Genomic DNA, 72,089 nt, shown 5'->3' with positions numbered 1-72,089 from the left:
GGATCTAGATCTTCAATCATACTGAACTTTGTCTCTATAGCTGCGTTTTGCGGATCTCCATATATACCCCAGTTTTTATGCGAAAATTGTCTTTGCCACCCAGATCCAGTGATCTTTCATTTAAATATATAGAGAAGACTGAATAAATTTGTAGACATAGCCAATGAGCGATGTATCGTATTGGGATGCAAAATTCTTTATTGTTCGCAAAAGTTGTGGATGTCCAATATATTTGGTACTACTTTCTGCCACCATACTTGCATATTCGTATCATGTCTATAGTGGTAGATTCTTGGGTTGTTAGACGCATATGATTCTGTGTTCGGCTCTAGTAAAGCACTCTACTAAAATACTCCGTACTAAAAATAACAACAAAGTTGTTATGTATGCATGTGGTGGTGTGGGCTATTTTCTTTCGTCCGACGTCGAATAAAAATAGACGGCATCAATTAGTGCATTGGTCTAAGCATCGAAATGATTCGAGATGCAAAGAAAGATATGGACGGCTAGGTGTTTTCTTGTCTTTTCTGTTGTCTTGTGCTGCATTTAGAAGATCTTGTTGTTAGGGCTGGAAAGGGGGAGATCTTGCTGGTCCTTTTCTTTTGGAAAACGCTGATTAGCCCCCGGGGGAACGAACGCTCCCATCCTCCTCCTCCAGCTAACGACGCGTGTCCCTTTGGGGCCCACACACGTGCGTCGTTCTCTAGACGCTTCCTGCTCCTCTTTCTTATCCCTCCGCACGTTCCTATCCATCAGCACTCCCTATCCACACAACACACAGAGCATGGTGATGCATCGCCGCGCGCAGACCAGTGTTGATGCGCCTCCGCTGCTAGCCACGTCGCTTTGCGCCGCGTCGCCCCAAGGTCTCTATCTCCTGCCTCCTTGTCGTCCAGCCGCGCGCGACCGCGCCATGGCTCCACCGCCGCGAGCTCGAGCTCGAGCTCGAGCTCGAGCTCGTCGCCTTCTCTTACGGCGACACGGGCCACGCGACGTGGGGCTGCGAGTTTGGAGCCTCCATGGACGCCGGAGAAGTCAGGCCACGCCGCCGCCGATGCTGGGGGCGGCACAGAAGTTGCCAGGGCACGACCGGCGTTGTTGGAGCCGCAAGGGGCGGCAGATGATGCTGCGAGCGCCGGCGGCGTCTGCTACAAGGGGCGTCGGCCTCTGCTACAAGCCGTGTCGGCCTCTGCTACATGTCGCAGCAGTAGCTGCTACATTAGGCGGCGGGCCGCCGCTACCATGTCCATCGGCGCGTGACTGCTACATAAGTCGGCGATGGCTGCTAGAAGCAGCGTCGGCATCTACGACATACGGCATCGGTTGTTGGAGCTGCACCTCGCAGCCCCATCTTCTTCTTCCTCTGAACTCTCTCTTGTCTCTCTTGTCTCTCTTGTATTTCTCACACAAGAACTCACAGCACACACGCACACTAGCCAAGGAAGAAGAACACAAAGGCTTTGCCTGGACACTTCCACTACGGGAAAAAGGGACGTTGCCGTGCTCCACTTTGCACGGCAAAGAGCCCCATACGCACGGCAACGGCTTTGCCGTGCGTGCCCTCACGGCAAAGCTTGCACGGCAAAGTCATCGACGGCAAAGCCATCTTTGCCGTGCGCATGCAACTACCGCACGGCAAAGCCCTTGGTTTCCACCGTGACTACATTTCTCTCTTTCTCATTGAAATAACATGCTGATTACATTGGTTTATATAGACTCACATGCACAGCCGTGAGCCACTAACTCGACCCACTATTCCACGACCTGATCACTTCCTAATACTTCTCCATGATCCACTTAACTCGGACTCTAACAACCTATTGACTACATGCACCTGAACGACTAGAACATGCATGTGTAGGCTACTTCTATGCAACACCGTTGGTTCCAGGTCTCGTGCTTGCAGCCGCTTCTTACGACTCTCTCGGCATCTCACCATTACATTGTCTCGCACAACATATCAGGCATCTCACCTTGCACACCTCTGAATGAAACCAGCCTAGCTACACCTTGCTCACCTACACAAACATAGCTACATGCAAACTTGCAACGAATCAAGATTAAAATCTAACATCGGTCTCTGCTACATGTCACGGCAGTGGCTGCTACAATAGGCGGTGGCTGCTGCTACTTTAGCCGGCGGCGGTTGCTACCATGGGCGTCTCCGGCTGCTACGTAGGTCGGTGGCGGCTGCTACAAGCGGGACGATTTGCTACAAGCCACGGCGAACATTGCTACAAGCGGCGACGGGTTTCGCTACAAACGAAGCGCCGCCGTGCTACAAGGAGTTTGGCGAGGCCGGCGGCGGAGCTACTTGCGTGCGGCGGCGATGCCACTAGCCTCGCGTGAGCAGTGCGGCGTGCGAGGGGCGGAGCCGTGGAGGTGCTGCCGGCGCGGGGCGGCGTTGCTGTCGGGGAAGGCGGTGGTGCTGTGTGCGAGGGGCAGAGCCGCGGAGGTGCTGCCGGCGCGGGGCGGCATTGCTGTTGGCGCGGGCGGTGGTGCTGCGTGCGAGGGGCGGAGGTGCTGCCGGCGCCGGGATGGTGTTGCTGCCGACACGGCGGCGGTGTCTCAAGCTGGTCGAGACATCTCCGGTTTCTGCAACCTCGTGCGTGGAAGTGAAGGAGAGGAATTTCGTCTACGATTTTTTTTCCCCGCACAGGAGCTTTGATCTAGATCTGACGGTTACTTTCTGTAGCATCGGACGGCTGGCGACCCGGGGGATCGGGGATTTGATCCCCCGGGGGACGCTCAGCGCGACCCTTTTCTTTTTCCAGATCTTGCACGTATGCGTGTCGGACTGCGTGCTAAGGCCGGGCCAACCAGAGTTTGATCTTGGGCGATCTGCTGAGCAACATCCCCACTCCCGGGCACGATCTTACACGAGTACACAACTCACAAGCAAGATCGATCGAGTTACGATCCCAAGATGTCTACGTACAGTGTTTGAGATATATACAGGTCGCTTGATCACCACGGAGAAGCTAGCTAGGTTGGTGACGACGACAGATCTTGCATGACAAGCACGTAGAACCTCTGACGTATATGCGTGTCGAGGCCACAGGCCAAGACGTCTTAGACGTGTACGTGTGGCAGTACTGTGGCACAGAACTGGAAGTTTCCGCCGTGAACCCATCCAGTGTGTTGGCCGTTGCATTGCCTCGAACTCCGGCAAGATGTAGACGGAGCACGCGTCGGAAATGGTCGGCGAGGCAGTTACCCCGTCCTACTCAGCTCCGATAGCTATGTCGCCTTCTGCTCTCCCCGAGAGCGATGCGACCTTCGCGCCTCGGTCGGTTCTCCCTCTCCGCCATGGCGTGGCAATTAACCAGCGAGCGCCACGTACCTTAGCTTAGCTGATTAGCTAGATAGTTAACTAATTTTTCTTTGGGCGTATCGTGTCAATTGTCAAACAGCCACTTTTGTTTTTCTTGCCGTACGTGGAGCTTAGCTTCATCAGGTCGGCATGCGTGGTGGGCATGTTGTTAGATCGACTTTCAACTAGTGTTACCTCCGTTTTTAGAAAGCTAGTTTTACTTTTAAAAACGACTTATATTTTGGACCGTGAATTTCCGTGCGTCCACATAGGGGCATGCATGTATGCCTTTCTTCAAAAAATGTAAAGGCCTAGAAAGTTCTGGAGTATGTATTCAATCAGTGGTGGACGAGGAAACTCAATTCGGCTCCCACGTGCATATGCTCTCTCTACTAAAAAAAAATATTTTGAAGTTTCAAAAAATTTTAATAAAAAATTCTACATGTACATTTTCATAATATATGTGTCCTCGTCAAGTTTCACGAAAACCCGATAATTTTTATGGTCTATGTGAAAAAGAGAAAAGAAAATCTTGTGAAAAGCTTTATTTTAAGTACCGAATTTTATCTTTTTTACACACATCACACGATAAGTCAATTTTTCATGAAAGAACTTTGTAAGCGTGTAGCACGTAAAGATGCATGCGCAAAATAATAAAAAGAACATTTCATAATGTAAAATATTAATGTTTTATCTTGGACATTTATCAACCCTATTCTGTTTATTAGTTTTATTTGACATAACCCTATGCTCTCATATGTGTGGACGCAATAGCAGCTCCGAGAATCTGGGCTTAGGGGGCGCTTCTGCGATTGTTTCGGTGACTCAATCGTTGGCTTCCCTCATCTCAGACTCGTGTCTCGGCACCTCTCCTAACCAGAATGATTATCATAACTCTTTTTTTCGTGCTCTTAGTTCTATTTTAGTTCTTTCAAACAAGAATCTAATAAACTCGAATTCAGTTAATGAAAAAAAGGAGAGAGAGGAAATGCATTTTCTCATTTTTCACCGTGAAAACTTCTCTCAATTCCTCCCTAGTCCTTTGTTTCATGGGCACATGCCTTCCTTGTTGATCGTGTTCCCCGGGGGATCTCACGCTCGCGTCACCTTGCTTATGGTAAGCCTTATTTTAGCATTGTTGTTTTTATATTTTATATTTCCAATAAAAAAAGTTGATTTTTCATGAAGTAACTTTGCACGCACATAGAATATGGAGATGTACGAGCGGGTAATTTTTCTTGGAATAATTAGACATTTCAAAATACCTTTCAAATATATTTGAAAGCATATTCACCCAAGAGAAAAAACACATATCTTGAATTTATAAAAATATAACTTATAATAATACCAAAACGTACACTAACTTATCGACCACTACGGAAACCAGCCAAGATGACGACGGCTAAAAGCCGTCGGCATATGTCGTTTTGGCCTTCGGTACAGGCTATGCCGACGGTTGCCGTCGGTACAATAGGCCTCGACACAAGCGCAATTGCCGTTGGCATAGAACTAAGAAATGTTAAGCAATTTTGGCCCAAATTTTTTGAAAAGAAATTCAATGTTTTTTCAATATCTCACAAGGATCATTTTAACTTTAATTGCACTTAATCTTAGCTCAAAGTACACTCATGGTCAAGCTTTCCAATTGGTTATCCATCTTCACACTACTCTAGCCCTAGCACGCTTAACACCTCCGTTCCTTCCAGTTGAGCTTTCATGAAAGAAACAAAACCTTGTTGATAATACTACCATATCAATCCTATTAACTATTAGACCGTGATATCACAAGTCTTTTTTATTTTGTATCCAAACAATTATTTTAGTAAATACAATGAATTATATAACTAATAATAAATGTTGAAACAATAAAATAAAATAAATTTTATTTTTAATTACTTTTTAGCCCAAAAACTAAAAGCTGAAAAAACTCCGGTTTCTATTTGAATTTGAGGAATCCAAAAAACTATCTAAACGACCATGGATCATTGAAATCGAATAGAAAATTTCGCGTAGATACATTTTTATATAAAAACATTTTCATTAGAGGTTCGTATGCAACAAAAAAACCCATTTTTACCGAGACATGCCGCAATTGTGCAAAAATGTCGAAATTCATAGTTGCTATTTTTTCTTAAAACTAGATAACATAATCTCGAAGGTTTTATCTTTTGAATTTTCTATTATTTTCTTCTATTTTTCCAAAACTGAAAAGGCGATATCGATCCGCAGGGGGTGCTAGAAAAAAATGCTTGTGCCGACCGCTTTGTCGTTGGCATAGGGCCTACCCCTAACGTCGTTGGCGCCGTCATGCCGGAGGCCCCTGTGCTGACAGCCTTTTTCTGTGCCGACGGTGGCCGTCAGCACAAACTTCCCTGTGGCGACGACTTTGTTGTGCCGACGGTATTGTTTGTGGCCCGCCCTGTTCGGACATGTGCCAACGGCCCGATAAAAAGTCGTCGACACATATTTTGGCCGTTGGCACCTTGACATTTTTTTTCTGTAGTGGATGGAGGGGGTACATATTATACGAACAATTTCCGCCGATACTGAAACATAATAAGAGTATTTTCCCTTTCTAAAAGAGTATTGCTTTATATAAATCAAATTCTGCCCACTCCAGCAAAATACAGTCGTGACGACAGAAAGTACACACTCGGAATGTGCTTGGATTTTCAATGCATGTGCCGATTGTGAAAATTTCGGTGAAACGTATCCGGTTCCTGTGCGCAGTGCAGGTGCAGACTCCACGGGTTATGGGTCTCCATCATCCCCATGTATAAACCGGTTCCGGCACACCGAAAGGATAGACCCTGGAAAGTCAGTTACGAGTTACATCATGGAACATTCAGGGACAGGTTGGCAGGCCAAGGATGGTCAAGTTGGCAGCATGAGTAAGACACGCCAGCAGCCGGCAGCGATCGGTGGGTCGACCGAGCCCATGGTATTAGAACTCCGTCGCGTGAAACGCGGCCGACCTCTGATCGATCGACGCACACCGTCGGCATCATGGCTGCTTCCATCGGCGCGCCGAACGTAGCAGCCGAAATGGTGGTCGAGACATCGTTCCTTTGTGAGTCCGCGGCCATGTTAGAATCATCTATCTATCCAGTCGCTCGAAATGCGGCCGGCCTCTGATCGACATTACCGGTATTGCTCGCATGTCCTTGGGTTAGGTTAGGTCCCGATCGAAGCTTTATTTCTAGTTGTTCTGTGTGTTCGCGTGAAGGAAGGAAGGGATCCGTGGAGCCGCCGGAAGGACGATGCTGTAGTAGTGGCGCGTCGTCATCCACGGACCACGGCTCGTCCGCGGTACGATGCACTGGCTGAATTGACACCTCTTACAACTGCTGCTACTCTGTATCTGGCTTGGGCTGTGCTCCGGTGTCCCCTCCTGGCGAACGACGTTCAGATGGTAAACGTGCGTTTGGTTCGTGACTAGCAAATATGGATGATCTCATCCCAAAAGCCGATTATTTCTGAGAAAGGCTGGACCATATGATCCCTGAATTTCATGACTAATCTCACTAGCCGCCTGAGAATCCATGGCCGTCGACGCGACTCCGACACCTACCACCGTCGTATGTGTGGCTCCCCAGCTCAGCGACGGCTACCATGTCACGGCGAGCGGTGGGCTGCTTTTCCGCGTGGCTCCCCAGCTCGACATCGGCGGCCTCCAGGGCTCCACCACAAAGGGAAAAGGACCCGTTAATTACATATTAACCAGTGTGTTAATGGCATATTTATATTTTTCTATTAATCGTTAATTAAACATATTTTATCTCATCTCATCCCGTACATGTTTACCCATGAACCAAACACACATGTTAAATCAACCCACGAAGAGGTATCTAGCCGTCTAAATAGAACAAAGTATAGAGGGGAAGATACCGGAGCAATAGCCGGCTTAGAACATCTGGCTTGCTTCGATTCTGGCCGGTCGAGGTTCTGAACGTGCCACTCTCTTTCAGTGGCAATCCGTTTTCCTCTCGCTTTCTTTCTTCAGTCCGAACTTATGTCTCGAGATTTTTTTTTGTTTTCTCCCTGGCACCAGTGGTTTTGTTGTTGTTTAAAAAAAATGAAAATCACATTAACATGGTCTAAACTAAATTGATTTTTTCTCAGGATGTATTCAATGAATTCTTTTCAATTCCTTTACTCCTTCCGTCGCGTGAACGCAGCCGACCTTTGATCGATCGACATCGTCGGCATCTGTCGTCGCAGACGGCTGTTTCCACTGGCGCGCAGGCCGAACTGACGAAGTGGTGGCCGAGACGTCGTTGCTGCTTTCTCTACACCCATGTTAGAAACCTCTATCTATACAGTCGCTTGAAACGCGGACAGCCTCTGATCGACATTACCGGTATCTGTTAATTAGGTCCCGAAGCTTTCTTGTACAGTTGCGAGGAACGGTGGTGACTGGTGTGTTTGTGTTTGTGGAGTCCGCGCGAAGGAAGGAAGGAAGGGATCCGTGGAGCCGCCGTAGTGGTGAGTGTCGCTTTAGAGAGAACGAGCGCGTCGTGATCCCCGCTTCGTGTGCGGTAGCTGATTTGATCGCTGTTACCGCTTCTGCTACCATGAATCTGGCTTCCATCCTTCTGGTCGACGTACCGAACGTGCCAGTCTCTTTCCCTCCCTATCAGATTCCCTCTCGCTTCCATTCTATGGTTTGGGATCCCTGTTTTTCTTGCTCTTCCTCCATTTTTTTTTTTACCACGAACGGCTAGCTGGGAAAACAACGGCACTCCGAAGCTGCATCACAGTATTAAGGTTTTATCTACTCCATGATTTTATATTTCGGTTTTACAAATATTTCAACCACTACCGAAATCACAGTGATTTCGGTTTTCCTTTTGGCAAGAGGGCCAAAATGTTCACATGAAATTCGCCAAGATATTTAAAATTTTGGGAATTTATTTGTAACCATGCGTAGTACGAAAATTAGTGAAATATTTTGGTCAAACTGTATTTATTTTGGCGTCTCCCAAAATCACTCAAATTCAGTGAATTTCGATAAAATCTAAGTGATTTACATGAAGAAGTCTCGCGATAAAATTACTCCCTCCAAATCAGTTTAAGAGGCGCTCGTAGTTTTAGAAAAATACTTTAACCATTATTTTGATTAATAAAATATGAACTATATGTCACAAAATTATATCATTGAAAATATTTTTACAAATCTTATGGTATAGCTTTTGTAGACATCGTTCATATTTTATTGAAAAAATTAGTTGTCAAAGTTTTTCTTTAACGCAGTGTGTGCCAGTTAAACTATAACGGGGAAGTATAGTATACAAAAGACCACATAGGTATTCTAGCTTTTAGTCAGCAAGAACATAGAAGGTAATCTATCCACACTCTCTTTATTAGATGTCATTCCTATCAATATATTACATATAGTTCATTAAATATGGTTTATGTTCTTTTCTAAAAGTTAAACTACGTAAAGTTTGATTAAATTTTTAGGAAAAATATTAATATGAACAATACAAAATTAACAACATTATGCACATCATGAAATATTGTTTACATAATTTTATAATTATTGATAGTTTTTCCTAAAACTTTCGCCAAACTTTCGCCTCTTCATCAACCTTGCAGCTACTCTAAGCAACCACCTGCCAACAACCCTACTCCCATCGGGCTGGTGGCCAATGAAAGCCCCTAGCCGTGCTCCTTGCTCGGAGCCAGGCGTTGCCATCGAGCGCCTTTGTTGTGCGTACTCGCGGCCAAGTGGGGGAGCTGCAAGGCGTATGACGCCCCAAGCTTGTCGAGTTCAGCTATGTCGGGGAGGGGCTTGATATATCGACAACCTACGACTAGTCGAATAATGTGTGTGTACATGTACCGTGAACAATGTGGTAGGCAACGATGTTGCGGCTGACGTGGGTTGCGTCGGAGGGTAGGGGTGCTGGTGGGTGGGGTGAGCCGCAGTGATGAGGTGGATTGGCCGGAGGCGGTGGGTGTGGTCTCTGGTGTGGAAGGCGCCAACTCTGTCTGTATATAATTCTCAGGTTGTTCCTGCCAGCCGCAACATTCAGATTACTGGTTTGGCAGCAATCTGCTGGGCAATGTGGAAACTGAGAAATAAAGCCTGTTTTGAGAATAAGTTGACTCACTCTCCCTTCGAACTAATCAGCTATGTTGTTGTGTTTATGAACTATTGGGCAGGGCTCGAAGGGGAGAAAGAGGTTGCAGATATCTGGGCTGGGGAAGATAATCTGATGCGGTTGGATTCAACTAGAGGAAATGTGGAGACTGGGAATTCTGGCCTAGATCCTGCACTTCGTCTCAAAGACAAGAAGCCAGACGATGACGAAGAACATTGTGTGAGGAAAAGCACTGGGGATCCGGCTTGTCTGATGGTGATATCTACTGTCTTTCCCCTGGTGCTCCTTTTGCTTTGTGGCTTGATCTCGGTGGGAGATCGTTTTGACATGTGTTGCCTCGTCATTGTTACCCCCTATAATAAGGCTACAAGTTTATTTCGGTTGTTGTTCGTCAGACGCTAGCATTAGGGTGGCGTTTTATTTTATTTTTTGGTACTTATAATCTGCATGAACATGGTTTCGTTATCTCGCCGATAATGAAACTCAATCCATTGTTTGATCGCTTGGATTTTTTTTTGGGGATTTTTCAATTGGGCTAACAAATGGGTAACAGCTCACCTGACATATTTAGCCCTGATAAATAGGATCATCTATTAGAATCTATCTAAATGCATGTTTAACTGAATTTTGGGGCCTTTTGCACGCAAGCGATCTAAATTTGGTGCTTTTGTGTCCCGCGCAAAGACAAAGTAGACATGCAATTAATATGGTGGGTTTATGCTATATACTCCCAATTACACCTGGGCAAAATTCGGGATAGGCCGGGCTTCAGGCCAAGCCCGAACCTAAAATGTCAAGCCCGAGCCTAGCCCGGCCCAACAATCAGGCCTATAAATTAAGTCTGAACCTGGCCCGAACAAGCAAAAGCGCGTCCCAAATCTTACATAAAGTGCGAAAACTGCAAGCCCAAACCCCATCCAGCCCGTCGTTCAGGAGCAAAAATCAGACCTGAACCTGGCCCGAAGTGCAAGCCTGACCTAGCCCAGCCCTGGATTTTTGGGCCGGGTGGTCGGGGCTGGGCTGCCCATGCACAACTGTAATGGGAGGCGATGTTTCCATCGACAACAAGACCTCTGTGGTGACTTCGTTAATCTCACGGTCTATCGGATCAATTTTTTGTGCTCGGTATCTCGGAGGAGCTCATAGGAGTAGGGTGTCCATGCGTGCGTTCATACAGATAAGTATATATACGTGTGTATAAATATCTACGTCTATTCTGAGTTTCGAAAAAAAATTCTACCTCTCTTCCTGCCATAGCAACAACATCTTCCAAATGCGGGACACGACAACAACGACAAAAAGTCCCTAACTACCAACAACTCATTTTTTCAGACATATCTTTGTTTGCATCTCGAATCCACTCCCAGCCGGCCAGGCCAACCTCCCATTGAAGAATAATTCATCTTTTAATAAAATATCAAAGTGTGTCAAATCTAGATTTTAAACTCTGGATAGCTATCGATGCCACTATCCTCCTATATGACCACCCAACCACAAATTTATTCTCCGAAAAGAGCGAGACGATGTTTGATACGCGTAAAGCACACGTCCGTTGGGAACCCCAAGAGGAAGGTGTGATGCGTACAGCAGCAAGTTTTCCCTCAGTAAGAAACCAAGGTTATCGAACCAGTAGGAGTCAAGGAGCACGTGAAGGTTGTTGGCGGAGGAGTGTAGTGCGGCGCAACACCAGGGATTCCGGCGTCAACGTGGAACCTGCACAACACAATCAAAGTACTTTGCCCTAACGTAACAGTGAGGTTGTCAATCTCACCGGCATGCTGTAACAAAGGATTAGATGTATAGTGTGGATGATGATGTTTGCAGAGAACAGTAAGAACAAGTATTACAGTAGATTGTATTTGATGTAAAAGAATGGACCGGGGTCCACTGTTCACTAGTGGTGTCTCTCCAATAAGATATAGCATGTTGGGTGAACAAATTACAGTTGAGCAATTGACAAATAAAGATGGCATGACAATGCACATACATATTATGATGAGTAGTGTGAAATTCAATTGGGCATTACGACAAAGTACATAGACCGCTATCCAGCATGCATCGATGCCTAAAAAGTCCACCTTCGGGTTAGCATCCGCACCCCTTCCGAGTATTAAGTTGCAAACAACGAGACAATTGCATTAAGTATGGTGCGTAATGTAATCAACATAAATATCCTTAGACAAAGCATTGATGTTTTATCCCTAGTGGCAACAGCACATCCACAACCTTAGAACTTTCTGTCACTATCCCAGATTAAATGGAGGCATGAACCCACTATCGAGCATAAATACTCCCTCTTGGAGTTACAAGTATCAACTTGGCCAGAGCCTCTACTAGCAATGGAGAGCATGCAAGATCATAAACAACACATATATGATAGATTGATAATTAACATAACATAGTATTCCATATTCATCGGATCCCAACAAACACAACATGTAGCGTTACAAATAGATGATCTTGATCATGATAGGCAGCTCACAAGATCTAACATGATGGCACATGAGGAGAAGACAACCATCTAGCTACTGCTATGGACCCATAGTCCAGGGGCGAACTACTCACACATCAATCCGGAGGCGATCATGGCGATGAAGAGTCCTCCGGGAGATGATTCCCCTCTCCGGCAGGGTGCCGGAGGCGATCTCCTGCATCCCCAGAGATGGGATTGGCGGCGGCGGCGTCTCTGGAAGGTTTTCCGTATCGTGGCTCTCGGTACTGGGGTTTTCTCGACAAAGGCTTTTTATAGGCGGAAGGGCAGACTCGGAGGGCTGACGGGGGCCCCACACGCTAGGGCGGCGCGGGCCCCCCTAGGCCGCGCGGCCCTAGTATGGCGGCGCCTCGTCGCCCCACTTCTTATCCCCCTTGGTCTTCTGGAAGCTTCGTGGAAAAATAAGACCCTGGGCGTTGATTTCGTCCAATTCTGAGAATATTTCCTTTGTAGGATTTCTGAAACCAAAAACAGCAGAAAACGACAAGCGGCTCTTCGGCATCTCGTTAATAGGTTAGTGCTGGAAAATGCATAAATATGACATAAAGTGTGTATAAAACATGTGAGTATCATCATAAAAGTAGCATGGAACATAAGAAATTATAGATACGTTTGAGATGTATCAAGCATCCCCAAGCTTAGTTCCTACTCGCCCTCGAGTAGGTAAACGATAACAAAGATAATTTCTGAAGTGACATGCTATCATAATCTTGATCAATACTATTGTAAAGCATATGAGATGAATGCAGCGATTCGAAGATAATGGTTAAACAAATGAACCATATAACAAAGACTTTTCATGAATAGTAGTTTCAAGACAAGCATCAATAAGACTTGCATAAGAGTTAACTCATAAAGCAATAGGTTCTTAGTAGAAAGCTTTGAAGCAACACAAAGGAAGATATAAGTTTCAGCGGTTGCTTTCAACTTCAACATGTTTATCTCATGGATAATTGTCAACACAAAGTAATATGATGAATGCAAATAAGAAAGTATGTAGGAATCAATGCACATTTAATACAAGTGTTTGCTTCTAAGATGGAAAGAAGTAGGTGAACTGACTCAACATAAAAGTAAAAGAATGGCCCTTCGCAGAGGGAAGCAGGGATAAAATCATGTGCTAGAGCTTTTCAAGTTTTGAAATCATAAAGAGAGCATAAAAGTAAAGTTTTGAGAGGTGTCTTGTTGTTGTCAACCGAATGGTAGTAGGCACTCTAACTCGCACTTGTCCTGACGAGACTTTCAAAGAGCGGCTCCCATGAAGGACGTTATATCTACCACCATGGTAGATCATCCCTCTGCTCTTTTGTTTACACATGTACTTTAGTGTTGTTTATTTTTATTTTTGGGTGATACTCCTTCCAACCTTTGCTTTCACAAGCCATGGCTAACCGAATCCTCGGGTGTCTTCCAAGCAATCACATACCATGAAGGAGTGTCTATTTATTTTAGGTTTTATTTCAGATGACACTCCTCCCCACCTTGCTTTCTCATAGCCATAGCTAACGAATCCTCGATGTGCCTTCTCTAACAATTTCACATACCATGGAGGTGTGTCTTTTGCAAAATTAAGTTGCTTACTTGACGAATCGAAGCAAAACATGTGAAGAGAATCATTAACGAAGGTTAATTAATTGGGGTCCCAGGAACCTCGTTGCCGGCTCTTTTTGCAAAATTATTGGATAAGCGGATGAAGCCACTAGTCCATTGGTGAAAGATGCCCAACAAGATTGAAAGATAAAACACCACATACTTCCTCATGAGCTATAAAACATTGATACAAATAAGAGATACTACTTTTGAATTGTTTAAAGGTAGCACACGAAGTATTTACTTGGAATGGCAGAAAAATACCATGTAGTAGGTAGGTATGGTGGACACAAATGGCATAGTTTTTGGCTCAAGGATTTTGGATGCACGAGAAGTATTCCCTCTCAATACAAGGCTTAGGCTAGCAAGGTTGTTTGAAGCAAACACAAGTATGAACCAGTAAAACAAAACTTACATAAGAACATATTGCAAGCATTATAAGACTCTACACTGTCTTCCTTGTTGTTCAAACACCTCAACCGAGAAAATATCTAGACTCTAGAGAGACCAATCATGCAAACCAAATGTCAACAAGCTCTACAACATTTCTTCATTAATAGGTGCAAAGTATATGATGAAAGAGCTTAAACATGATCTATATGAGCACAACAATTGCCAAGTATCAAATTATTCAAGACATTATACCAATTACCACATGTAGCATTTTCTGTTTCCAACCATATAACAATTAACGAAGCAGTTTCAACCTTCGCCACGAACATTAAGAATAAGGCTAAAAACACATGTGTTCATATGCAACAGCGGAGCGTGTCTCTCTCCCACACAAAGAATGCTAGGATCCTATTTTATTCAAACATAAACAAAAATAAAAACATACAGACGCTCCAAGTAAAGCACATAAGATGTGGCGGAATAAAAATATAGTTTCACTAGAGGTGACCTGATAATTTGTCGATGAAGAAGGGGATGCCTTGGGCATCCCCAAGCTTAGATGCTTGAGTCTTCTTGAAATATGCAGGGATGAACCATGGGGCATCCCCAAGCTTAGAGTTTTCACTTCCTTGATCATATTGTATCATCCTCCTCTCTTGATCCTTGAAAACTTCCTTCACACCAAACTCAAAACAAACTCATTAGAGGGTTAGTGCATAATCAAAAATTCACATATTCAGAGGTGACATAATCATTCTTAACACTTCTGGACATTGCACAAAGCTACTGAAAGTTAATGGAATAAAGAAATCCATCAAACATAGCAAACCAGGCAATGCGAAATAAAAAGCAGAATCTGTCAAAACAGACAAGTCCGTAAAGAAGAATTTTTCTGGGGCACTAAACTTGCTCAGATGAAAATGCTCAAATTGAATGAAAGTTGCGTACAAATCTGAGGATCACTCACGTAAATTGGAAGATTTTTCTGAGTTACCTACAGAGAATACTACTCAAATTCGTGACAGCAAGAAATCTGTTTCTACGCAGTAATCCAAATCTAGTATGAACCTTACTATCAAAGACTTTACTTGGCACAAAAATGCAATAAAATAAAAATAAGGAGAGGTTACTACAGTAGTAACAACTTCCAAGACTCAAATATAAAACAAAAGTGCAGAAGTAAAATAATGGGTTGTCTCCCATAAGCGCTTTTCTTTAACGCCTTTCAGCTAGGCACAGAAAGTGTGAATCAAGTAACATCAAGAGATGAAGCATCAACATCATTACCAGGGGTGTTGGGAGTTTCCTCAACAATGCATTGTATCTGGTCTATGTAAGTAACTCCTCTTTGTACGCTTTTAGGCTTACTATTCTCATCAAATAAATTTTCAGGAACAAGCCAAGCATAGTTATTTTCTAGAGCTTCATGCATTCCTAGGAGCTTACTAGGTATCGGTACTTTAATCTCCCCACCATCATTAACATTATTAGTGTACCTTATTCTATCCATGTCCATCTTTTCAAGTGTTCTTTTAAAATCAGTGAACAAACCAAGCCTCTTATGCTTAATAAAAACATTTCTAGCTTCTTTAGCTATATCTTCAAATTCTCTAAGAAGGACTTTTAAAACAAAATATCTCTTTTCTCCCATCTCCATATCAGAAAGTGTAAGAAACATATGTTGCATTATGGGATTGAGATTAACAAATCTAGTTTCCAACATGTGTACTAAACAGGCAGAAGCACTATCATAAGTAGGAGCAACTTTTAATAATGGTATATCTTCAAAATCTTCATCCATACTAACATGGTTGAAAAATTCTTCTATATTATCTCTTCCAATGATAGACCCTTGTCCTACCGGTATTTTTTTCAAAGTGAACTTAGGAGGCAACATGATGAAATAAACAAAAGGTAAATAAAATAAATGCAAGTAACTAATTTTTTTTGTGTTTTTAATATGGAGAACGCAAGCAAGATAATAAATAAAGTAAAACAAGTAACTAATTTTTTTGTATTTTGATATAAGAAAGCAAACAAAGCAGTAAATAAAGTAAAGTAAAGCAAGACAAAAACAAAGTAAAGAGATTGTAAGTGGAAGACTCCCCTTGCAGCGTGTCTTGATCTCCCCGGCAACGGCGCCAGAAAAAGAGCTGTTGCCGTGGGAGTTGGCAATCTCTGGTGTGTAACTTTTCTTTAGTTCCCCAGCAACGGCGCCAGAAAAAGAGCTTGATACGCGTAAAGCACACGTCCGTTGGGAACCCCAAGAGGAAGGTGTGATGCGTACAGCAGCAAGTTTTTCCTCAGTAAGAAACCAAGGTTATCAAACCTGTAGGAGTCAAGGAGCACGTGAAGGTTGTTGGCGGAGGAGTGTAGTGCGGCGCAACACCAGGGATTCCGGCGCCAACGTGGAACCTGCACAACACAATCAAAGTACTTTGCCCCAACGTAACAGTGAGGTTGTCAATCTCACCGGCTTGCTGTAAACAAAGGATTAATTGTATAGTGTGGAAGATGATGTTTGTATGCGAAGAACAGTAAAGAACAAGTATTGCAGTAGATTATATTCGATGTAAAAGAATGGACTGGGGTCCACAGTTCACTAGTGGTGTCTCTCCAATAAGAAATAGCATGTTGGGTGAACAAATTACAGTTGGGCAATTGACAAATAAAGAGGGCATAACAATGCACATACATATCATGATGACTAGTGTGAAATTCAATTGGGCATTACGACAAAGTACATAGACCGCTATCTAGCATGCATCTATGCCTAAAAAGTCCACCTTCGGGTTAGCATCCGCACCCCTTCCAGTATTAAGTTGCAAACAACAGACAATTGCATTAAGTATGGTGCGTAATCTAATCAACACAAATATCCTTAGACAAAGCATTGATGTTTTATCCCTAGTGGCAACAGCACATCCACAACCTTAGAACTTTCTGTCACTGTCCCAGATTAAATGGAGGCATGAACCCACTATCGAGCATAAATACTCCCTCTTGGAGTTACAAGTATCAACTTGGCCAGAGCCTCTACTAGCAACGGAGAGCATGCAAGATCATAAACAACACATATATGATAGATTGATAATCAACATAACATAGTATTCCATATTCATCGGATCCCAACAAACACAACATGTAGCGTTACAAATAGATGATCTTGATCATGATAGGCAGCTCACAAGATCTAACATGATGGCACATGAGGAGAAGACAACCATCTAGCTACTGCTATGGACCCATAGTCCAGGGGTGAACTACTCGCACATCAATCCGGAAGCGATCATGGTGATGAAGAGTCCTCCGGGAAATGATTCCCCTCTCCGGCAGGGTGCCGGAGGTGATCTCCTGAATCCCCCGAGATGGGATTGGCGGCGGCGGCGTCTCTGGAAGGTTTTCCGTATCGTGGCTCTCGGTGCTGGGGTTTTCTCGACGAAGGCTTTTTATAGGCGGAAGGGCAGAGTCGGAGGGCTGACGGGGGCCCATACGCTAGGGCTGCGCGGGCCCCCCTAGGCCGCGCGGCCCTAGTGTGGCGGCGCCTCGTCGCCCCACTTCGTATCCCCCTCGGTCTTCTGGAAGCTTCGTGGAAAAATAAGACCCTGGGCGTTGATTTCGTCCAATTCCGAGAATATTTCCTTTGTAGGATTTCTGAAACCAAAAACAACGAGAAAACAACAGCCGGCTCTTCGGCATCTCGTTAATAGGTTAGTGCCGGAAAATGCATAAATATGACATAAAGTGTTTATAAAACATGTGAGTATCATCATAAAAGTAGCATGGAACATAAGAAATTATAGATACGTTTGACACGTATAAATGTTGTTACTCACTTTTCCCCGATCGTGCACTCGCACTACCGGAACCAGTCAAGGTGCCGACGACCGGCGGCCGTCAACACAGCTTGCATTTCCTTCGGCACAGGTTTGTGCCGACGGCAGCCGTCGGCACTTTGCCATCGGCACAATAACGCCTCGGCACAGGCAAAGTTGCCGTCGGCACATGCTGGCCGTCGGCATAGCATCCTCACTACTAGGAAAACCCTTACCGCCGGCGCACCAAATTGGCCTTCTGCCGGCGCACTGGAGCCCGCCGGTGCGAACAGGCCGGTGATAACAGTCTATTGCCGGCGCACCAGCATGTGCGCCGGCGGTAGCTCAGTTATTGCCGGCGCACTGGTCAGCGTTCGCCGGCAATGATGTATAGCTCTAGCGCACGTGGTGCTGCGCCGGCAATAGATGCTGTCAGCAGTGGCGCGTCGCTGTGCGCCGGCAGAAGGGGGTAGAGGTGCGCCGGCGGTATAATCCGAAATTTCAAATTTTACAGCATTTTCCAGCATATTACAATACATTCACAATCCATCAAATACAATAGATATTTATACAACAGTACATGCAATATGAGAATCACATAGAGAGGCAAGTTTCATTTCGGTATGAATACACAAATACACAAGTCTCGTTTCGGAATGTTGATTCATACAACACAAGTGCATATGCAACACCGAACGACGAAGTTTCACAAAGTTAGAAGTCTCGGTACATAGTCGTCACAAGTATCGTCATACACCTCACAATGTTGGTCCTAACCTAAACTACAATCACATAGAACATGACCAACATGGTCATGATGACCATCATCACGAAGGCCATGGTCTTCATCCGGTTCCTCCTCATGTCCCTCATCTCTCCCGCTAGATAACGGGCGTATCTTCCTTCCGCCTCCACCCTAGTGGGGTATCCCTTGTAGATGTTGCCGCTGAAACGGTGCACTGTCTCCGACGAGTCCTCCCGATCATCGTAGACTCCGAGAACCCTCCCCTTGTACACGACATATGTCGTTGGCATCTCCATTCACAAGACAAGTAAAAAAATGTTAGTACCAATGCAATGAACAAGTGCCAACTCAAATAAGAGACAAGTAGTATGAACTAAATAGCATGTGCCTCATACTTTGTTGGTCGAAATAAATAATAACATACAGGGATGGGGTCAGTGAGGCTAGGTAGGATGCACAATAGATTGATATTTGTGGCCATCACACCAAGCCTCACTGGCCCCACCCCGAGTGTACAAGTGACCGAACATTTTAATCATCGGCCAATGCAAATAAGAAGTGCGAACTCAAATAGAAGACAAGTAGTACGAATTAAATAGCGTGCCTCATACTTTGTCGGTCGAAACAAATATTAACATCCGGGGATGGAGTCGGTGAGGCTAGGTAGGATGCACAATAGATTGATACTTGTGGCCGTCGCACCAAGGCTCACTGGCTCCACCCCCGAGTGTACGAGTGACCGAACATTCTAATCATCGGCGAACTCAAAATACGAGCCAAGTAGTGGTCAAGTAAATGCAAAGAATTATTAAGCTATGTACGCCATAATCTTGAAATATATAGCAAAGTAAATGAAACTATAGACACATGTTCACATGCACATTCATACAACTAAATAAAAGCAACTAGTCGATTCTATGGGAATATATAGCAATTATTACAATACGGAAGTTCAAGGACATATCGTTCAAGCTTTAGCAAGTGTTCCCGTCGTAGGATCAGGTTGTACGCCTAGGGGGGAATGGACGGCAGCCCTCAAGCGAGTTGAACGGCCTCTCATCACGCGACATCTCCAAGCGGAGTTCTATCTCGTCATTAGGTGGTAGACCGTAGCCGTAGAAGAACTCGCCAGACCTATTGTTGACATCCTGCAGGATTATCGTGCAAATGAACTGCTGGATGCGACCCCGAGTTCTTTCTAATCTCTCTATCGGGGACATCCGCCATGTTTGCAAACCTGTTTCGAGATTCTCTCGGCAGCAACATGTCATCTGCGTACTTTATGTACTCCTGCATACGAAGGATGGCGTACCACGCGTCCATCCCATTGTCGTGCGTCGATCGCCCGAGGCGAGGGAAGTTGGTTGTGTGGGTTAAGACCAAGCCTCCTCGGGATTTCCTCTCTACTTTGAGGGGGCCTGCCTTGTTGGCGAAGCCGGTGAGAGCATCATTGAGAAGGGCCTTGATGTGGGTGTAGTCTTTCTTGTGGTCCCTACCCGAGTCGAGATAGATTGCATGCGAGTGTTGCGGGTGCACGACGATGAGGGTGCAGAACTTGTCTCTGCGGAAAACACACGGATTAACCTTTGGAAATGCAAATGGAGATATAGGATAGAATGGTAATGGGGGACTAGCGAGTGATTACTTACTCGGGGAAGTAAGGGATGAGAATGGCGCCCTTTTTAATGTTCGCCGAGCATGAAATCCTCGACCTGCTGGGTGGCAATCGCCCGATCCCCGGCGTTGCGAGATGATGCTCTCCCGCATATAGAAGGGGTCCATTATCGCGATGGTCGGCGTCTCCTCCTTAACAATCCGGGCAGACAAGCTAAGAGCAACTAGGCGAACCACACTAAAGTGGAGCGCTTGCATGCGATAGATGCTGAAGATGTCGTTGAACCGGATGAAGCACAAGTCCGCGGGGTACTTCTCGACGAAGTTCATGCCGGTTGGCACCTTCGCCACGAAGAGAGGGTAACCAGGATCTTTTGATTTGAGAAGAAGGTTCTCCACATGCTAGACAGGTCTCATGCAAGCTCCTCATATCCGGGGTGAGTTTCTTCACGACATGCTCCGGCGAGCATCGGTTCACCCAAGTGATGCGAGAGGTCGCCAATTGTTTGGCAACTTGTCAAGGAGTGGGACCTTGTCCTTGGATTTGGCCGCCGCCGCCTTGTCTTGGGCGTCCTTCTTATTTTGCCTCTTCCTCTTCTTGGGTTGTACTGACTGGACCCTCCATCGCCGTAGTGGCCGTAGCACGGAGTGTGTTTGGGCTCAACATATTTTTGATGGCGGCGGGTGGCGACCTCCTCGGGATTTTCCTCCTCGGCCGTTTCTTGAGAATCGAACAGCTTCTTGGAGCACACATATTTCAAGGCCGGCGCATCCTCATGGACAACTTGTGAAGACGTAGGAATATCCCATTGGAAGTTCTCACGTTCGTATTCCTCGGCCTCTGGCGCAGCCGGGCTGTTGTGGTGGGGCGCCGACCTCCGGCGCAGTCGGCCGTTCCGGTGGGGCGATGACCACCGGCGCCGCCGGCTGTCGTGGAGGGACGCTGACATGTGGCGCCGCAAGGTGCTTGTCTTTGCTTGCCGTCGACCCCGAGTAGGTGTTGATCCGAATTAGGGTCTTCGGCCATAGCAGTACCCAACCCTTCGGTGAGGCCGCATTCAACGGGCTATCGTCATCGGCACCATGTGGTTGATTAGGAGGAAACAAATCCTCATAGCCCGGTAACGCCCGATCCACTTCAACCCGGTAAACGTCATCCGCCATATCTCGTGTGTGCCACTTCTTATCCAGGGGCCAAAGGATGGACCCCCTCGCGACGTCTTTGAGTTCGTCGTTTACTCTCATCAGGAAGGTGCATGGCGTTGAGAGCGCCTGCGAAAACATGTGTATGGCGTTAGAGAGAGGGCAAGGATGATGAAACTAATATATTAACTTGATGTACACATTAGTTAATTACCGTGAGGGCGTTGAGCTCGGCTAATGTCGACGGGCCAGCACATGCGGCGGCGGGCGTGCAAGTGACGGAGGGGCTGCTACCCGGCATGGACGGTGAATCCCTAGCACCGAGCGACATTGCCGGCGGCCGGAGGAGTCTCCATTATAACATTGTCATTGCCGGCGGACGGCGGCGCCATCGAGTTGCTGCCGTCGAAGCTAACCACTTGCATTTTCGGGGGGGGGGGGGCTTGTTTGCCACCCTCATACCACGCGTGTAGAGCGTTGAAATCTGCTTGGCCCGAAGCGGCGACTTCAGCTTTGACTTCGGTACGAGTGTAGCTTTGAGTTGCGGTACCGCTTGCGGTACCAAACCAGCTTGGACCTGGGCTAGGATTGACTCCTCATTTCCTCCGCCTCCCGCTGCTTCCTCTCATTGCGCGCATTTTTATCGGCCGCGAGACGACAAGCCGTAGTGATCATGCTTGTGGCCTGTACCGGCGCCGGCCACACGGCCTCTATGCGGCCTTCTCGTAGGTGAATGCTCATTGACGATGTTTAGCGCCCGTACGAGAGGCTTGTCCCATGCTACCCTGCCCGTCGACGCCTGGGACGAGGAGCCTTCGTCACCTTGAGAAAGTCTTTGTCTTTCTTCTTCCTGCGGAAGAAACGTGAACCATTTAGAAATGTTGCTACTATTATATGAACGATATTGATCTAATAAAACCGGTAAATTGCTTACCAGTTTTTTCTCCAACGACAAGACCTTCTGGTCGTTCGTGAACCAAATTATGTCGGTTACGACATTGGGGTCCGTGACAAGTTCCCCGGTTAGTTTCTTCTTATGGTACCGGGACCTGATGAATCTTCTTTCAAGCGGGTCCTTGTACTTGAGCCAGGGGTTCTCAATGCCGGCCTTTACATACTCCTTGTCCTCTTTCGCCCAATAGGGCTCCTTTCCCTCGTACCCACGGCTCCCAAGGTTGTGGTTGCCGATGTTCAGCTCCCGCATTTCCTTCCCCCACAACTTGCGATTCATCGTCGCTTGTAGCTCTTCATTGGCCACAAAAGCATCAAAGTCCGCCTGGGAGACATGCGGAAAGGCAGAGTGGACCTCTTCGAAACCTTTGCCGTCAGCAATAATCTTCCGCACCATGTACTTATAGCCCGCTGAGGTGTTTGGTGAACTTCAGGAGGGCTTGTGAGTTCACAATGTTCTTGGTTTCATCAGTGGAGGCGTAGTCGCCTAGGAACTTGTATCGTGAGTGCAACCTCGCAATGAGCTGGGCTCGCAAATGCGCTTTGTTCTCAGCTCGGAGATCCGTCTCGTTGAGATTGATGACCTCTCGGAGGATACATGCCAGTTGGTTGCCGTACCCCTTGGCAACATCCTTAGGCTCCACCAGCAAACCACTGGCAGGGTCCACCTCTTTGACTGTGTCTCTGCCGGTGCCGACCGTGTTTTGGCACCTTGCCTTCCGCGGCCTCTTGGAACCACTTGTCCCGGTGGCAGTACTCCCGGCGGCGCCGCTAGGATCGTCGCCGCTTGTCTCGCCGCCACCCCCGGCGGCGCCGGTTGCCTCATCGCCGCTAGGCTCGTAGGTACTACCCCCGGCGGCGCCGCTTGCCTCGTTGCCGCTTGGCTCGTCGGCACTACCCCCAGCGGCATCCTCCATCTCATGGTCCTCATCGCCGCCAACACCAGCGGCCTCGGCATCCTCCTCCGTCCTAAAGAAGTGCCTATTGTAGTGCTCCTCTAACTCTTCTTGAGACGACATGGTGGCTTGCACTAATAGAAGATGAAAAAGAGTTAGAATTCACGGAAAAATTCGGCATGACCTTTGCTAAAAATTGGTCATGCCGAGTGCTAGAATTGCCGGAACGAAAATGAATCGACATTCCGGCACTCAATGGCAACTCAATCCCTGCAAACATATATATACAACTCAACCATATATAACATTTCCAACATCACATCTACATCCACTTGTCCTGATGCTTACACCATAACCATCAAGATCTCAACCATCACCAGAGAACTCCACCTAATGAACTAAATACCAGCAATAGCATTTTACAAATATAACCAGAGACAAGAACTTTTCATTTTAATTTGCAACAACTTAGCATTAAAACATCACAAAAATGACATGATCTAAACCAACAGTAGTACCAACAGTAGTAGTACCAACAACAGTAGTATTTGTTTATGACAACCATGAAAAGAAACCATGCTTAGCTCCAAGAACTTACTAACAATAACCTACATACTAAACAGCATCCAAGAATGTGTAAAACACATGGTCTAAACCAACAATAGTACCAACAGTAGTAGTAGCAACAAGCTATATATAGCAGCAACTATATATGAACCAAGCTACTACATTTGCATTTCATCTAAACCAACATAAATCAACTAAATGAACCTAGCTAGCTACTGCATTTTGCATTTTCAACTTGATTGCAGTAGCATAAGCATGAGCATTTTATATATATGGTAGTAGCATACCACCATACCACCATATCTCAAATTCTCAAATTCTCAAATTGGTTTAGTGTCCAGAGAATGAATTGAACCACCATACCACCATATCTCAAATTCTCAAACAAGCATAAATGAATTGAACCAGAGAATGAATTTAAAAGAATGAATTGAACCAGAATTTCAGCCTGCAAACATCTATAGAATTTATAGAATAGCATGAACATCTATAGAATTTAAATATATACTAGTCACAAAGTCAGAGAACCAAGAGCTCACAAGTCAAATAGAATAGCATGAACATCTATAGCAATAGCCAGAGAACCAAGAGCTCACAAGTCAAATAGAAACTCAAGGATAATCCAAATGTACAGCTACAAATGGTCAGATTCTCAATTTCTTTCTTATTATGTGCAGCATTGCATGTACTACAACCAGTATAGTGAGCAATTTACATCCCTGGCATCCTACCAGCATTATATCTATTTCTTTAGAAAAAGAGAGGTACAGATCACAAGGTTTTGAACATACAGAGGTGCTGACATTCTGATTTCATAAGACAACTCATGTGTCTAGCTAAGTATAGTGATGTGCTTAATACAGCAGAGAAACCAGAAATACAGCCCTCCCTCCAAGCACCAACAACAATAGACGATATCATTTTATACTAGCAAAACCTAAATGAGCTAAATGAACCAGAGAACAAAGTTATTTTCTTTTATTGTTTACCTAAACATTACTGCTTAATTACAACAGAAATACAGCCTTGGCTCTCCAGCGTTTAGGTATTAGGAACAGAAAATGGGCTATTGGCCACCGAGCACTTTTTAGCCATTAGGAACAGACATACAGCCTTGGCTTATTCCCTGGAAGTTCAGATTCAAATTGAAATTATGCCTTGCTTATTTTCAAAAAGCGACAGCGAGACCAAAACCCCACTGAGAAGTCACTCTGTGCTAATCTTCCCAAAGCATGACCATTTTTTCTCAAGAACAGTAGCAGTAGCATGACCAGTAGGAGTAACATGTAAATCCTAAACCAGAGAACTAGCATCAACCATGCATAGCACCAATTTAAATCCTAAATCATTTAATACACATGTACACAGGTTATTTAACTTTGGCATGGTTTTCAAATGTGACAGTAACATGAGCATGAGCATGAGGTTTTTTCACAGTAGCATTTCACCATAACCATCACCCTCCAACACATAACGCATTTTAAAACAACAAGTACCTACTTATTGCTATATCAACCAGTACCTACTTCATTTGCAATATGGTTGTTCATTTAAAAAATACTACTTATTGCTATATCAACCAGTACCTACTTCATTTGCAAGTAGCTTTAGGCATTTTCATTTGCATTTGCATTAGGCATTTGTAAGCATTAGGCATTTTCATTTTCATTTGCATTTGCATTAGGCATTTGTAAGCAAATATATTTCTCTACTTTCGTATACCAACTGACTACTATCCCACTTGTTGCAGCTTTAAATTTGAACAAATTTTAAAACAGGGCAAATTTCTCCACTCGGTGGCAAAATTCAAATTTGAACAAATTTTAAAACAGGGCAAATTCTCTGCCAAATTGGCCCATTTTATTTTCAAGCATCTGAGCATCAATTTCAAGCATCTGAGCATCAATTTCAAGCATTAGGTAAATGCCCCATTGGGTAAATTTGCATTAGGCATTTGCAAGCATCTGAGCATCATTTCATTTGATTTTCATTTTCAATTTTTCTTACTGCAAGCAATTCAGTGTAGAAATTTTCAGAGAGCTACTGCATAATGCAAGAAGGGAGCTACTTGAAGAACTAAAATTAGGACTACTGCAAGAATTCAGAGGCAGAGAGAGGGAAGGAAGAGGGGGATGGAGAGGGGAAGGAAGATGCCGGGGAAGGGAGATGGGTTCTTACCAACGGTGATGTTGGCGACGCCTTGCTGCTCCTCTCTGCGACGGTGGGAGACGACGGCTCCTCTCCTCCTTGCGCGGCGGCTCCTCTCCTCCTCCTTGCGCGGCGGCTCCTCTCCTCCTTGTGCGGCAGCTCCTCGATCTCCTCCTCCTTGCGCGGTGGCTCCTCTCCTCCTTGCGCGGCGGCTCCTCTCCGTGGCGTGGGACGACGGCGCAGGGGCGGATCGACGGTGGCGGCAGCAGAGAGATTGATTGGGAATGGGGAGGGAGAGAAGGGTCGCGCGGTGCGGTTAAGTCCCAGGTATAGCAGGATCGACCTTATTGCCGGCACACCACGTGTTTGGTTCGCCGGGGACAATCATACCCCCGGCGAACCAAACAGGTGGTGCGCCGGCAATAAGATCGATCCTGCTATACCTGGGACTTGTCCCCCATGCCCCTGGCTGGCCATTTATTTTTCTATTTTTATTTTCTTTTTCTTCATTTCTTTATTTTTTTCACATTCTTTTATGTTTCTTTTCTTTTCCCCCAAATCCTATACACAAAATGAGTTCTATGCATTACAAAGCAATATGAGTTATGCATTGTAATAAATATGAGTTCTACATGTTGACAAACACAATTAATAATTAGTCTATAATATTGGCCATGACCATATGAGTAGTTATGAATTACACAAAATATGAGTTATAGATTGCAAATAAAGTTTTACATCATCGATTGAGAAGAGTGTTTCGCTTTCTTCTTGCTTTTCTTGCTCGTCGGTGAATAATTTAGCCCTGTGTCGTGACTTCTTCTTTTGAAGGGTCGACCTGACCTCGGTAGCGTGGTCCTTCTTCTTCTTGTGGTGTATGTTGTGTCTTCGTCCTCGGATTCTTCCATCATTGGGTCTCCGACTTGTCCTTCGAAGTCTTCCTCGTTGGCGACTCCATCCATTCCGATGATGGTCCTCTTGCCTCTCCTCACGATAACACGACTAGGCCTGGATGGGTCGGTTATGAAGAAGCATTGGTGCACGTGTTCTGCCAGTACCCATGGCTCATTCTGCGCGGTGGCGTTCGTGGACTTTGATTTGTTGGCTTTGGGTAGAAACATGGTGGTGAAATACCGGTCTTCTTTTGTGACGCTCTTAGCCCATCCGATACGGAACATCGGCACTTTCTCCCCAGCCGTAGCTAAGCTCCCAAATTTCCTCGATTCTTCCGTAGTATCTAGTCTTTACGTCACCCGTCCAGGAATCCATCGTTACCCCTGAGTTCTGGTAAACATTGTTCTTGTCTTTTTCTTCCGTGTAGAATGTGTACCCGTTGATATCGTACGCTTGGTAAGTCATGATGTTGGGCGCGGGGCCATGTGACAAGGCCAATACTAGTTTATCCTTGTCGGAATCCATTGGTGGGGGATTAGCATCAATGTGGTCTTTGAACCAGCGCGCGAAAGAGGAGTTGTGCTCTCTGTATATTTCTGCTTCCGTCATCATCGGCTTGCCACTTGTTCTCTATCATGGTTTTGTGCTCTTTCAACCAAGGATCGATCAAGTCAATGTGTTGTAGCGCTACTAAGTTGGCCCCTGTCAAAGTCGGAAGTCCGACCGGACATGTGCACGTGCAGTTCCTTCCTTCCATTTTTGTGGCCTACTCCCTCGAACCTGCGGAGGTGCTTGTTTTGAGGCAAACCAACAGGGTCCTCGATGTCTAGATAATTCGTGCGTAAAGAGATGCACTCTTCGGTGAGCCAGCCATGGACGATGCTTCCATCCGGATGTGACCTGTTACGAACGTATCCTTTAATGACCCCATTCATTCTTTCAAACGGCATCATGTTGTGTAAGAATGCCGGCCCTAGACTGACGATATCATCCATGATATGGATCAACAGATGGACCATCACGTCAAAGAATGCAGGCGGGAAGTACATCTCCATCTCACATAGGGTCACCACGATCTCTTCCTGGAGCCTTGCGAGTTTCTTCACGCTTATCGACTTCCGAGTTATGACGTCGAAGAAGTTACAGAGCCCAGTCAGCGTTGCACAGACATGGTCATCCATTATACCTCGGATTGCAACCGGAAGAATCTGCGTCATCATCACGTGACGAGTCATGAGACTTCATGCCGCCGAAGTTTCGTTTCTTGGGGTCCATGTATCCGCTTATTAGCCCGGAGTAACCGAAGGGCACTCGACTCCTAGAAGGCAATTGAAAAATTGATCGACCTCGGCCGGACTAAAAGTGAAGCGAGGAGGGGGACGAGTAATAGTCCGGCTGCTTAATCCTTTTGCGCTTCTGACCGCCGTCCGCCTCCTCCTCCGACTGTCCCTCTTGGGCCGGCGGGATCTGAAGCTCTTCCCTGATGCCCAAAACTTTCAGGTTGTGTCTTGCTTTCGGTCCATCTTTGGTCTAGTCCGGCATGTTGAGAAGAGTGCCAAGCAAGCTCTCGCACACGTTCTTTGTAATATGCATGACATCAAGGCAGTGAGGTGTATTGAGAATTTTCCAGTACGGCAAGTCCCAAAACACGGACCTCCTTTTCCATACACCAATGAGCGGCGTCGTTTCCTTTTTCTTCTTCTTCTCTCCAGGCTTTTGACGAATCTTTCCCGGCGCGAGGCACTCCTTCCAACCTTTCGGTAATGTATCGATCTCTTCACCGCTCTTCTTACGTGGAGGTCCTCGGGGTTCATTTGTACCATCGAACAGATCTCCACGCTTTCTCCACGGGTCGGTCTTCATAGCCACCTTCGATGCCCCATGTAAACTATTTTCGAAGAGCCGGGATCCTTACCAAGCTGCAAAAACATCGTCTCTTCCATGCACCTGATACATACCTTGTGTCCATGGCACACCTGGCACAAAATGTAACCGTATCCGAGGTAGTCCTGCACCGTCGTGATCAACGCGGCTCTCAAAGGGAAATATTCTTCCGCGACGGTGTCCCATGTATCTACCCCTTCCTCCGCCCACAACGTTTCAAGCTCCTCCTTTAATAGTTCGAGATACATGTTGATATCGTTTCTCGGTTGTGTCGGCCCTTGAATTAGCATACTCATCTGTATGTACTTCCTCTTCATGCACAGCCAGGGCGGGAGGTTGTAGATCCATACAAACACGGGCCATGTGCTATGTGTGCTGCTCTCGGTTTCCGAACGGATTGAATCCGTCCATGCTCGCACCCAACCCGATGTTTCGGGATCTGCCCCAAAACTTCCGAATTCATTGTCTAATGCTTTCCACTCGGCTTGCATCCGAAGGGTGCGTCGGCATCGGGTGCTCAATCCGCTCTTCATCATTCAACACTGCCTCCTTTCTTTCGCGTGCCGGCGCATGAGCTTTGCTTCCTTGCGGTCCGCGTAGAACCGTTGAAGTCGGGGGCGAGCGGGAAGTACCACACAACTTTCCGAGGAGCTTTCTTCTTCCCTTTCTTGTACCGTTCAGCTTCACACACGGGACATTTGGTCTTGTCCATGTGCTCCTTGCGATACATGATACGGTCGTTGATGCAAGCGTGATACTTTTCGTGGGGTAAGTCGAGAGGGCACGTGATTCTCTTGGCCTCGGCTAGACTACCAGGACACGTGTTCCCAGCAGGAAGGAGATCTTTCACGTATTCCAGGATGTCGTCGACGCTTGTGTCCTTCCATCCGTGTTTCGCCTTCATCTACAGCACATCGAGAGCTACTCTCAAGCGAGACTCCCCCAACCCGTGACCTGAGTCGTACAACGGAGTATTCGAGTCTATCTCGAGTTGCTAAAGCTTTGATTTCCGCTTGGCGCCTTTCGTCTTTTCGAGAAGCAGATCTTGAAGATGAGGTTCCCGCACGACTGAAGCTAGCGGCACCTCTTCGTCGTCGTCAAGGTTATTGTCGTCGTCAAGGTTATTGTCGTCATCAAGGCTATCGTCCTGTGCGACAAACTCTTCATCGTCATCAATATCATGATGCCCTCCTTCTTGCCGGCCATTATTAACACCTGCTTCCGTCGCCCCATTGACCTCCGCGCCATCATCACTCATCCATTAAGTGTGTCCATGCATGAAACCATTAGTGAGCAGGTGCCCCTGCAATTTGCCTGAATACGGGTCAAACCATTTCCCTCGTTTGCATCTCCGGCACGGACACAATACCTCCGTGCGGTTATTTTCATACATGTCGATGATCGCGTGTTTCAGATATCTCATCACGACGCTTTCACTCATCTCGATAACCATTATCGCCTGCACGGTAAGATTATATAATTAATTAGAACCATCCATCCGTCGGTAGTTTTCACAGAAAATTTCGGCATGACCTTCCTACACGGTAGGACATAGGAGCGCCAGAAATGTGCCGAAACGGAAACTTAAAGAATCAACATTTCGGCGCAACGTTGGCAACTCATTTTCAACGCCAACACACACAAGCACAAACACAAACACAACATATATATATGCCACACACGAGCTTTTGCTTCAAATGTCCAATATATAACGATTTCATTCCTCAATTTGCTCATTAATCACCTATTTGTTTGATATATTCGTCAACGAGATCGAGACGACGCGCCGCGACCACGGCGTATGGAAGCCGACTTTCTAGATCTAGATCTAGATTGAGCAGTCAATGCAGGATAGTAGATCTAGATCTACATAGAGGGATGTGGGAGATGCATGTAGGAAGGAAAGATTTGCTCAAAAAATATGATTTTGTTTGGTCAAATTAGCTAAATTGGGGATAGGAATAGGCAAAAATGAGCTGGGTTGGGAGAAGGGTCGGGTTGTGTGGATGAGGAGTGAGTGAAGTGGCTTGTGTGAGTGCTGGTTGGTGGCTGTAATAAGTCCCAGGTTACTGCCGGTGCGCTGGCAGTATATAGCCCATCCAGCTATATCTGCTCCAGACTAGGCCCACGAAGCATTGCCGGCGCACCAGCCCATGAGCGCGCCGACAATAGTAAATTACCGCCGGCGCGCTCATGGGCTGGTGCGCCGGCAATGCTTCGTGGGCCTAGCCCGAGTTGCTGCGAGGTGTTGCCAGGAAATAGCGCCGGCGCGTCAGATCAGAAGGTGCGCGGGCAGTGGGCGTCCATCGCTGGCGCGACGCTTATTTGGTGCGCCGGCAACATGTTCCACCGGCGCAAGTCCAAGGTGGTGCGCCGGCACCACTTGCCTCCACCTATAGGCCTTTTCCTAGTAGTGCCTGTGCCGACGGCAAAGCCGTCAGCATAGAAATAACGCCGTTTGTTAATTCTGGCTCGAATTTTTACAATTACCTACATAAACTACAAAAATAATTATATTAATCTTGAATTCAAATGGACAATAAAATGTTTTTTTATTTTTTATTTAATATGGAATAATTAATATCTTTAAATCTTTAAATCAAAATTTGACAAATAATATGTCTAAATCTATTAGAAAAATGAGAGGAATCCAAATATGACATCTATATCATATTTTGAATCTAAAAATATTTTTTTCAAAAATTCATGAGCATTAGATCATATACCAGTAGTTCAAATCTGGTCGGCCTCCTACCGATTCGGCAGAAAATTGTCTTTTTCATGAGGGATGGACAGAAAAGTTCCAGATACCTTTGGTTGGGAAATTTTCCATCTTAGGTGGTCTATTATTTTTAAAAAATGTGTTGGTACCAATGTGAAACTTTAATTTGGTGGTTGCTTCACAAAACATCGCGTTTTCGACACCTCAAAAATGAAAAATGACTTTTTCGCGCGATGAAAAGGAAAATTTCCTCCTGCAACATCGTAAGACATCTCAAGATACACAAGTGTGCATAATATATGCATATTATCACAAATTATGCCGCGATTCTATCCATAACATTGGTCGTTTGACCTAAATGTCATGAAACCTCGAACATGATAACTCATTTTGTGAAGGATATTTTGTGATGTTCGCGATTTTCTAACTTTAATATTTTTCCTTGCAACTATGACATATAATATGACAGCACGCGAAGGTGTCACATAGTTTGGATCATTTTTGAATTTTGTATGCTCGTTTCAAACTATATATTCAAAACGGCGGACATGAAGACCCTTTGCCCGGGGCTTAGCCTCGCTAAACTTGCACTGGATCTCTGATGAAATAGCATGTTGTGAATCTAAAAATAATTTTTACAAAAAATCTTGAGGAATATATCATGTACATGTAGTTCAAATCTGGTCAGCCTCCTACCGATTCAACATGAATTTGTATTTTTCACGAGAGGTGGACGGAAAGGTTCCAGATACACCGGTTGAGAAATTTTTCATCTTAGTTGGTCTAGTATTTTTGAAAAATATGTTGGTACCTATGTGAATCTTTAATTTGGTGGTTGCTTCACAAAACACCCCGTTTTCGGCACCTCGAAAATGAAAAATGGTTTTTTTCGTGCGATGAAATGGAAAATTTCCTCCTGCAATATCGTAAGACATCCCAATACGCACATGTGTGCATAGTATGGGCACATTATCACAAACTATGCCGCGATTCTATCCATAATATTGGTCGTTTAACCTAAATATCATGAAACCTCGAACATGATAGCTCATTTTGTGAAGAATTTTTTGTGATGTTCACAATTTTCCAACTTTAATATTTTTCCTTGCAACTATGACACATAATATGACACCACGCGAATGTTTCACATTGTTTGGATAGTTTTCGAATATTTTATGCCCGTTTCAAACTATATTCAAAACGGCGACATTAAGATCCTCTGCCCGGGGCTGAGGCTCGCCAAACTTGCACTGGATCTCAAGATCGTAAAACATCCCAAGATGCACATGTGTGCACAATATGAGCACATTATCACAAATTATGCCGCGATTATATCCATAACATTGGTTGTTCTGTGTGAAAGCCAAAAAATATCTGATATGATAGGTCATTTTTGAGAAGCTTCTTTGAGATATTTCAAATATTTGAAGTTTGATATTTTTCCAAGATAGAACTTATTTTTCTGAAAATTTTGATATATTATTTTTATTTTTATGAATTATAATTATTTAGTTATGATTTTTTTAAGATTAATGTGGTAAAATGGAAAATAGCTATGCCGACGGCTTTGCCGTCGGCACAGGCCTGACGCTGTTAGCTCGCCGTCAGGGAGGAGAGGCTGTGCCGGTACAGACCTTCATGTGCCGACGGTTTACCTGTGTCGACGGCTGACCTGCTGGTCTGGCCGGAACGAGTTCTGTGCCGACGATCCCGATATTTTACCGTCGGCACCTTGACTGGTTCCCGTAGTGCCGGACTGGGTGCTAAGACTGGCCCGACCAGAGTTTGATCTAGCGAGATCGTGCATGACAGACGCGTATACGTGTGGCACGGAGCAGGAAGTTTCCTTCCGCCGTAAACTCGTTGTGTGTTGGCAGTTGCGTTACCTCCAGCCCCGAGGGAGACATCGGAAATAGTCGGCGATCGTGGCAGTTATCCCGTCCTACTCGGCTACTATAACTAACGGAAAGAGATGCAAACAACGACTAATTAATTTTATTTTCTTGCAGTACGTGCACTAGTAGAAAAAGGGGCTTTAGTCCCGGTTCGCAAGGACCATTAATCCTGGTTGCGCAACCGGGACTAATTATGCGCGACTAAAGGCCCCCCCTTTAGTCCCGGTTGCTTACGAACTGGGACTAAAGGCACCATCACGTAGGCGGTTGGCATGCGCAGGGCGAAGGACCTTTAGTCCCGGTTTGTAACACGAACCGGGACTAAAGGCTATTTCGAGTTAATTTTTGTAATTCATTTGGGTTTCTAATTATTTTTCACTCCCTTTTTTTCTATTTTTTCAGAATTTCTACTATTTCAGTTATTTGCATAGTTTAGTCTCTATCTCTAACTACACTTATCTCTAGTTAAATTACATACTCGTGGTCAAACTTCCCGCTCGGTCACCCATCCTCCTACTACTCTAGCACTAGCACGCTTAACTTCTGAGTTCCATCCCGTTCCGCATCCAAGTGCTTCGAGCGCATGTATATGATAGTAGTATCATATCAATCCTATTAACATGTTGATCGATGTCATATTTCTTTATTGTTTGAATTTCAAATAATTCTTTTAATAAACAAAAGTAATGATGTAATAACAATCTTGAATAAATAAATAAACATTAACTTTTTAATTTGTATTATTTTTAATTTTATTAATTAATTAAATTTTTTTTGCCAAACCTAAAACCTAAAAATTTGAAAATCTAAAAATTGGGTAAAAATGATAGTAATCTTTATGCAGGATGCAATTATTAATTTTAGGTTTTAAAAAAATAAAAAATATATAAAATCCGTAATTTATAGAAAAAACTAAATCTTCCTGCTTTTGTATTTCCATTTGGAATTTTGAGAATCTAAAAATTGGCTAATCGGGTAAACCTGGGTGAATTCGGATGTAACTTTTTCCCACGATCATTTTGATATATTATAAGTTTTTTTTTCGACGTCGTATGCAAAAGTTATTGCGATTTTACCATTTTTCAAAACTTTTTGCAAAAAAGTGAAAATTCAAATTTGTTAATTTTCCCTAATAATAGGTTGCATAACATACAAGAATCTGAAAACATTTTATTTTTTTGAATTTTCTATCATTTTATTTTCTATTTTACAGTGCTAAAAAAGGCGATCCACATGGGGGGTGGAGGTGCGTGGGGAGCCAAAAATCAGGAAAAAACCTTTAATCCCGGTTGGTGTCCCCAACCGGGATTAAAGGTTCTTGCCCTGGCCGCAGCCCACCGTCGCCCTTTAGTCCCGGTTGCCCGAGCATTAGTCTCGGTTCACCAGTAGAACCGGGACTAAAGACCCATTAGTCCCGGGTCAAAGTATTTGAGGACTAATGGGTTGGGATGGAAGGCCTTTTTTCTACTAGTGGTGAAGTTTGATCTCGTAGTCGTTATGTATGGCGTGTGGGCACGTGTTGCTCCATCGATATCCAACTATACAAGAACGCTAATTTATGTATATGTTGGCCGTTTTCATCAAGAAAGAAAAGAAAATATGTTTATGACAATGTTGTAGGCGCGAACTGGGAGCACTAATCTCTACTACTTAAAAAGAAGGAACATGTTCCCTCTTCTCCCCCTACTTTGGTCGTCCTTTTGGTCATCGGACGCTACATCAGGCTCGTCCCTCCCCCGTTTTCTCGTCCAGCAAATCAATGGTTTTTCCCCAGCGTTTCAATCAATCAATCAACATTAATTACAAGCAAATCAACGCACAAGCACCGGGGCTTGTTTGGGAGGAAATCCTCGAGCGCACACGCGACCGATCTCCTCCGCCCAGCGTGAGAGCGGCAGCGGCCCCTCTGCCTTCCTCCGGTCACGGTCACCTCAACGCCTCCAAGCACCCCTGCACTCCGCTTCCGACGAAGACCGGGGGTCGTCCTCATCCCCATGTAGATGTCTTCCTCATCCCCTTACACCTCGTTTTACATCTCCATGTAGATGCCTTCCTCGTCCGCTGCACTGATGAGAACGAGCTCACTGCAGATCCAAGAACCACCACCGGCACGAAGGGCTGGAGCCATCTCCAGCAGGAGCAACCATAGGGGAAGGGAAGGGAAGGGAAGGGAAGGGGGTGGGGACAAAGGAGGGGCGGTCGCCGGGGTCGGAGTGGCCGCCAGCGAGATTGGGTGGTGGGCGTCGCTGCCGGAGTGGCAGGCGGTGGCGGCAGTCGGTGGAGGACATCTCACCCCAGCCTCGATCTCGCTCTCTCCTCTCTTCAAAAAATTTCTGATCTGGATTTGCTATCTTCATTTTCTTGCTAATAAGATTGATTTTCAATCTCACTCGAGATAGATTTATGTCACCAAATTTGTTGCAGCTAAGGTTGCAAAGGGATGATTGTCTTGGTGGTCTAAGGAACATGTACCTCAAGCTTCGGCAAGAACTTGACAAAAAAAGACGACGGAATTTAGTCCTGCACCGACCATGGAGTGATATGGTTCCTGAATTCCATCCCTTTTGGTGAGAACATCAGCATAACTTCATTCCCATTCTATTCCAAATTTAGGATATTTCTGTATGCAATTGTAGCAGTGACTTCTTTGTCTTGGTTTGATATCTGCTCGTGTTTTATTGTACATATAGACTGTGTGTGTAGAGGGAGTTTACAAGCATATTTTTTTTAAATGATAGATACTGCAAACACCCAACAACTCGCCCAACTTGTAGCAGTGATTTCCTTGTCTTGGTTTGATACAGGCATAAATTTGTTGAAATGGTAGCAGTGATCTAGGAATGTATTTCAGACTCATTTGGTACAAGTTCATGTGGTGCAACACCTGTGCTTTGTTATTAGGTTTGATCTTGGTTGTATATTGAATATGGGTTGCATTACCTTTATTCAAATTTTAATTCGATTCTATTGTGAAATAATGTGTGTAACCTTAGTTTGCACATTTTAGTTGTTGGCTATGCAACATTGGTTGCTCCCGTTTTGTTTCCATACTTAAGTTAATTAAACATGCTTTTCAGTTAACTGTTTCATTCAGGTCACACAGAAACTTTCAGGGAAACGCAGGTTGTGCTTGTGCCACCTTCTGATGTTAAAATTGAAGTGTGAGCTCATCTACTTGTCATTTGGCATGCTGCTCCTGAGGTTCAAAGTTTCAATTCTTTGCAACTTTCCTTTCAAAACCAACCTTTACGGCCTTTGTCCATTTCCATGTACTTGTAGCTCAATTATTTAGCTCTGATTCTTTTAATAGGTTTAAAACAGAGGGCATATACTTGCATATATGTTTTCAAAATAATAGTTGTTTCGATGCTTAGTCTCTTAAACATAAAACATCGGTTCGAAGCTACTATAATGGGGACGAGATACCAGAAACTAAAATTCGGTACATTTTTAGCCTTGTACCTTGTCTATTTGCCATCATGTAGATTTACTTTGGCAGTCAAATGGTACATCATGGTCATGATAAACCTTACCGGACTTTGGCTGAGTAGACCACATATAGAGAATGTCTTTGGTTCTTATTAGAGGCAAATCTACTAAGTGGACATGATGACAGACAATGCCATACACTGCTGAAACTATAAGTTCTTTGTAGTTCCGTGTGTCACAACATGCTCTCATGGATCATTATAGTAGAGTTCACAATGTAAATAAATTTAAAGATGGAAAGAATGAACAGATTGGTCCTTACTTTCTAAGGCCGCAGCCAAATTCCGTTAACATTATATATATTAGCAAACAACATGCTATTTTCAGCAACTTATCTGTACGTGCAAATTCTGGTTGCATAAAGAAAATTCATTATTTCGATAAAGAAAATTCATGAATCAAGGAGTATATGGGCTAGGAAATAGTGTGCAATCTAAACCACATCTAGCATTTTTTGTGCAAAAAATAGCAAACAAGAACAGAGGGGAGACCATCATGCATATTTGTTCTTTGAGTCGCATTGTTACATTAAATGTATTGTTCTTTCAGCATCAACATAGTGCAACAAGGTAAACAGCAAGAAAAAAGGACATATACAAATAGAATGCACCGACCCTGTTACTAATTTCTTACGGCTCAATTAGTCACGGGTTGTTTTTTAACAAACAAGTAGCACTTACACGGGATTCTGATTTCTTTCTTTCTTGAGATTTCAGATGCGTGACGGTGTTTTTATACTAGAGGACTTGTTGCGGAATAAACAACATTACCATTAGAAAGTTCGGGATTTGAGGTGATGTTTTTTGTTCCAGTTTCTTAAGAAGCCACATATATACTGTATGCCTATGCAATTCGTAGTATAACCATATGCTATATGTAGAGATTAGTAGTATAATAGCAGTTGTTGACATGTTGCTTATGGGACAACTCCTTATTAATTAACTGAAGCACGATATGTGAAAATTAATCGAGCAAAATGATATCCATGAATTGACTCAGTTATTTCATGAGCTTGGTCCTAATGGTGCATATTCAAAGGATTTCTCCATCTTTATTTTGATCATGCGTGACAGTGTTTATCGTCTTCGTGTCATTTCCTTCAATCTGGAATTAGTCATGGTAGTTATGTTGATTGCTCACTGGCATTGCAATGTCCAAATTAGTGAGTAAACAAGTTCATCCAACCAGACTTCCTGTCTTTTTTCCTTCAGTGTTTTTTAGCCTATAGAGTTCACTTGTGACAAATGGAGACACCACTTTTGGTTATATTATAAGACATCCATCTGGTCAACTTACTGGAGTGGTGTCTACCTAGCTGTAGAAGTACCATGTTCCACTAAGTCCATACTGCAGCTCGATTCAGTTATGGTGTGTAAAATAAAACATATCACCGTAGTTTTTGTCTGATTGCTTATTCAGTTTGCATCTTGATATTTATTTTTATTTTTCAGTAAAAATATGTCCTGACCGCGCTCATCATCCTGTAATCAGTACTGCTGCATCGCCCAGCAAAGCGAGCAAGGGGCACACCATCTTCATACTTCCTCCATTCCAATGAATAAGGAATGCACACTTTTCAAGGTTCACCTTTGACCTACAGATCCGATGGAACTAAAGAGACAACGTGCTAGGGAGCGGTATGTTGCAGATGGATAAACAAAAGAAAGATGAACACTCAAGAAGCGTCGTGGAGGTGGAGCCTATCTCAAAAGAAAGCTCGGCCAGGTTTTCATCCCCAAGAGGTGTGTCTAGGTGTGCTCACTCAACTACAGAGCACACACACCATTGATAAATAATTTCATGCACCACATTTTGTACTTGCAGAATATATGACTTACTGGTTTCATCTTTCTGCTATAACTAATCATCTTAGCCTTGAATTTTAAGCAGGCGACATTACATGGAACAAGGAAAATATGGTTCCTGGCGAAGATACTGAATGGCTAAGCAGAAATGGCACGCACATGAGGAGAAACAATTCATCTTGCCATTTGAAGGGGAATTTAACCTAAAATCTTCAGTGTTTAGTGTGTGTCCTTCGATGGCTGCCTTTCATGCCAGGTAACTAATATTTTTTGCTGTAGGTACCTATTATGAATTGTTCAAATGCAGTTGACCGCTTTTGTGTAACCTTTTCTGTTGATTTTTTTCTTAGACCACCTTTATGTATGTAATTTATTTTATTGTTGTTTATTGGTATGAATTACACGAAGAAACTCCCAACAGAGTTGTTTGATAATGCGGAGGACAACAACATGCCATCGGGCGTGAAAATAATGAAGATCCCTCAGACATAAGTTTTTTCATTCTTTTTCCTAGCAAGAAATCCTAATAGATAGTTATTGATTTCATCTCGATGCAGTTTCACAATTTAATATCTTATACCATATAAATCTATCTGCAATTTTTGTCTACTTCAAGTGCTAATTTCTTGCATGTACATATGTCTGTTTAGAGTCTATCATTTTACTTAGTTGTTAAGAAATCTACTCACTTTATTCTGATAAATTTGTTTCGATGATCTGTTGGAATTTTCTTGTCATAAAAAATATCTTGATGTATACCTGGTCTGATAACTACTGATTAGGATGATATTTTTCCAAGAAATTCAAGGAGTTATAAATGTTTGGGCAAGAATATGATTTCTCTGTTTGAGTTAAATAGATTGCTTGCAGTGCAAAGTGTATTGACCAACGTGATAGTATATGTAGTACCCAGGGATTAGAAAGTCAACAAAGAATAATCCTCTCTATTTGTTGGATATGTTGCAACACGCTAACTTTCATCTGCTCCATTTTTGGTACAGATAAGCGTCAGGCAATACCAATGGCATGTGTTCCTTTCCTGTTTCTTGGCAAGGCTGATCTTTTTCTCCCTGTGTGTTCTTCAGGTAGCTTCTTGCAGGAGACCAGCTATAGGCGCTTGGAGATGGGGTGAGCATCGAGCGACAAGTGCTGCAGCTATGCTTCAACGAGCCATAGCTCTGGACTCGACACCGGCGACGACCGTTGCACCTAATTTGTCGGACAGGCACGGAGGATGTCTCTGGCGGCACCATAAATCTTATCATTTACAGTTTTTTTTTCTCTACTACTTAAAAAGAAGGAACATGTTCCCTCTTCTCCCCCTACTTTGGTCGTCCTTTTGGTCATCGGACGCTACATCAGGCTCGTCCCTCCCCCGTTTTCTCGTCCAGCAAATCAATGGTTTTTCCCCAGCGTTTCAATCAATCAATCAACATTAATTACAAGCAAATCAACGCACAAGCACCGGGGCTTGTTTGGGAGGAAATCCTCGAGCGCACACGCGACCGATCTCCTCCGCCCAGCGTGAGAGCGGCAGCGGCCCTCTCGCCTTCCTCCGGTCACGGTCACCTCAACGCCTCCAAGCACCCCTGCACTCCGCTTCCGACGAAGACCGGGGGTCGTCCTCATCCCCATGTAGATGTCTTCCTCATCCCCTTACACCTCGTTTTACATCTCCATGTAGATGCCTTCCTCGTCCGCTGCACTGATGAGAACGAGCTCACTGTGCAGATCCAAGAACCACCACCGGCACGAAGGGCTGGAGCCATCTCCAGCAGGAGCTACCATAGGGGAAGGGAAGGGAAGGGAAGGGAAGGGGGTGGGGACAAAGGAGGGGCGGTCGCCGGGATCGGAGTGGCCGCCAGCGAGATTGGGTGGTGGGCGTCGCTGCCGGAGTGGCAGGCGGTGGCGGCGGTCGGTGGAGGACATCTCACCCCAGCCTCGATCTCGCTCTCTCCTCTCTTCAAAAAATTTCTGATCTGGATTTGCTATCTTCATTTTCTTGCTAATAAGATTGATTTTCAATCTCACTCGAGATAGATTTATGTCACCAAATTTGTTGCAGCTAAGGTTGCAAAGGGATGATTGTCTTGGTGGTCTAAGGAACATGTACCTCAAGCTTCGGCAAGAACTTGACAAAGAAAGACGACGGAATTTAGTCCTGCACCGACCATGGAGTGATATGGTTCCTGAATTCCATCCCTTTTGGTGAGAACATCAGCATAACTTCCTTCCCATTCTATTCCAAATTTAGGATATTTCTGTATGCAATTGTAGCAGTGACTTCTTTGTCTTGGTTTGATATCTGCTCGTGTTTTATTGTACATATAGACTGTGTGTGTAGAGGGAGTTTACAAGCATTTTTTTTTAAATGATAGATATCGCAAACACCCAACAACTCGCCCAACTTGTAGCAGTGATTTCCTTGTCTTGGTTTGATACGAGCATAAATTTGTTGAAATGGTAGCGATGATCTAGGAATGTATTTCAGACTCATTTGGTACAAGTTCATGTGGTGCAACACCTGTGCTTTGTTATTAGGTTTGATCTTGGTTGTATATTGAATATGGGTTGCATTACCTTTATTCAAATTTTAATTCGATTCTATTGTGAAATAATGTGTGTAACCTTAGTTTGCACATTTTAGTTGTTGGCTATGCAACATTGGTTGCTCCCGTTTTGTTTCCATACTTAAGTTAATTAAACATGCTTTTCGATTAACTCGTTTCATTCGAGTCACACGAAACTTTCGAGGAAACGCAGGTTGTGCTTGTGCCACCTTCGATGTTAAAATTGAAGTGTGAGCTCATCTACTTGTCATTTGGCATGCTGCTCACGAGGTTCAAAGTTTCAATTCTTTGCAACTTTCCTTTCAAAACCAACCTTTACGGCCTTTGTCCATTTCCATGTACTTGTAGCTCAATTATTTAGCTCTGATTCTTTTAATAGGTTTAAAACAGAGGGCATATACTGCATATATGTTTTCAAAATAATAGTTGTTTCTGATGCTTAGTCTCTTAAACATAAAACATCAGTTCAGGCTACTATAATGGGGACAGATACCAGAAACTAAAATTCGGTACATTTTTAGCCTTGTACCTTGTCTATTTGCCATCATGTAGATTTACTTTGGCAGTCAAATGGTACATCATGGTCATGATAAACCTTACCGGACTTTGGCTGAGTAGACCACATATAGAGAATGTCTTTGGTTCTTATTAGAGGCAAATCTACTAAGTGGACATGATGACGGACAATGCCATACTACTTGCTGAAACTATAAGTTCTTTGTAGTTCCGTGTGTCACAACATGCTCTCATGGATCATTATAGTAGAGTTCACAATGTAAATAAATTTAAAGATGGAAAGAATGAACAGATTGGTCCTTACTTTCTAAGGCCGCAGCCAAATTCCGTTAACATTATATATATTAGCAAACAACATGCTATTTTCAGCAACTTATCTGTACGTGCAAATTCTGGTTGCATAAAGAAAATTCATTATTTCGATAAAGAAAATTCATGAATCAAGGAGTATATGGGCTAGGAAATAGTGTGCAATCTAAACCACATCTAGCATTTTTTGTGCAAAAAATAGCAAACAAGAACAGAGGGGAGACCATCATGCATATTTGTTCTTTGAGTCGCATTGTTACATTAAATGTATTGTTCTTTCAGCATCAACATAGTGCAACAAGGTAAACAGCAAGAAAAAAGGACATATACAAATAGAATGCACCGACCCTGTTACTAATTTCTTACAGCTCCAATTAGTCACGGGTTGTTTTTTAACAAACAAGTAGCACTTACACAGGATTCTGATTTCTTTCTTTCTTGAGATTTCAGATGCGTGACGGTGTTTTTATACTAGAGGACTTGTTGCAGAATAAACAACATTACCATTAGAAAGTTCGGGATTTGAGGTGATGTTTTTTTTGTTCCAGTTTCTTAAGAAGCCACATATATACTGTATGCCTATGCAATTCGTAGTATAACCATATGCTATATGTAGAGATTAGTAGTATAATAGCAGTTGTTGACATGTTGCTTATGGGACAACTCCTTATTAATTAAGCTGAAGCACGATATGTGAAAATTAATCGAGCAAAATGATATCCATGAATTGACTCGGTTATTTCATGAGCTTGGTCCTAATGGTGCATATTCAAAGGATTTCTCCATCTTTATTTTGATCATGCGTGACGAGTGTTTATCGTCTTCGTGTCATTTCCTTCAATCTGGAATTAGTCATGGTAGTTATGTTGATTGCTCAACGGCATTGCAATGTCCAAATTAGTGAGTAAACAAGTTCATCCAACCGGACTTCCTGTCTTTTTCCTTCGGTGTTTTTTAGCCTATAGAGTTCACTTGTGACAAATGGAGACACCACTTTTGGTTATATTATAAGACATCCATCTGGTCAACTTACTGGAGTGGTGTCTACCTAGCTGTAGAAGTACCATGTTCCACTAAGTCCATACTGCAGCTCGATTCAGTTATGGTGTGTAAAATAAAACATATCACCGTAGTTTTTGTCTGATTGCTTATTCAGTTTGCATCTTGATATTTATTTTTTATTTTTCAGTAAAAATCTGTCCTGACCGCGCTCATCATCCTGTAATCAGTACTGCTGCGTCGCCCAGCAAAGCGAGCAAGGGGCACACCATCTTCATACTTCCTCCATTCCAATGAATAAGGAATGCACACTTTTCAAGGTTCACCTTTGACCTACAGATCCGATGGAACTAAAGAGACAACGTGCTAGGGAGCGGTATGTTGCAGATGGATAAACAAAAGAAAGATGAACACTCAAGAAGCGTCGTGGAGGTGGAGCCTATCTCAAAAGAAAGCTCGGCCAGGTTTTCATCCCCAAGAGGTGTGTCTAGGTGTGCTCACTCAACTACAGAGCACACACACCATTGATAAATAATTTCATGCACCACATTTTGTACTTGCAGAATATATGACTTACTGGTTTCATCTTTCTGCTATAACTAATCATCTTAGCCTTGAATTTTAAGCAGGCGACATTACATGGAACAAGGAAAATATGGTTCCTGACGAAGATACTGAATGGCTAAGCAGAAATGGCACGCACATGAGGAGAAACAATTCATCTTGCCATTTGAAGGGGAATTTAACCTAAAATCTTCAGTGTTTAGTGTGTGTCCTTCGATGGCTGCCTTTCATGCCAGGTAACTAATATTTTTTGCTGTAGGTACCTATTATGAGTTGTTCAAATGCAGTTGACCGCTTTTGTGTAACCTTTTCTGTTGATTTTTTTCTTAGACCACCTTTATGTATGTAATTTATTTTATTGTTGTTTATTGGTATGAATTACACGAAGAAACTCCCAACAGAGTTGTTTGATAATGCGGAGGACAACAACATGCCATCGGGCGTGAAAATAATGAAGATCCCTCAGACATAAGTTTTTTCATTCTTTTTCCTAGCAAGAAATCCTAATAGATAGTTATTGATTTCATCTCGATGCAGTTTCACAATTTAATATCTTATACCATATAAATCTATCTGCAATTTTTGTCTACTTCAAGTGCTAATTTCTTGCATGTACATATGTCTGTTTAGAGTCTACCATTTTACTTAGTTGTTAAGAAATCTACTCACTTTATTCTGATAAATTTGTTTCGATGATCTGTTGGAATTTTCTTGTCATAAAAAATATCTTGATGTATACCTGGTCTGATAACTACTGATTAGGATGATATTTTTCCAAGAAATTCAAGGAGTTATAAATGTTTGGGCAAGAATATGATTTCTCTGTTTGAGTTAAATAGATTGCTTGCAGTGCAAAGTGTATTGACCAACGTGATAGTATATGTAGTACCCAGGGATTAGGAAGACATGTGGTCTTTCAGGAGAAAGTCAACAAAGAATAATCCTCTCTATTTGTTGGATATGTTGCAACACGCTAACTTTCATCTGCTCCATTTTTGGTACAGATAAGCGTCAGGCAATACCAATGGCATGTGTTCCTTTCCTGTTTCTTGGCAAGGCTGATCTTGTTCTCCCTGTGTGTTCTTCTGGTAGCTTCTTGCAGGAGACCAGCTATAGGCGCTTGGAGATGGGGTGAGCATCGAGCGACAAGTGCTGCAGCTATGCTTCAACGAGCCATAGCTCTGGACTCGACACCGGCGACGACCGTTGCACCTAATTTGTCGGACAGGCACGGAGGATGTCTCTGGCGGCACCATAAATCTTATCATTTACAGTTTTTTTTTTCTTTACTTACATGGGGAGGCTCATTTATTTTTGAAAATAATAATCAGGGAGATGCGATGTGATGACCCAAGTTTTACCATTCTTGTCTTGCAAAAAGTATTGATGTGCATTATTTTTTCAAACCTGATATATTTGTGTTGTCTTAGAACTATCATCTTTCAAGCAAGCATATTGATAGAAAGAGACCTTGGTGGCCCTGCTGGGGTGCTTAAGCAGATACTGGGAAACACCTAGGTAAAAATAGTAGAATTCTTTGAGACATATTGAAGATTGTAGCATACTCTTCCACCCTCAAGGGCAAACACGCGCCGCCGGCTACTGCTGCATTAAGTTGCTTCTGGTTCAAGATCTCCAGGTACACAGTAAGGATGCCAATATGTTTCATATGAGAGATCTTGAGCAGACTGAAACCTATGGACTGAAACTGAAGCAATGGATCAATATCATGTAGATACTGTTTAGGTATTCAAATGTCATGAAATAGTCACGAAAAGATCATGGGTGCATTATTTATAATGTGGACCCTAAAACTGAAGCAGTGTGTAGGAAAGTGCTGTCTTTAGCAATGCTTTGCACCTTGAGGATGATTTGTATTGTCCGAGACCATGTTAAATACATTCCTTCCATTTGCTCTTAAATCTATATGTTGATAAAATGACTTGCTATTTCAGTGTTTGGCATGGGCGCATTGTTTATAATGTGAGATCCTTAAACTGAAACAGTATGTTTGAAAGTGTTGTCTTTAGCAATGCTTTGCACATTGAGGAAGATTTGTATCATCCCAAGTCATGTTAAATCCATTCCTTCTAACAAGAGTTTGCAACTTTTGCTCCTAAATCTATTTGCTGATCAAATGACTTGCTATTTCAGTGTTTGGCGGCGATACCTTCGTGGACTCAACTTCACTTTTTTAAAAGAGTGCAATAGATAATTATTAATAAAATATAATTAGTCTATGGTGTAAATATAAATTATAAAGATAACAAGTGGGCATGTGCTGGTTCTTAGGTAGATGAGGGAGAAGACAAGAACAAATGTTGACATTTGCCGCAGTCGACCAATGTATCACCGCCCCTTCCCCCCCGATGGGACGCATGGCTCCGACAGAGATGGAGCATGGTAGATACTAGATCGTCAACGGGCAAACAACCGACTGTAGTGGTGGTGCACGACGTCCCCGTGGCGTTGTGTGGCTCATGCCGGAGGATCGCCCTCCCCCTGCGTTATTGTCCCTTTTGTCATAGCGATAGAGTGATGTGGTGTAGGGAAGGGAAGGGAAGCCGCGACGTCCACATGATTAGGCGCCATCCAACGATGCTCCACCCGGAGGTTGCGAGCAGCGCAGACTCCGGGTGAATTGCATCTTTTTTTATTTCTAGATAGATGTAAGCAATAATATATTTTTGTTTTCCCGTAGCAACGCACGGGAAAATTACTAGTTTTAGTCAAATTCTAAAAGACGTACAACACCAACGAATGGAAACAGAGGAAGACAAAGAAAAAACCTAGCGCCGCCTTCTCTTTCAGCAAGAGCGTGAGGATTCGTAACGGTACATGACTACAGGATGCCTTATCATTATAGCTTAAATTAAAACTATAGGAGAATCTCCCTTAGTATATGTAGGTTTCTTTTTTTTAAGGATACGTCATGGATAGACATATCTGAGTCAAGAAGAACGGCCAGAAGGCCGAGATACAACACGCTCGGGGCACATATGCCCACGGAGCGCAAACCCCCGCTACCCCCGGAGGGAGGTAGCACACACACCTAATCGGACTACTCGCGGCATCTCGACTTATCCACGGGCGCAAAAAATCCCCTGAAGATCCCGGCTAGTCTCCAGAGCTCCACCTCATCGGATATCCTAGAGAGCACCGTGGACTTGGAGGGTGCCACTCTATCGAAAACAACGTTGTTTCGGGGCCGCCAGACCAACAGATGAGAGTCACACCTGTCCAAAGGTCTCGATCACCTCCAGGCCCTCCACGCCTGCCCTGCAGCCAAGCAACAAAGTCTGTGTCCATCCGTGGCAACCAATGCAGTTTCCCCCACCAACGTAGGCACATCGCCCAGACCTCCCGTGCCAACACACATCCCATCAGCAGATGGTTCAAGGTCTCGTCGCTCTGATCGCAGAAAGGGCATGAGGCCGGGTGGGGAAGACCTCGCCTCCTAAGCCTGTCCGCAGTCCAGTATCTGTTCCTGGCCGCAAGCCATAAGAAGACCCTGCAGTTTGGTGGGGCCCTCGATCGCCAGATCTGGAGCGCTCCTGGCATCTCTATCCTCACCCCGAACATCACACGGTAGCCTGAGCGCGCGGAGTAGGAGAAGTCTTTCTGCCAGCCCCATCTGAAGCTGTCCTCTACGCCCTCCATAAGGGCTACATCCTCCAAATGATCTGCCACTTCGAAGAGTTCCCTGATCGCTGACGCATCAAGGTCGGGTGTAATGTCATCTAACCAGGCGTCGGTCAATCCTTCTCGGACCTTGCGCAGGCGCGTGAGACGTTTTGGGATCGCCTTCATGAGGTTTGGAGCTACGTCTGTTAGCCACCCCTCAGGGAGCCAGCGATCTGTCCAGAAAAAGGTGGATGCCCCGTCTACAAGCACCGAGTAGGTTGCCCCTTCAAACAGCTGTCTCACCACCTGTGGCACTTGTATGTTCAGCTCTTTCCACGGCTTCGAGTCATCAACTCGTTGAAGCCACATCCATCTGGCCCTTAGGGCGATGTTCATGTACCGGAGGTTAGTGATACGTCCATTTTGCATCACTATTTTATATCATAATTTACTGTTATTCATTGATATATTCCATATTTAGAGATGATACTTATGTTATTTCACCTATTTTGCATGTTTCATGATTATTGGAGAATTACTCACCGGAGTCAGGATTTTGCTGGAAAAATCACCGTCAGGATACAATATTTCTGAAGATCAACAATTGACGGAAAATATACCAAAGCTCCTATTTTTCCAGATGATGGAGCCAGCCAAAAGGGGAGGCCGAGGAGGGCCGCCATGTGCCCTCCCCATAGGCCAGCGCGGCCACCAGGGCTGGTGCGCCGCCATGTGGGGAGGGGGGCCCACGAGCCCCTCGGCCATCGCCCTTTCGCGTACTTCATCTCCCAGAAACCCTAAGGTGCGACAGATCATCAAGGATAGTCGCAGCCGCCTCTGCGGGGCGGAAAAACAACAGAGAGAAAAGAGCTCTCCGGCAGGCTGAAATCTGCCGGGGAAATTCCCTCCCGGAGGGGGAAATCGTCGCCATCATCACCGTCATCGAGCTGGAGTTCATTGGGATCATCATCATCATCTCCACCACCGACACCATCATCTCCACCGCTGCACCTCGTCTCCGCTGTAACATCTAGGGTTGAATCTTGATTATTTCATAGGCGAAACTCTCCCGGTGTTGATTACTCCTTGTTATTGATGCTATTGAGTGAAACCATTGAATCAAGGTTTATGTTCAGATTGTTATTCATCATCATATCACCTCTGATCATGTTCTATATGATATCTTGTGAGTAGTTCGTTTAGTTCTTGAGGACATGGGTGAAGTCTAAATGCTAGTAGTGAACTATGTTGAGTAATATTTAATGGTTTGATATTTAAGTTGTGGTGTTATTCTTCTAGTGGTGTCATGTGAACGTCGACTACATGATACTTCACCTTTATGGGCCTAGGGTAATGCATCTTGTATTCGTTTGCTAATTGTGGGGTTGCCGGAGGGACAGCAACCTGAACCCCCGTTGGTATATCGATGCATGAGGGATAGCAGGATCTTAGAGTTTAAGGCTGTGGTTAGATTTATCTTAATTACTTTCTTGTATTTTCAGATGATTGCAAGGGGTTTAATCAAAAGTATGTATTAGTCCTAGAAAGGGCGGTGCATTAGCATAGGTTCACCCACACAACACTTATCAAAACAATGAAGATTAATCAACTATATGAAACGAAAGCACTAGACTAAATTCCCGTGCGTCCTCAAGAACGTTTGGTCATTATAAGTAAACAAACCAGCTTGTCCATTGTGCTAAAAAGGATTGGGCCACTTGCTGTAATTATTATTCCCGCATTTTACTTACTTGTATTTTATTTATGTGCTATATCAAAACCCCCTGAAAACTTTTCTGTGAGCATTTACAGTGAATCCTTCATCGAAACTGCTTGTCAACACCTTCTGCTCCTCGTTGGGTTTGACACTCTTATTTATCGAAAGTACTACGATACACCCCCTATACTTGTGGGTCATCAAGACTATTTTCACGGCGCCGTTGCTGGGGAGTGAAGCGCTATTGGAAAGTGGAATTGGTAAGGAAAACTTTTACTCGTACGTGCTGTTTTTATTTACTCTCTGTTGCTATAATTCATTATGGAGAGATCTTCTCTTGAATTCCTATTTGGAAAATCTACTACTACTGCAAAGGTAGTGGATAAGGCGCCAGGTGAGAAAGCGATTCCATATAAAATACCTATGAAAATTATTGAACGTGTTGTGGATAACCGCTGTGAAGGGGATGGAACTATCCATCCTGGAGATCATTTACTATTTATACATGAATTATGCGGGTTATTCAAGTGTGCAGGTATTTCTATGGATGAAGTTAGGAAGAAACTATTCTCTATATCGCTGTCTGGTAAAGCGGCGCATTGGTATAAATTGCTGAAGAATGGGAATTCTCTTGATTGGAAGGATATTGTGCCTCTATTTTATTCTAAATTCTATCCTCCAAGTGAAATTCACAAAGACCGAAACCGCATATATAATTTCTGCCCTCATGATGGAGAGATTATTGCCCAAGCATGGGGGAGATTGAAGTCTTTAATGCTCAAATGCCCCATTCATGAGCTTCCTGGTAATATCATCATTGATAATTTCTACGCAAGACTTTCTTTTCAAGATAAAACCTTGTTGGATACTACTTGTTCTGGATCATTCACACGCAACAAAGAAGAGTTTAAATGGGACCTTCTTGATCGGATTCAGGAGAATACTGAAGGTTGGGAGAACGACAAAGGTAGAGAGTCAGGTATAAATTATGATTATGAATGCATTGAAACTTTTATGGATACTGATAAATTTCGAAATATGAGTGCTACTTATGGTCTTGACTCTCAAGTTGTTGCAAATTTTTATAAAGCTTTTGCCTCTCATTTTTAATTGCCTAGGAAGAATTTTAATAAGTATCATGAACCCTACAAAGATAAAATTGATTCACCTATAGGTAAATGTGTTGAAGTTAAAACTGTTGATCACATTCTTCCCGAAGCTTATATTGAAAAAAAATCCTTTTCCTGCTAAAATGAAGGAGTATTCTGTTATAACTAGTGTGGTTAACAAAAGTGCAAAGAAACCTATATAACCTGAGGAACAAATAAATGTTGAACCTGTTGTTGCAATAGTTAAAGACCTTGTCACTGAAAATGTAGAAGATGGTCACATCATTTTCTGTGAAGATGCATGCTTCTAATATTGTTTCACATCCTAGTAAGTTTAGGAAAGTCAGTGTTCCTATGCTCTCTATTAGAATTGGTGATCATTGTTATTATGGTTTATGCGATATCGGTGCAAGTACTAGTGCCATTCCTTATGAGCTTTACAGGGAAATCATGCATGAAATTGGTTCTTGTGAACTTGAAGATATTGATGTGGTTATTCGGCTAGCTAATAGAGAAACTATCTCTCCTATTGGTATTGTTCGAGATGTGGAAGTTCTATGTGGTAAGATTAAATATCCTGCTGACTTTTTGGTACTTGGTTCTGCTGCTAGTAAGACTTGTCCTATCATTTTTGGTAGACCTTTTGTAAATACTTGTGGAGCTATTATAGATTGCAAGAAAGAGAAAATTGTGACTAAATTTGCTGGTGAATCTTATGAGTTTAATTTCTCTAAATTTTCCAAAGTTCCTTATGAAGCTGAATTGCCTAATGATGATTTTAGACTTGAACAGCTTGCATCTATTGCTCTTTCTCCTAATAATCCTTTGCAGCAACATTTGGAGGATCATTAGAGTGAAGTCTTTAGGGAAGAAAGGAATGAGCTTGATGAAATTTTCCTTCGTGAACCTATTCTTAAACATGACTTACCGGTTGAAGATCTAGGTACAACACCACCGCCAAAGGAAGATCCTGTTTTTGATTTGAAACCATTGCCTGATAATCTTAAGTATGCTTATATTGATGATAAGAAAACATATCCTGTTATTATTAGTGCTAAGCTTTCAGATTTTGAGGAAGAAAGATTATTGGAAATATTGAAGAAACACCGATGAGCTATTGGCTACACTCTTGATGACTTGAAGGGGATTTCTCCCTCTATTTGCCAACATGCCATTGATACGTCTCCAACGTATCTATAATTTCTGATGTTCCATGCTTGTTTTATGATAATACCTACATGTTTTGTTCACACTTTATGTCATTATTATGCATTTTCCGGAACTAACCTATTAACAAGATGCCGAAGTGCCAGTTCTGTTTTCTGCTGTTTTTGGTTTCAGAAATCTTACACAGGAAATATTCTCGGAATTGGACGAAATCAACGCCCAACATCTTATTTTTCCCGGAAGCTTCCAGAGCACCGAAGAGGGGCCAGAGAGGAGCCAGGGGGGCCCCACACGCCAGGGCGGCGCGGCCAAGGGGTGGGGCGCGCCCCCCTATGGTGTGGCCCCACCAGGGCCCCTCTGAGGCTGCCCTTCCGCCTACTTAAAGCCTCCGTCGCGAAAACCCTAAACGAATAAGCCACGGTACGAGAAACCTTCCAGAGCCGCCGCCATCGCGAAGCCAAGATTCAGGGGACATAAGTCTCTGTTCCGGCACGCCGCCGGGACGGGGTAGTGCCCCCGGAAGGCATCTCCATCGACACCACCGCCATCTTCATCGCCATCGCTGTCTCCTATGATGAGGAGGGAGTAGTTCTCCCCCGAGGCTGAAGGCTCTACCGCAGCTATGTGGTTCATCTCTCTCTCTCTTTGTGATCTAGTTGAATATCATCTATGTGCTACTCTAGTGATGTTATTAAAGTAGTCTATTCCTCCTCCAAGATGTAATGTTGACAGTGTGTGCATCATGTAGTACTTGGTATAAGCTATGATTGTGATCTCTTGTAGATTATGAAGTTAACTATTACTATGATAGTATTGATGTGATCTATTCCTCCTTTCATAGTCACGTCGGTGACGGTGTGCATGCTATGTTAGTACTCGGTATAATTGCGTTGGTCTATCATGCACTCTAAGGTTATTTATATATGAACATCGAATGTTGTGGAGCTCGTTAACTCCGGCATTGAGGTGCTCTTGTAGCCCTACACAATTAATGGTGTTCATCATCCAACAAGAGAGTGTAGAGTGGTTCTATTATGTGATCATTGTTGAGAGTGGCCACTAGTGAAAGTAGGATCCCTAGGCCTTGTTTCCAAACATCGAATATCCGTTTGTTTACTGTTCCGTTGCATGTTTACTCGCTGCCATATTTTATTCAGATTGCTATTGCTACTCATATTCATCCATACCGTTTGCATCTCACTATCTCTTCGCTGAACTAGTGCACCTATACATCTGACAAGTGTATTAGGTGTGTTGGGGACACAAGAGACTTCTTGTATCATGATTGCAGGGTTGCTTGAGAGGGATATCTTTGACCTCTTCCTCCCTGAGTTCGATAAACCTTGGGTGATCCACTTAAGGGAAAACTTGCTGCTGTTCTACAAACCTCTGCTCTTGGAGGCCCAACACTGTCTACATGAAAAGAAGCCAACAGTAGACAGCAAGCTATTTTTACGGCGCCGTTGCCGGGGAGGTAAGGTAAAAGGTATTCACATCCTCCGACTACTAAAGCTATTTCCTAGTACTATTGCCGGTGTGTGAGTGCTCGAAGCTATTTCCTTTAGATCCTGCAATTGCATCTTTTTGTTTCTTGTTTTTATTTCACTAGTTAGGCATAATGGAAAACAACAGTGAGCTTTTTAATCTATTTCCTGAGTTGAGACATGGATTGTTTGATGCGAAAATTAAAAAACCTATGGAACCTTATTTGCATGCTAGTAGCAATGATATTAGTATGAACGCTTTGAACACCATTGTTGCTAATGCTATGGAAAATTATAAGCTTGGGGAAGCTGGTTTTGATGAGCATGATATTTTTAGTCCCCCAAGCATTGAGGAGAAAATTTTCTTTGATGATACTTTGCCTCCTATTTATGATGATTATAATAATAGTGGTATTTTGGTGCCGCCTACTATGGAGGATAAATTTTATTATGATTATACTATGCCTCCTACACTTGATGAGAATAATAATGATAGCTACTTTGTTGAATTTGCTCCCGCTATAATTAATAAGAATGACTATGCTTATGTTGGGAGTACTAATTATTTTATGCATGAGACTCATGATAAGAATGCTTTATGTGATAGTTATATTGTTGAGTTTGTTCATGATGCTACTGAAAGTTATTATGAGAGAGGGAAACATGGTTATATGCATCTTAATAATATTAAGTTTCCCCTCTTTATGTTGAGAATCTTGAAGTTACTCGTGTTTTATCTTCCTATGCTTGTCACTTTGTTCTTCATGAATTCATTTGTGTACAAGATTTCTTTTCATAGGAAGTGGGTTAGGCTTAAATTTGTTTTGAATTTGCTTTTTGATGCTCTCTTCTGCTTCAACTCTTATTTCTTGCGAGTGCATCATTAAAATTACTGAGCCCATCTTAATGGCTATAAAGAAAGCACTTCTTGGGAGATAACCCATGTTTTTATTTTGCTACTGTTTTGTTGTGTCTTGGAATTTGTTACTACTGTAGCAACCTCTCCTTATGTTTATTTTATTGCATTGTTGTGCCAAGCGAAGTCTCCAATAGAAGGTTGATACTAGATTTGGATTTCTGCGCAGAAACAGATTTCTTGTTGTCACGAATTTGGGAAGGGTTCTCTGTAGGTAACTCAGAAAAATCTGCCAGTTTACGTGAGTGATCCTCAGATATGTACGCAACTTTCATTAGTTTTGAGTTTTCTCATCTGAGCAAGTTTAGTGCCCCAGAAAAATTCGTCTTTACGGACTATTCTGTTTTGACAGATTCTGCCTTTTATTTCGCATTGCCTGTTTTGCTATGTTTGATGGATTTCTTTATTCCATTAACTTTCAGTAGCTTTGTGCAATGTCCAGAAGTGTTAAGAATGATTATGTCACCTCTGAACATGTGAATTTTTGATTATGCACTAACCCTCTAATGAGTTTGTTTTGAGTTTGGTGTGGAGGAAGTTTTCATTGATCAAGAGAGGAGGATGATACAATATGATCAAGAAGAGTGAAAAGTCTAAGCTTGGGGATGCCCCCGTGGTTCATCCCTGCATATTTTAAGAAGACTCAAGCATCTAAGCTTGGGGATGCCCAAGGCATCCCCTTCTTCATCAACAACTTATCAGGTCACTTCTGAAACTATATTTTTATTCCATCACATCTTATGTACTTTACTTGGAGCGTCTGTGTGTTTTTATTTTCGTTTTTGTTATTTTCATTCTCTGAATAAATTCATGCTTGTGTGGGAGAGAGACACGCTCCGCTGTTGCATATGAACACATGTGTTCTTAGCTTTACTCTTAATGTTCATGGAGAAGGTTGAAACTGCTTCGTTCATTGTTGTATGGTTGGAAACGGAAAATGCTACATGTGGTAGTTGGTATAATATCTTGAAAAATTTGATACTCGGCAATTATTGTGCTCATATAGATCATGTTTAATCTCTTGCATCACGTACTTTGCACCTATTAGTGAAGAAATACCGTAGAGCTTGTTGACATTTGGTTTGCATGATTGGTCTCTCTAAGGTCTAGATATTTTCTGGTAAAAGTGTTTGAGCAACAAGGAAGATAGTGTAGAGTCTTATAATGCTTGCAATATGTTTTTATGTGAGTTTTGCTGTACCGGTTCATACTTGTGTTTGCTTCAAACAACCTTGCTAGCCAAAGCCTTGTACTGAGAGGGAATGCTTCTCGTGCATCCAAAACCTTGAGCCAAAACCTATGCCATGTGTGTCCACCATACCTACCTACTATGTGGTATTTCCTGCCATTCCAAGTAAATACTTCATGTGCTACCTTTAAACAATTCAAAAGTTATTATCTCTTATTTGTGTCAATGTTTTATAGCTCATGAGGAAGTATGTGGTGTTTATCTTTCAATCTTGTTGGGCAACTTTCACCAATGGACTAGTGGCTTCATCCACTTATCCAATAACTTTGCAAAAAGAGCTGGCAATGGGGTTCCCAGCCCCAATTAATTAACCTTCATAATTTTACAAATAGACACTCCTCCATGGTATGTGATTGTTGGAAGGCACCCGAGGATTCAGTTAGCCATGGCTTGAGAAAGAAAAGGTGGGGAGGAGTGTCATCTAAATAAAACTAAAATAAAAAGACACTCCTTCATGGTATGAGATTGATGGAAGGCACCCGAGGATTCGGTTAGCCATGGTTTGTGAAAGCAAAGGTTGGAAGGAGTGTCACCCAAAAATAAAAATTTCATGGGAGCCGCTCTTTGAAAGTCTGTCTGGCAAGGGGGTTAGAGTGCCCACTACCATTCGTTGACAACAACAAACACCTCTCAAAACTTTACTTTTATGCTCTCTTTATGATTTCAAAACTTGAAAAGCTCTAGCACATGATTTTATCCCTGCTTCCCTCTGCGAAGGGCCTTTCTTCTACTTTTATGTTGAGTCCGTTTACCTACTTCTTTCTATCTTAGAAGCAAACACTTGTGTCAATTGTGTGCATTGATTCTTACATGTTTACCTATTGCACTTGTTATATTAATTTGTGTTGACAATTATCCATGAGATATGCATGTTGAAAGTTGAAAGCAATTGCTGAAACTTAATCTTCCTTTGTGTTGCTCCAATGCCTTTACTTTGAATTTATTGCTTTATGAGTTAACTCTTATGCAAGACTTATTGATGCTTGTCTTGAAAGTACTATTCATGAAAAGTCTTTGCTATATGATTCAGTTGTTTACTCATTGTCTTTACCATTGCTTTGAATCACTGCATTCATCTCATATGCTTTGCAATAGTATGATCAAGTTTATGTTGGTAGCATGTCACTTCAGAAATTATTCTTTTTATCGTTTACCTACTCGAGGGCGAGTAGGAACTAAGCTTGGGGATGCTGATACGTCTCCAACGTATCTATAATTTCTGATGTTCCATGCTTGTTTTATGACAATACCTACATGTTTTGTTCACACTTTATGTCATTATTATGCATTTTCCGGAACTAACATATTAACAAGATACCGAAGTGCCAGTTCCTGTTTTCTGCTGTTTTTGGTTTCAGAAATCTTACACAGGAAATATTCTCGGAATTGGACGAAATCAACGCCCAACATCTTATTTTTCCCGAAAGCTTCCAGAGCACCGAAGAGGGGCCAGAGAGGAGCCAGGGGGGCCCACACGCCAGGGCGGCGCGGCCAAGGGGTGGGGCGCACCCCCCTATGGTGTGGCCCCACCAGGGCCCCTCCGAGGCTGCCCTTCCGCCTACTTAAAGCCTCTGTCGTGAAAACCCTAAACGAATAAGCCACGGTACGAGAAACCTTCCAGAGCCGCCGCCATCGCGAAGCCAAGATTCGGGGGACAGAAGTCTCTGTTCTGGCACGCCGCCGGGACGGGGAAATGCCCCCGGAAGGCATTCCATCGACACCACCGCCATCTTCATCGCCATCGCTGTCTCCTATGATGAGGAGGGAGTAGTTCTCCCCCGAGGCTGAAGGCTCTACCGTAGCTATGTGGTTCATCTCTCTCTTTGTGATCTAGTTGAATATCATCTATGTGCTACTCTAGTGATGTTATTAAAGTAGTCTATTCCTCCTCCATGATGTAATGTTGACAGTGTGTGCATCATGTAGTACTTGGTATAAGCTATGATTGTGATCTCTTGTACGTAGATTATGAAGTTAACTATTACTATGATAGTATTGATGTGATATATTTCTCCTTTCATAGTCTGTCGGTGACGGTGTGCATGCTATGTTAGTACTCGGTATAATTGCGTTGGTCTATCATGCACTCTAAGGTTACTTAAATATGAACATCGAATGTTGTGGAGCTTGTTAACTCCGGCATTGAGGTGTTCTTGTAGCCCTACACAATGAATGGTGTTTGTTATCCAACAAGAGAGTGTAGAGTGGTTTTATTATGTGATCAATGTTGAGAGTGTCCACTAGTGGAAGTATGATCCCTAGGCCTTGTTTCCGTACATCGAATCTCCGTTTGTTTACTGTTCTGTTGCATGTTTACTCGCTGCCATATTTATTTCAGATTGCTATTACCACTCATATTCATCCATATTACTTGTGTTTCACTATCTCTTCGCCGAACTAGTGCGCCTATACATCTGACAAGTGTATTAGGTGTGTTGGGGACACAAGAGACTTCTTGTATCGTGATTGCAGGGTTGCTTGAGAGGGATATGTTTGACCTCTTCCTCCCTGAGTTCGATAAACCTTGGGTGATCCACTTAAGGGAAAACTTGCTGCTGTTCTACAAACCTCTGCTCTTGGAGGCCCAACACTGTCTACAGGAAAAGAAGCCAACAGTAGACAACAGCCATCAACATGGAAGATGATGCAAAGCCTGTTGTTGAACATCAGCGTCGTCTAATTCCTAAGATGAAGGATGTGGTAAGGAATGAGGTACTAAAACTTCTTGAAGCTGGTATTATATATCCTATTGCTGATAGTAGATGGGTCAGTCCTGTGCATTGTGTTCCTAAGAAAGGAGGAATAATTGTTGTACCTAATGATAATGATGAGCTCATCCCTCAAAGAGTAGTTGTAGGGTATAGAATGTGCATTGATTTTCGAAAGGTTAATAAAGTTACTAAGAAAGATCATTACCCTTTACCCTTTATTGAACAAATGCTAGAAAGATTGTCTAAAAATACTCATTTCTGCTTTCTTGATGGTTATTCTGGGTTTTCACAAATTGCTGTTAGAGCTAAAGATCAAGAGAAAACCACTTTCACTTGTCCCTATGGAACTTATGCTTATAGGCGTATGCCTTTTGGTTTATGTAATGCTCCTGCTACTTTTTAAAGATGCATGTCTGCTATTTTTCATGGCTTTTGTGAAAAGATTGTAGAGGTATTCATGGATGATTTCTCTGTCTACGGGAATTCTTTTGATAATTGTTTGTGAAACCTTGATAAAGTTATGCAAAGATGTGAAGAAACTAACCTTGTTCTTAATTGGGAGAAATGTCACTTTATGGTTAATGAAGGAATTGTATTGGGACATAAAATTTCTGAGAGAGGTATTGAAGTTGATAGAGCTAAAGTCGAAGCAATTGAGAAGATGCCCTATCCTAGGGATGTTAAAGGTATTCGTAGTATTCTTGGTCATGCTAGTTTTTATAGGAGATTTATTAAAGATTTCTCTAAAATTTCAAAGCCTCTTACTAATCTTCTTAAAAAAGATGTACCTTTTGTTTTTGATGATGATTGTAAGGAAGCTTTTGAAACTCTAAAGAAATCCTTAACAACTGCTCCTGTAGTTGAACCTCCTGATTGGATTTTACCTTTTGAAATTATGTGTGATACTAGTGATTTTGCTGTAGGTGTTGTTCTTGGACAGCGAGTAGATAAAAATTTAAATGTTATTCATTATGCTGGTAAAACTCTTGATGCTGCTCAAAGAAATTATGCTACAACTGAAAAAGAATTATTAGCTGTAGTTTTTGCTTGTGACAAGTTTAGACCTTATATTGTTGATTCAAAAGTCACAATTCATACTGATCATGCTGCAATTAGGTACCTTATGGAAAAGAAGTATGCTAAGCCAAGGCTTATTAGTTGGGTGCTTCTTTTGCAAGAATTTGATTTACATATTGTAGATAGGAAAGGTGTTGATAATCCTGTTGCTGATAATTTGTCTAGATTGGAAAATATTGTTTATGATCCTGTTCCTGTTAATTATAGTTTTCCAAATGAACAATTGGCTGTAATAAAGGTGAGATCGCGAGATAGTCCTTGGTATGCTGATTATGCTAGCTTTATTGTTTCCAAGTACTTGCCTCCAACCTTTTCAACTCAGCAAAGGAGGAAATTCTTTTATGACTTGAGGCATTATTTTTGTGATGACCCACACTTATATAAAGAAGGAGTGGATGGTATTATGCGAAGATGTGTCCCCGAATATGAACAACAAAGATATTGAGTAAGTGTCATGGTAGTGTTTATGGAGGACATCACGCCGGAGATAGAACCGCACAAAAGGTTCTACAGTGAGGTTTTTATTGGCCAACTCTCTTTAAAGATGCAAGAAAGTTTATTTTATCTTGTGATGAATGTCAAACAGTTGGTAATATCTCTAGACGCAATGAAATGCCTATGAATTATACTCTTGTTATGGAACCATTTGATTGTTGGGGATTTGACTTCATGGGTCCTTTCCCTTCTTCAGAAGGTAACACTCATATACTTGTCGTTGTTGATTATGTTACTAAATGGGTGGAAGCCATACCCACAAAAAGTGCTGATGGTGAGACCTCTTTAAAAATGCTTTTAGATGTTATTTTTCCTAGGTTTGGAGTACCTAGATATCTTATGACTGTTGGAGATTCTCATTTTATTCATGGTGGTTTTAGAAAAACTCTTGCTAAATATGGTATTAATCATAGAATTGCTTCAGCTTATCATCCTCAAACTAGTGGGCAAGTAGAATTATCAAATAGATAAATTAAATCTATCTTGCAAAAGACTGTTAATAAATCTAGGAAAAATTGGGCTAGTAAGTTGAAGGAAGCATTGTGGGACTATAGAACTGCTTATAAAAATCCTATGATATGTCTCCTTATAAAATGGTTTACGAAAAAGCTTGTCATTTACCTTTAGAACTAGAGCACAAAGCTTATTGGGCTGTAAGAGAACTTAATAAAGATTTTAAACTTGCCGGTAAGAAAAGGTTGCTACAATTGAGTTCTTTAGATGAGTGGAGAAGTGAAGCTTATGAAAATGCTAAACTTTTTAAGGAGAAAGTTAAGAAATGGCATGACAGAAGAATTATTAAAAGAGAATTTAATGTTGGAGATAAAGTCCTATTGTATCGGTCCCGTCTCAGATTTTTCGCAGGGAAATTAGTCTCAAAATGGGAAGGACCATATGTCATTGTGGAGGTGTATCGTTCATGGGCAATAAAAATTGGTTCTCTGAAAGGTGATGCCACACAAGTGGTGAATGGACAAAGACTCAAGCATTATATCTCTGGAGATTCTTATAATGAAGATGTTGATGTTATTCGAGTGGTGACTCCGAAAACTTTCATCAAAGATCAAATTGATAGTTCTGCGGAGTTCGACTTCGAATAGGTAACAATTTTGGTAATAAAAAGTCCGCGTTTAACTTTCCGAACAATGTTTTTGCTGTTTTTAGAAAATATGAAAAATTACGAGATCGAATCGGAGCGGAGGAGACGCACGAGGGTGTGTCCCCACGTGGTGGCGCGGGCCCCATCCTGGCCGCGCCGCCATATGGGGACGGATCCTCGGAGTCCCTCTTCCACTCTGGTTCGACCTGGTAGTTTCCTTCTGTCGTGAAAACTTTTGCTATATAATACCCAGGATCCCCCGATGTCCGTATATCGGCTTCTCGTCGTGTTTCGTTTCGAGCTGTTTTCTGCCAGGATCTGTTTTTGATCTAGAAGCATCATGGTCTCCAACAACAAGAGCAAGGGGCCTTTGGAGGAAGATATTCAAGATTCCGAGTTAAAAGAAGAAGTCGAGAGTGAAGATGAAGGAGAAGTGGAGGAAGACCCGCGGGTATACCCACGCGCCACCGTCGCAAGCATCGGGGTGGTGGCAAATCCGTTCAACCCCAAAAGAAGCGCACGAATTAGCACCGGAGGAAAAGTCCCACGCCGCTTCCTACCTCCAAGGACATCTCCTCCAGGCATCGATAACCCCTTCCACACTCTAATTTATAATAGTCAAATTGAAAGGATTCCCAAGGAAGTATTGCCTAGTAGTTGGGATATGGATCGTTCTAACACTGCAGGAAGGATGAAACCCGAAGCTGAGGAGTGGGGAAACAACTCTAAGAGTTGGGACTCACCGTCTGACATACTTCTTAACCGCGTCGATCACAACTCGGAGCTGATCCGCAACCTCACTTACGAGATTGATGAGCTAAATGAGCTTGTTAAGAAGCTTATCAAGAATTCACCATCACCACCGAAGGAGTAATTCATCATTGGTATTGGCACCCCCTTGGCTTGTTCCAAGCTTGGGGGGAGTGCCGCGGTATCACATCATCACTATCTTTTACCTTTTCACTGTCAAGTAGTGCCATATCATGAGTAGGGAAGTTATCATATAAGATGGTTGCAGTGTGAAAGTATCTCTCTTTTAGTTGGCTATCTATGTATCCCTTGGTGTGAGTTATCGTTATGAAATATTAATGAGAAGTTTTATCATTTACTTTTTTGCACACCTTATTTTAGTTTGCAATTTTTGTTATATGATTGATCTTGTTGTTAGTATTGATATCACTTTGGGAGCATCAAGTAACTCTATTTGGTTCTGGCAAACTTAGCATTGGTCAATAGCAACAATACTTTGAGGCTTAAGTAGAAAATAGGGAAATACATGTAGATATATTATTTCTTTATCTTTCTTTCTTGTTAGCTAATGAGTTTAGTATTCTGAAGTTAAAATTGTTTGTGCTTACAAGTAAGATGCATGATTGTTTCTATCACATGTATATTTGCTTGTTTTCCCTCAACCCTTATGCTTGCTAACCAACCTTGCTAGCCAAAGACCTGTACTGAGAGGGAATGCTTCTTGTGCATCCAAAACCTTAAACTAAACCCATGCCATTTGTGTCCACCATAACTACCTACTATGTGGTATTTCTCTGCCATTCCAAGTAAATACTTCATGTGCTACCTTTAAACAATTCAAAAAGTTATTATCTCTTATTTGTGTCAATGTTTTATAGCTCATGAGGAAGTATGTGGTGTTTTATCTTTCAATCTTGTTGGGCAGACTTTCACCAATGGACTAGTGGCACATCTTCTTATCCAATAATTTTGCAAAAAGAGCTGGCAACGGGGTTCCCGGCCCCAATTAATTAACTTTCATTGATAATTCTCTTCACATGTTTTGCCCTGATTCATCAGTAAGCAACTTAATTTTGCAAATAGACACTCCTCCATGGTATGTGAAATGTTGGAAGGCACCCGAGGATTCGGTTAGCCATGGCTTGTGAAAGCAAAGGTTGGGAGGAGTGTCATCCATAAATAAAACTAAAGTACATGTGTAAACAAAAGAGAAGAGGGATGATCTACCTTGCTGGTAGAGATAACGTCCTTCATGGGAGCCGCTCTTTGAAAGTCTGTTTGGCAAGGGGGTTAGAGTGCCCACTACCATTCGTTGACAACAACAAACACCTCTCAAAACTTTATTTTTATGCCCTATATATGATTTCAAAACTTAAAAACCTCTAGCACATGATTTAATCCCTGCTTCCTGATACGTCTCCAACGTATCGATAATTTCTTATGTTCCATGCTTGTTTTATGACAGTACTTACATGTTTTATACATAGTTTATGTCATATTTATGCATTTTCCGGCACTAACCTATTAACAAGATGCCGAAGAGCCAGTTGCTGTTTTCTGCTGTTTTTGGTTTCAGAAATCCTAGTAAGGAAATATTCTCGGAATTGGACGAAATCAACGCCTAGGGGCTTATTTTTCCACGAAGCTTCCAGAACACCGAAAGGGAAACGAAGTGGGGCGACGAGGCGACGCCACAGTAGGGCGGCGCGACCCAGCCCCTGGCCACGCGGCCCTAGCGTGCGGGGCCCTCGTGGCGCTCCCTGATCTACCCTTCCGCCTACTTAAGCCTTCGTCGAGAATAACTCTAGTACCGAGAGCCACGATACGAAAAACCTTCCAGAGACGCCGCCGCCGCCAATCCCATCTCGGGGGATTCAGGAGATCGCCTCCGGCACCTCGTCGGAGAGGGGAATCATCTCCCGGAGGACTCTTCACCACCATGGTCGCCTCCGGAGTGATGTGTGAGTAGTTCACCCCTGGACTATGGGTCCATAGCAGTAGCTAGATGGTCGTCTTCTCCTAATTGTGCTATCATTGTTGGATCTTGTGAGCTGCCTAACATTATCAAGATCATCTATTTGTAATACTACATGTTGCGTTTGTTGGGATCCGATGAATAATGAATGCAATGTTATGTTGATTATCAATCTATCATCTATGTGTTGTTTATGATCTTGCATGCTCTCCTTTATTAGTAGAGGCTCTGGCCAAGTCATTACTTGTAACTCCAAGAGGGAGTATTTATGCTCGATAGTGGGTTCATGCCTCCATTAAATCTGGGACGATGCGATGTAAAGTTCTAAGGTTGTGGATGTGCTTGTTGCCACTAGGGATAAAACATCAATGCTATGTCTAAGGATGTATTTGTTGATTACATTACGCACCATACTTAATGCAATTCTCTCGTTGTTTGCAACTTAATACTCGGAGGGGTTCGGATGATAACCTCGAAGGTGGACTTTTAGGCATAGATGCATGCTGGATAGCGGTCTATGTACTTTGTCGTAATGCCCAATTGAATTTCACACTACTCATCATAACATGTATGTGCATGGTCATGCCCTCTTTATTTGTCAATTGCCCAACTGTAATTTGTTCACCCAACATGCTATTTATCTTATGGGAGAGACACCACTAGTGAACTGTGGACCCCGGTCCATTCTTTTACATCGAATACAATCTACTGCAATACTTGTTATACTGTTTTCTGCAAACATCATCATCCACACTATACATCTAATCCTTTGTTACAGCAAGCCGGTGAGATTGACAACCTCACTGTCACGTTGGGGCAAAGTAATTTGGTAGTGTTGTGCAGGTTCCACATTGGCACTGGAATCCCTGGTGTTGCGCCGCACTACACTCCGCCGCCATCAACCTTCAACGTGCTTCTTGGCTCCTACTGGTTCGATAAACCTTGGTTTCTTACTGAGGGAAAACTTGCCGCTGTACGCATCACACCTCCCTCTTGGGGTTCCCAACGGACGCGTGCTGTACGCGTATCACTTCCCTCTGCGAAGGGCCTATCTTTTACTTTTATGTTGAGTCAGTAAACCTATTTCCCTCGATCTCAAGCAAGCAATTGAGTTGTTGTGATCCAACCATTTATATTGTGATCTATTAATCATGTCTTTTATTTTTCCTTGTTTAGTACAAATTTTATCTGAATGAATATAACTTTGAAGGTTATCAATGATTATGAGGAGATTGTTATGACTGAGCATGTAAGATCTACCATATAAGCTCTAATATAAAGGCTCTGCTCGAAAGATAAGTACAACCTGTTAATTGTTCTTTGACCAAGAACGAAGTTTGCCATCACCAATTAGGATTTCCTATGCACCTTTATTTGTGATTTCCCTTTACTTGTTTCAAGTTGAGTTATATGAGGAAGGTGTTTACTAGAATGTCTTGTGTGAATTAATAAATGTGATGCTTCTTGTCGGTATTTTATTTATCGACTCTTACTCCATAAACATGTGGTCTTGTTTACTGAGTTCAGTTTCGCTTGGGGGAGGTCTAAGCTTGGGGGAGTTGATACGTCCATTTTGCATCACTATTTTATATCACAATTTACTGTTATTCATTGATATATTTCATATTTAGAGATGATACTTATGTTATTTCACCTATTTTGGATGTTTCATGATTATTGGAGAATTACTCACCGGAGTCAGGATTCTGCTGGAAAAAGCACCATCAGGATACAATATTTCTGAAGATCAACAATTGACGGAAAATATACCGAAGCTCCTATTTTTCCAGATGACGGAGCCATCAAAAAGGGGAGGCCGAGGAGGGCCACCATGGGCCCTGCCCATAGGCCGGCGCGGCCACCAAGGCTGGCGCGCCGCCATGTGGGAAGGGGGCCCACGACCCCCTCGGTCATCGCCCTTTCACGTACTTCATCTCCCAGAAACCATAAGGTGCGACAGATCATCAAGGATAGTCGCAGCCGCCTCCGCGGGGCGGAAAAACACCAGAGAGAAAAGAGCTCTCCGGCAGGCTGAAATCTGCCGAGGAAATTCCCTCCCGGAGGGGGAAATCGTCGCCATCATCACCGTCATCGAGCTGGACTTCATTGGGATCATCGTCATCATCATCTCCACCACCGACACCATCATCTCCACCACTGCACCTCGTCTCCGCTGTAACATCTAGGGTTGAATCTTGATTATTTCATAGGGAAAACTCTCCCGGTGTTGATTACTCCTTGTTATTGATGCTATTGAGTGAAACCATGCATTGAGTCAAGGTTTATGTTCAGATTGTTATTCATCATCATATCACCTCTGATCATGTTCCATATGATGTCTTGTGAGTAGTTCATTTAGTTCTTGAGGACATGGGTGAAATCTAAATACTAGTAGTGAACTATGTTGAGTAATATTTAATGGTTTGATATTTAAGTTGTGGTGTTATTCTTCTAGTGGTGTCATGTGAACGTCGACTACATGATACTTCACCTTTATGGGCCTAGGGGAATGCATCTTGTATTCGTTTGCTAATAGTGGGGTTGCCGGAGTGACAGCAACCTGAACCCCCGTTGGTATATCGATGCATGAGAGATAGCAGGATCTCAGAGTTTAAGACTGTGGTTAGATTTATCTTAATTACTTTCTTGTATTTGCGGATGCTTGCAAGGTGTTTAATCACAAGTATGTATTAGTCCTAGGAAGGGCGGTGCATTAGCATAGGTTCACCCACACAACACTTATCAAAACAATGAAGATTAATCAACTATACGAAGCGAAAGCACTAGACTAAATTCCCGTGTGTCCTCAAGAACGTTTGGTCATCATAAGTAAACAAACCGGCTTGTCCTTTGTGCTAAAAAGGATTGGGCCACTTGATGCAATTATTATTCCCGCATTTTACTTACTTGTATTTTATTTATACTGCTATATCAAAACCCCCGAAAACTTGTCTGTGAGCATTTACAGTGAATCCTTCATCGAAACTGCTTGTCAACACCTTCTGCTCCTCGTTGGGTTCGACACTCTTATTTATCGAAAGTACTACGATACACCCCCTATACTTGTGGATCATCAGTTAGGAATGCCAAGTCCTCCTCATTCCTTTGGGGCACAGACTTTATCCCACGCCACAAAACAGTGGCCACCTTTGACATCCTTACGGCCTGTCCACAGGAATCCCCTTATAATCTTCTCGGTAGCTGTGAGTGTCTTCACTGGGATGTCGAGGGACATCATTGAGTAAATGGGGATTGCCGAGAGCGTCGCTCGAACCAGCTCGAGACGTCCACCTCTGTCCAAAAGGGAGGCCCTCTAGTTTGTTTGCCACTTTGTCCACTAGGTACTGGAGCTGTGATGCCGTCGGTTTCCTCAGCGTCAAGGGGAGCCCAAGGTAGCAGAGAGGAAAGGGAACCACCGGGCATTTGAGCTCACGGTCAATGATATCTTCGTATGTACTGGAAAATCTGATGAGATTTGCTGAGCATTTATCCATGTTGGTGCGGAGACCTGAGGCATCACCAAAGTCCTGTATGATCGCAGCGAAGACCTTGAGATCCAGCACAACGGGGCGCAGGAATACGACTACATCATTTGCATATATGGAGGTGCGATGACGCAAACCAGACTCAGCCAGCGGGGTGAGCAAGCCCATCGACGAGGCCTTCTCGATCATCAAGTGAAGGATCTCCATAACCAAAATGAAAAGCTGGGGAGATAGAGGATCACCCTGTCTCAGTCCACGCCTGTTGGCAATCCTAGAGACCGGGCAACCATTCAGGAGGACGCGGGTTAGGCCGTGGACAAAAGGGCACAAATGCAGGCCAGTATCCTTGCCCCGAATCCGAGCCTCCTCATGACCTCCATAAGAAAGGGCCATTCCACTGTGTCGAAAGCTTTTGTTATATCCAGCGTTATTAGCACAACAGGAGTTGAGCTGCTGTGAAGCTTGCGAGCCGTCCCCTGGACCATCATGAAGGCACCTTCCACGCACAAAGGCACTCTGATGCACTCCAACCATCTGGGGAAGGACCTTCTGGGCTAACCGGTTAGCTAGCACTTTAGCCACAAGCTTGGCAAATCCATGGATAAGGATGATGGGTCTGAAGTCCTGGACTCTATCCGCCCCATCTTTCTTGGGGATCAACGTGACGAGGGCATCATTAACTGTGCCAAAGCCACGGCAGTCCAGGCGGGACATGGAGTTGAAGGCTGTCATAATGTCCACTTTAATGATCCCCCGGCATGCCGTGAAGAAGCGAGTAGAGAAACCATCCGGACCAGGGCATTTGTCCATAGGCATGCTCCTGAGAGCTGTCCACACCTCTTCCTCGGTGAAAACGCCATCAATGTGCTGGAGGTTAAAGGATGGGAGCCCGAGATACTCCAGGTCAAGGGAGAAACTTCTGTCTGTCGTTGATCCAAGCAGGTTGTCAAAGAAGGAGTCTACGGCCTCGGCCTTATCCACATGCTCTACAACCCGCACGTCGTCCACTAACAGGTGTCCAATGAAATTCTTCCATCTCCTATGACTCGCATGTAGATGGAAGAAGCGAGTGCAAGCATCCCCTTCTCGAAGCCACAGGATGCGAGAACGCTGCCTCGCAATCGTTCTTTCCAAAGAGGCTAGCCCGAGAAGTTTCTTCTTGAGCAGTCGACGAAGGGCTCTTTCATCAGGTGATAGCTGGCGGGATTTCATCGCAATATCAAAGCGAAGGATTAGCTCCGATGCCAACAAAATATGTGTCTTGACGCTTCCGATGATATGCAGGTTTCTGATTTGGTAGCTATATTCGGCTATTTCATAGAAGCGACAGATTATTTGATCGAAGAAAAGTAATATAAAGAATTCAAAGATTTGGTTGTTTTATTATATATTTTATTTTGTAATTGCCGAAAGAGCTCATGTATTTCTACCTTATTGTAATGGGTGTGACTATTTTTTCAGTCGACTGAGAACTAATTTCGTGCTCAGTTAGATGTCATCAAATCTTACTTGTAACTCATGTTGCAACTCATAACTAGCACGAATCACAATACAAATTAAATGTTGTAAGATTTGACTGAACACGGAATTAGTTCTCAGCTAGCTGAGAACTAGCATATCCCTATAATAATTGCTACGATAAATATATATGGTGTTGCTTGTGAAAGTTTTGGTCAAGCACGTTCCTACAGAGATAGTGTACCTGTAGGAATATTGCACGTTGGCGGACAGGTCATACAAAAAAATTTAGCCCAAACAGTTTAAAATTTGCTTTGCCCGACTCAGCAACGATCGCGACGGGATCAAAATCCAGAAGATATAGCCTAGCCAGCTAGTTACTCTCCCATTGGCGTCCATGTTCTTAGGACAACAACTAATTTCTCCAGCGAAAGATCTCACCAATTTTTAATCCTGGCTGGGACGATCAGTGCGACATAATAGAATTCAGCAAAGCTAGCGACAGGTCGACATGTAAACTTAGATTAACTTTCCACTTGCGCTACGTGTAAGCCATCAGTATAAAAGCTTGCTTCGCAAGCATTGTTTTGCACGCACTGCCTTTTTGTTATCTTGTATGTTGGATTTTAATTCTTGGGTTTTCTCTAGAAACTTCCAGTGTAAGTTGTGGATTTGTATATGGTTGTACAACATGATACATTCTTACGTAATTAAAAAAAACGTTCACGCGTTGATGAATATGGAGCACAAAATAATGTTTCACTGAATGTATATGTTCCCAGGAAAGTAAATGAGATCTTTAGACTGCTTCCAAGAAAATATGACCCCGAGTGAAAGAATCAAACAAATGTTTTTCCTCATCTAGAAAGCCACGAGAATTAGACATATCAAATCCATGTGTGTGTACACGTAAAATGTCAGTGGCAATGTATAACTTTTTTTGTGAAAAAATATTGCTGCTACAAAATTCGTTTATAGACCATTGCATCTTGTTTTTATGTCTAGGACACAATATATGCTTACATTGTACTACCCCTCTCTCTCATTCTCTAATTATATGATGTTTTGGTAGGTTAAGATAGTCCATAAAATGTCTTGTAATTAGAGACAGAGGTGATATTGCAGAACTTTTAGACGGACGCGGCGATGGAACAGGTCGTTTTTACGGGCAATTTAGCCATCATGATCCTAAGGTAGCTAAATTACATGGAAAATTACAATTTTAGCTAAATATGTCACAATATTCTCCGTACTCGTAATTTTTTCAAAACGGGCTACCCCTTTCCATTACTTTGCAATAACGGAAATACAATGTTCACATTAGTGTTTATCGAAACAACACACACAAGAAGGGGGTTAGAAAGAGGTTGCTCTTGCATCCTTAGGAAACCTACTACGGGGCAAAAAGCCTACACACACTCGAGTCAACATAAGAAGTTTATAACCAACATGACAACAACACAAACACAAAAGGAGCAACATCTTATTGAACATGCGAACACAGCGCATAACAGCTTCAATGACCTTCGATCATCAGCATCGCCGTTTGAGGAGGGGACGCCTGCTGTATCGCCCTCACTAGATCAACATCTTTCTCCGTGATTTTCCAGGGTCCAGCCCTCACCCTTGTCACTACATTAAAAATAACCACCATAGGTGGTTTCAGAACATATTTAGCGGAAGTTATGTTGTTGTGTGTTATCTAACTGGACCAACAAATGGGAGCACACTACGGGAATCTACGCAGGTGTCGATGGCCACGGGCCCTCGGCGTAGACGTGAGAGGCCGTTGGTGTAGCCTACGCCGAGGGATGCCATCGGGGTAGACCCTCAACCTCGGCGGAGACCACGTGGCCCTCGGCGTAGGGGCGGCCCTCAGTGTAGATGCCTGATAGCGGTATGGTCCCTCGGCGTAGGCTGGCGGGCGGCACCGTTCGTTAACGGACATTGGCGTCTACGCCGACGGCCTGCCCCTCGGTGTAGGAGTCCATGTGGCGTCACCTGGCGGGGGAAGAGGGAGAAAAAAATAAAAAAGGGGTGGCTATGCCGACAGTTGCCCTCGGCCTAGCCCTGACGCCGTGACAGGGCCTGGCTAGGGTGGGTCGCATGCTTAGGCCTACGCCAACGACCAGAGAGGCACCAGGGCTTCTGTACGCCGAGGTCCTTTTCGGCGGGCTGGCCTGGCCGTCCCCTACGCCGACGGCCCCGACTTTTGGCCCTCGGCGTAAGACCAGGCCGTCGGCACCTCAGCCCATTCCTGCAGTGGAAGTTAAAAAAGGGTAGAATTTCCTATCTCCCGGAAGATAAGCATATAGCCAAGCTAAGCTTTGCCAAAGATTTCTTGGACAAGAAGAAGCTCCAAAATATGCTCCCAAAGTTCCCTAGACCAATTTTACCATACTACAAGTGAAGAACAAATATTCAGCAGCCTCACAGTTACTGCAAAAAGAACAAGTAGGAGGGGCCAACCAATTTCTTTTCTTCATATGTTCCCTAGTCAGCACAGCATCCTGTTGGAGTTGCTGCAGAAAGATCTTGATTTTTTTATGAAATTTTAGTTTTCCTAATTCTCTTATTATTAGCTCCAAACAAGTTAGATTCCAACTTTTGGCAAAGAGTGGTATTTTAAGCCTATGGACAGTTTTCAAATAATTTGGCACGAGCAACTTTTTTAAAAATCTTCAGTCACATTCTTATTAACTAACGGCCCCTACCACACCGTCAAGTTACGAAACTGCCCCGACTGCTCTATAAATTTCCTCCAACCCGGCTTCTTCCTTCTCAGTTTACTCGAAACCCAACAAACCACCAAGCAACTACCAAAAAGTGACACCAAAACCTCCATTGCAAGTCCAACCGCTAGCTCGTGCTCTCCCTCCGATCTCTCATGGCAACGGCAGCGGCCAGTCGGCCCAGCGGGCCGGTCCTGTCGATTCCCATCTACCATTCGGCCTCACCTACCCGTGTCAAGCTCTCCGCCGGCAGCGGCCTCCGTTCGCCGGGAAAGTTCGTCAGCGTCTCGTCGCCGAAGGCGTCGTCAGCCGCCGCGAAGAGCCGTCAGTCATGCATGTGCTCCCCGACAAACCACCCCGGCTCGTTCCGCTGCAGCAAGCACAAGGAGCGCAAGCACGATGCCCCGGCCGGCCACAGCAAGCTCGCGGTGCCATCCCTCTTCAGCGGCGTCTCGAGCGGCGCCTGCAGCATGGGCGCTAAGCCCACGGGCAGCGCGCTGGTGCGGGTGGGCGGCGCCATGGAGAGCGGGACTTGGGCGCGGAGGGCGCTCGCGCCGTCCCCGCAGTCGCAGCACCGGAGGCGCGCCGCCGGCGGGTTCCGCCCAAGGCCCAGCCGGCTCTCCGCCGTCTCCTTTGCCGGTGAGCGCGCCGGGGACAACAGACAGTGAGCAAACCAACCAACACCGTCGACATGCCATAGCAAAGATGCTTGTACATACTGTGCATAGCAAAGAAGAAATTCCCCGAATAATTCACCGGGATCTTCCTGTCCGCTGTAAGTAATTAGCCGGTGGAGACTGGAGTTTTAGATTCAGTCGGTCATTCCACAGACAGTAGCAGAGTTTGTAATCCCCTCCTGTCCGATGTGTTATTTTGGATATATACATAGTGAGAAATGGAGACATGTTGATACATGGATCAGGCTTATCCACCATGGATGATTGTTTGTTGCCCCAACAACTTTCTGCTTCTGTTTGCGTTTCTGGAGTGTGGCGACGTCCCGCCCCTGTTTTGGTTTTGGTCTTTTTGGATAAGCGCCAAGTGCAGAGGCCGGTGGCGTCTCGCCGTCGCTTGCTCTCGTCACGCGGCTCCCGTGCCTCCCAGCCGGATCATCAGGCCATCAACTTGATTGGATCGGAACACGGGAGAAATCACCAGATTCTCTAGAATTTTGTACAAATTTTCTTGGTGCAAATGATGAACTGAAACTGAACAGAGGATTTTTCCTATTCGATGTCGTGATATTTTCACTGTTTCTTCCTTATGTTGCTGAGCGGTTGGGATCCCCCCTCCCAAGTCCCAACTCTTGAACTTGCGAAAGAAGATGTTGGGTGCACACCTTCGCCTGCTTCTTGTTAGAACTTAATTCAGTTTCCTCGCCAGAAGGTCAGTTGTCGCTCACACCAACACTTATCTCACCTGTTGGCGCCATGTTGATCATTTAGCTCATGTCTATTCAAATACTCCTGTTCATCTCTATCAAAATTTTCAAGTACTCCTGTTGATCTCTATCAAATTATTCAAATATTCTTGTTCGATTTTTTAGCGAAACTAAAAGTCTCAAACAAATCATTGACAATCGTCTTCTGCTGAAAACCGGATGGTACTAGTAGCACGGATG

General features: G+C 43.6%; 1 protein-coding gene and 2 long non-coding RNA genes across 3 annotated transcripts; all 3 read left to right on the top strand.

Annotated features, from left to right (window-relative positions):
• The first annotated feature begins 37,469 nt into the window (after positions 1-37,469).
• Positions 37,470-39,631, top strand: LOC124693399. The gene is made up of 3 exons (XR_007000009.1): positions 37,470-38,399; positions 38,548-38,718; positions 39,548-39,631. It is a non-coding gene; the product is annotated as an uncharacterized LOC124693399 (long non-coding RNA).
• Positions 39,632-41,746: 2,115 nt separating this feature from the next.
• Positions 41,747-43,521, top strand: LOC124693400. The gene is made up of 3 exons (XR_007000010.1): positions 41,747-42,384; positions 43,047-43,337; positions 43,486-43,521. It is a non-coding gene; the product is annotated as an uncharacterized LOC124693400 (long non-coding RNA).
• A 27,012-nt stretch (positions 43,522-70,533) lies between these two features.
• On the top strand, positions 70,534-71,402 carry LOC124688733. The gene has a single exon (XM_047222372.1). It carries the CDS (start codon positions 70,624-70,626, stop codon positions 71,134-71,136), a length of 513 nt encoding a protein of 170 aa, XP_047078328.1. The 5' UTR covers positions 70,534-70,623; the 3' UTR covers positions 71,137-71,402.
• The last annotated feature ends 687 nt before the right edge of the window (positions 71,403-72,089 follow it).

This window comes from Lolium rigidum, chromosome 2, assembly GCF_022539505.1.
Source record: "Lolium rigidum isolate FL_2022 chromosome 2, APGP_CSIRO_Lrig_0.1, whole genome shotgun sequence".
In the NCBI taxonomy this organism is placed as follows: domain Eukaryota; kingdom Viridiplantae; phylum Streptophyta; class Magnoliopsida; order Poales; family Poaceae; genus Lolium; species Lolium rigidum.
This window is presented reverse-complemented; position numbering and strand designations above follow the sequence as displayed.

What these genes read in the sequence shown, in the direction of transcription:
- LOC124688733 (XM_047222372.1), top strand. Translation starts at nt 70,624, where the DNA reads ATGGCAACGGCAGCGGCCAGTCGGCCCAGCGGGCCGGTCCTGTCGATT.